This window comes from Vigna radiata, chromosome 1 (genome assembly GCF_000741045.1).
Source record: "Vigna radiata var. radiata cultivar VC1973A chromosome 1, Vradiata_ver6, whole genome shotgun sequence".
NCBI lineage: Eukaryota > Viridiplantae > Streptophyta > Magnoliopsida > Fabales > Fabaceae > Vigna > Vigna radiata.
Window position 1 is genome coordinate 2,553,504 of NC_028351.1, and position 64,378 is coordinate 2,617,881.

Sequence of the window (64,378 nt, forward strand, 5' to 3'; positions counted from 1 at the left end):
GTTCACATGACACTGAAATTAGTTCAATGTCAATATATATCTAGCCCGGGGACACAACAAGCACATGATAACAAGCATTTTTTTATTTGATAGCCAATGCAGAAACCTCTGTGCATATTTGCAAGACACATGCATGCACGTTAAGACACAAAATCAGAATATAAAAGAAGCATAAACCCCACACAAGTCTGGTGCAATTTGTGATATTGAAGCAATTGCCAAAAGCATACACTGATGATTCACATTATTTTATTGAATTGGGAGCATAAAATAGACAACTAAATAAATAAAATACACCCACCTTTTTATTGATCCCTCCAACAATACAAACTCCATGACCAAACTAAATTATTATAAATCCAATAATTAGAGAAAAATCCAACCCATTTCACCATGCCACATAAGAATTGAGATTACATTTTACATCAAGAAGAAAACCGCATAAATTTAAACATTTTCATTCCAGATCAAAATTTTGACATCCCAGATGGGGGGAAAGCAACCAATAACAAGCAACAACACATGGCACAATCATAAACTAAAAAGAAGAAAGAAGAAGGGAAAAACAGCAACATGGTATAGTACCTAGAACAGACCGCAACTTGTCAATGTCCTGAGGGGGAGGGACAAAGCCTGTACCCGCAGAGGCAAAGACAACCTTACAAGTCTCGAAGAGCATCTGAACCGGCGGCTTCTTCCTCTGCCGCCGCCGGTTCCGCCGTGAGTTGCTGCTGGCAATGGTTTCCCTTGAAATTCCACAAAATTCTCGTCCTTTTCTCTCAGCCAAGGCCTTATCAATCCCCATCCAAAACCACCCCCACCAAAAAAGGCCTCAACTTTCCACACCAACTCAATAATGCAACGTCAAAAGACCTCCAAAGCTTCAAATTCACAAAATGGGCACCCCAAAGGCCTCTCCAAAATGCAAAACAAAGACCCCAGAAGAAGAAACAGAGCAAAAACAGAGGAAAAGGGTATAATATGACTAAGTCAAAAAAATTTAATAATATGAACTAAAGGGTAGAGTTTGTGTAACTGTGTATATATGTATTGGTTTCTCTTTGTACTTCTTTCTTTTTTTTTTTTACACAGTTGATGTTGTTGTTGGTGGTGTTGTGTTGTGTTGGTGTGAGGGGTAAAAAGGTTTAGATGATGCTTGTACTAACCATAATAACAATAATTGGTGTGAAAATTTTACAAATTGGCTTGGAAAATTGTGTGGGTGAAGCAGTGGTGGGTAAGGAATGTGGATTGATATTGATATAAAAGAGGTAGAAGAAGTGGTGGCAGGGTTAGTTGAGAGAGAAAAACAGTTGGTTTTTGGAAGCCAAATCAGAAAACCAGGGGCCATGCTTGCCATTCCAGTGGGCTGTTTCAACAGCGGGTTTTTTTTTATATATAATTTATTATAAACCATCATTTAATATCTTATATTAATGTTGCTAGTATCATATCAATATCTGCATAGTCTATAGTATATACTCCTCTTTGATTTTCTCCTTTAATCTATTCTCTTTCTTCTTCTTTTTCCTTTATTGAACACTCAATGAACCCTACAAATTATTCAATGTTTCAGGAACCTTCTCCATGTATGGTTTCATTATTTTTTTTATTGATTTCAATAACTGTAATTTTAGGTCTTTTATAGATTAAAAATAACCAATATATTATTTTTAATAATGCCTTATCTTTATCCTGACAGAAAACTAATTAATATATAGATATTTTAAAATAAAAAGGTAATGTTTCAACCAAAACTAAAAACATCAATTAACTTAAAATTTTATAAAACCCTAAAGATACTGTTATTTTAGATAGGAGAATCTGGCATAAAACAAGGATTAGGATAATATTTTAATTATTTAATAACTATTTGATAATATTTAACACAATTTCACATAAAAAGAAGCTCAAACTCTACACTACTATTTTAATGCCTCATTATCTCTTGTTAATGCAAAATTATGAAGCCAATAATATATATATATATATATATATATATATATATATATATATTGATTTTGAAATGTTCTGTTCAAAACAAGTGGGAAACCTCATAGATTAGTTGTGTTTAATTAATGTTGGATACCTAGTTCTGCATTTTTGTTTTTGTTATATTAATTAATCTACCCACATCTGAGACTCCATTGATCATACTGAGTTCCATGTGTTCAGATATTTTCTCAAGGGAGTTTACATAATTTATAGCAGTAAATAATCTATTTCAAAAGCCAATGAATAAATAAATATGTGAATGCTCTTATACTATGTTTTACTTATAGACAAGTTACTCTTGCTAGTTGTGTTAAATTTATTATAAATAAGAATTTGAGCCTAAATTTTATAAATAAAATATATTTAAAATTTTAGAAGAAAAAATATAAATGAACTTTTTCTAAAGTCAAGAATCAAATGTATTCAATTTGGATATTCAGACACAATTTATATAAGAGTGCTTCAATTTATATAAGAGTGTTTTTCCATGCACCTCATCCTTTTCTCCATGCACCTCCTAAATTACTATTTTATCCTTCCTTTATTCATGAGAGAATATTTTGATTCTGTAAAAGTACTGAAAAAGCTGGTGATTGTCATTTCCAATGCTCCTTTCTCATCCATTTCAGAAGACCAGTCTTGCACCTCTACATCCCCCTTCTTTTTACCTTGCACACATAGAAGAAGAACTTGCACACAAAAGAAGAAGAACAGTCTCCTTTCTCGTTTCTCTTGTTCGTGACTGGTGGCAGTGAGATCCAAGACTTCTTCTAGCACGCATCCGGTAGAGGTTAGTTACATATTTTCTTTGAAATGTATATTTGGAGTGTATATTTGGAGTAGATCTATTGTTGAGAGGAACCATAGGATAGGATGAAAAGGGGTTGGGGTTGGGTGTTTGATGAGTTCAGAGGGAGGTGGGCCGCATCTGGAGGCGCGGTTTAGAAGTGTCGCAACTCAGAGTCGCGGTTGAGGGGTGCCGCACCTGGGAGGTGCGGCTGTGCGTAACCGCATTTGGGAGATGCAGATATGGTTAGCCGCAGTTGGGAGACGCGGCAAACAAGCTGCGGCAGAGGGGGTGCGTTGCGAGTTGCGAGTTGCGGCAGAGGAAGGTGAGTTGCGGCAGAGGGAGAGGGAGGTGAGTTGCGGCAGAGGGAGGTGTCTGAGATGCGATAATGCACTTTTAGGGTTTTGTATTTTTTTTTCATTCTGTTTTAAATATATTTTTTTTATTTTAAATTTTGTATATATTATTTAATATGTATGTATTTTTTACTTTTATTTTAATATGTATGTATTTTTTTGATTTTAATATATAATTTTTTTAACGTATTTATTTAATTAAAGAATATATAATTTGCGTAATTTATGTAAGTATTTTAACTTTCTTAATTTATTTTATGTTTTTTATTGTTTCTTAATATTTTTAATCCTTTATTAATATATTTTTATTTATTTGTTTTTAAATAATTTTTTTTCGTTATTTATTATTATATAATTATTTAATTTTTTATATAATTTGTTAATAATATAATTAGTAATAGAAATGGTAAGAACTAGAGGCGCATCATTTTACCATGGAGAGGCTTCATCGTCTCGTGGTCGCCCATCATCTTCATCACATGATGAAAGGAGACGACCTACGACATTTGTTCGTAGAAGACGCGTAGAGGAAAATCGCACAAACGTCATTGATGAGCATGATTATGAGGATCAGGAGGAGTCATACAGCAGGGACATCGTGAGGAGGACTATGTTCAGCATGAGGATGTTCGAGAGCAGGATGGCCATAGTGAAGAAGAAGATGAAGATGAACATGAAGATGGAGATGAAGTTGAAGATGATGGATTTCCAGGAGGTCCACATGACACCTCCTTGCTTACACACTATTCCCAGCATGTTGCATATGCCATATGGCAAGGCCAGGTTGGCAATCAACCTAAATGTTAATTGCTGATTAATTGCTTATTTATTTTTGTTATATAATTATGTGTTTTTATGTAGGATTGAGGGGAGATTCAATTGAGGAGTCATGGTAAAAAATTAAAAAATTTTGGAATGTATCATGAGGCCATCGAGCCATACATATCCAGGTCGGGGTTGGCTTCCTTAGTTAACCTATCCTACGAGTATGCTGATCATGGATTGATCGTTTCACTTGCGGAGAGATGGCACCTAGAGACAAACAGTTTCCACTTCCCGGTAGGCGAGATGAGCGTCACATTAGATGACGTTCAGAATCTGCTCCACCTACCTATCATGGGGCAATTTTGTGAGGTGGAGGACCTAGAGTACGATTAGGCTCGATCTCATCTTATGGACTTGCTTGGCGTCGACCGTGCCAAAGCTTCAGCCGAGATGAAGAAGTCACGCGGTCCAAAAGTGCGGTTGAGCTGGCTCCGCGAGGTCTACCACGATTGCATTCAGCAAGAGCTTTGGGAGTGCGCTGCTCGGGCGTATTTGTTGCATCTGCTTGGATGCACAATTTTTACTAATAAGAGTGGGACATTGATTTGTGTCTCATACCTCCTTCTGTTGCGAGACTTGAATGCATGTTCGAGATATGCTTGGGGAGCAGCTGCACTAGCACATACTTATGAGCAGTTAGGAGATGCTAGCTTCTATGGTGTAAGACAGATAACTGGATATGCCACTCTTCTACAGGTACATTTAAGTTTTACAATTTTTTTTTATATTTTAGGAATGTATAAAATAATATAAGTAAGTAATGTTTTTTGTAGAGTTGGATATATGAGCACCTTCCTGAGATGGGAAGGAGGCGAGTCTTAGATACGTACACAGACCTCCATTCACGAGCTTCATGATACATACCTTCGAGACAGGGTTGGAGTCTTACGGAGGGGCGTAGATATCTGGATGGGCTCACGTATGATGCAATCATCTGGCATCCATACATGTCGCACATACGTAGTTGTCCATTCTTGGCCATATGTATGTTTTCAGGATGAATCCGACTAGGCAACATGTTTGTTGTAGTGTTGCCTAGATGCATGACTTTGTTTGTCCACGCCTTGACGAAGCATGTCTTATACGGCATGATCCAGGTACGGTTGACATAATTAAAAAATAAAGGCCATGCAGCAGAGGCATACATAAAAAGCTAAACATAACCACCAAACTTGGACTGGTCGTCACAGTCCATCACATTTTGTCATACTTCCATCAACCCATCTCATGCATCAGCATTATCCACTAACATCTTGCATTTCGCTTTCACATTCTTCATAATGTGGAATGTACAGAGCATACGATATGTCTCAGGGAAGACATTGGTAATGGCATTTATCAAAGCAATGTCTCTATCAGTGACAACAACGCGTGGACCGCCCTCTGTTGTCAATAGTAATCGTCTAAATATTTCCAATGCCCAAGTGAAATTATTTTGTCATTCACTTGAAAGCAATGCAAAGGCGGCTGTGAATGTCAAACCAGTGGACGTGACTCCAACGATCTCAAGCAACGGAAGACGATATTTGTTTGTCTTGTAAGTCGTATCCATTAAGAACACAATATTAAATGAATTGACCAGGTGCACTGAATCAGGATGTGACCAAAATAAATCACTTACTACGTCAGAATCTTCCATACATCTACTATGTTGGATGTATTTGTCTCTGTCTAACAACATCATCAACTGTTGCATTTCAGTTCTCGACCCTTTCAAACATCACCAAAATGCATTTGCTTTTCGGTAGCCTAACCCATAAGAACTCCATGGTTAAGTGTGCTTAGCCTGGAGAAATTCTGGGATGGGTGACCTTCCAGGAAGTTTTCCCCGAAAGTGTGCGAGTGAGGACAAAGCACACTGGAAAACCTCGTGGTGATGTGTGGGGCAGTCAACAGTCCGTGTAAGTTGCCGGGGCGTTACAATAAACCCACAGATATGAAGGAGGAGAACAAGGCCCTAAAGAAGGAACTGAAAGCGAAGCAAGGTTGAACAGTATTAGAGACCAATATGGTTGGGCTTTAGAAGTATATACTTACTGAGCATACCAACGACTTTAACAAGGTGATTCGCCAAGCTGAGTTCCTTTATCAAGAGGTAACCTCGAAAGATTTAAGATTTAATATTATCAAAGACATCTTTGAAGGTCGAATGTTAAATGTTGATGAGATAACGACCACTAAGATTGCCCAAAATGCAGTTATGGTTGAAGAGTCTGGAAAGGAGACCATTAAAACCAATCTTTCAATTCCCATTGATCCAGTGTCAAGGATGAGGATAATTACAATAGGGTCGAAAAGTAGTGTGTTAACATTATTTTTCTAACCGGGGTAGGAAGCGAGTGATGGTCGTCAACCTTCCTATGAGTCGTTGCACCTCTCGACATTCTTAGGGCTCCTAATGTCAATAATAGCTTGGAATTTCTCAGGGTTCACTTCTATTCCCCAGTGTGTTAACATGAAACCTAAGAATTTGCCACCATCCGCCCCAAACAAACACTTCTTTAGGTTAAGTTTCAAATTATACGCTATCAAGGCTAAGAATACTTCAGATAGCTCCTGAGAGTGTTGAGTTGGGGTTAAGGACTTCACCACTATGTCATTCACATATACTTCACACTCTTGTCGAGTATGTGCTTGAACACCTTATCCATGAGTATTTAATATATGGCTCCAACGTTCTTCAGGCCGAAGGGTATAACTTCATAGTAATATTTGGCCTTCTCCGTGATGAATGTTGTCTTCAATTTATCGGCCTCCGCCATAGGGATCTGGTTATATCCTAACTAGGTGTCCAAGAAGCTAAGGACATTGTGATCGGCTACTCTGTCTACCAACTGATCTATGTTGGGTAAGTGGTAGACATATTTGGGGCATGTCTTATGTTAAAAGTCTCACATCAATTAAAGATAAGACAAATTTAAAGTATATATTTTGGTGCAAGTCTCACCTTATAAGTCAGTTTTTTGGAGTTGAAGTAGGCTTGAAATTTACTTCTCGTATCAAAGTCATGGTTTAAAACTTATCCTAACAAAATTTGTTAAACATATTGTTCTATCCGTTATTTGACCACTATCAGACTACCCATCAATATTTAGTCCCATGCATAAGATATATATACCACATTGTGCTGGAATGTATTTGAAGTTTGACACCTCTCCGTGTTTTTTCATTTTTTATTATCTGTTTTCTCATTTTGTTGATATTAAAAATAGAACTAAAAATTAATACGTTGTTAACTTAATTAAAAGAAAGAGGTTCTTCAATTTTACATATATGTTTCATTATTTTAAATTTAGTCTATTGGTGACCGGTTAGGGTAATATAATATTTACGGGAAAAAAAACAAGTCTCTTTCGAGCATATATTTTCTTTGAAATTATCAAATCATGCATATCAATGTTTTATAAGGATTGTGTTCATCAATGAATGATTTAGTATATATTGTTTAATTAGTTGGAAGAGACGTTTTAGGAACTTTCAGAAAATATATAAAAGTTTATATCAAAATATTAATAATGGAATACAAATTTGATGATAATGTAATGATTAAAAAAATTACGTTTATAAAATTATTTATTTATAAAATTACTTTCATGTTTATCCTTTATATATATAAATGTATATGTAAAGCTTTTGAAGTCAGCAACATTTCTTATATGCAATAAACAAAATTAGTACTATTTATCTTAATAAATTGAAAAATATTTGTAACAAAATAAGTAGAATTCACAAATAATATATTGATTAATATACAAACTATTTTGACTTAATAAACTTTCTTTTAGTTTTTCTATTAGTATGTAATTGAATTAAATACTTTTAAAACGTAATAATATTTAGTTCTTCAACGAGTTAGTGAATTAAATGAAGAAAAATTAGAAACAATTCTATCTTTCATGAAAGCTAAGCAGTTTCAAATATTCTTTTGAACAAAGAAGAGATTAAATCAATTATGTCCATATATATATATATATATATATATATATATGGCTCAAACAATATGCAAAATTCTCAAACAGTTAGATATATTGTTCAAATAAAGAATCACATACTTTAATGACAACAAATCAATGTTAATTAATGTCACTCACTAAAAAAATAACTAATTCAAGGGATAATTCTTTATTCTCAAACTCATAATTTGTGTGTAAATAAGTTATCCTCTATAATTAAATTTTATATATTATATTATAATATTATAAATCATTAATGATTGAGTGATTAATATAAATAATATGGTTTAACTTAATTTAAGATGCATATTAAATGAATTGATGGAGAAAAGAAGATAATTATATAATAATTTCATCTAATTTTTAGATTATAATATTGAATAATGAAACGGATTATGGAAGAAAAATATCATATTTTCATTAGAAAATATTGTCTGAGGCTTTGGTAAATAAATGCAATAAAATACTCTAACTCCATTTAGGTATTGTTGATATTTTTTTTATAATTTTCAAAAAAGGTTAGTAGTTAGTCTCTTGAAATATTTAATACAAATATTTAAAAAAATAATAATTTAATTATTAATTAAAGATAAAAAAAAAATATGTAATATGATGTAATTTTGAGATTAAATAAAATATATATAGTATCCAATGCTTAAATTTAGTAATTATTTTAACTTAACTTTATCTTTTTATGTTTTGATTCATAATTACGATAATAACCATACTTTAAGATGATATATAAACAAAAGTAGATAAGTTGTAAATTCCTATGATCCTTTTCTATATATTTTTTTTTTTGTTAAAGGGTTATATATTATTATTATCATATTTTATAATCAGAATTATATAATTAGATAATATATACATATACATAGTGTTAGTGTATGTGACTTGGATAAAATGGGGGTGTATTTGAGTTTAATCTATGTGTATATTATTAATTTATAACATTTGTACACAGATACGTATATTTGAACTTTACATTTATATTAATGAAAACGATAACATGCGAAGAGTTACGCTGACCAATACTTTATGAAACAAATATTTATTTATTGAAGAAGACATACTTATAGTATTATGAATTGATAATATAAAATATTTTCCCCAACCACGTATCGAAATTTAATTGGTGATAATATAATATAAACTTTGGTAGAAAGCAAAAGCTTGCACTATGGTATTTTATTATTTGATTAAAGGAAAAAGTGAGACATAAGAACGAAATATATCGTTCTCCTTTTTTTCTAAAGATGACGTAAACGTATAAAAAATCCATATTATCAATTGATTCTACACTTTTATTCTATTTATTCCGTCGATAATAAACTCTTTACTTTTTTTTTTTGTGTATACGTAAATTATGCATGTATTTTCATGTCATTTCAATTACACATGCAATTAATGATTATTTATGAAAACTAAATTGTTATCAAACATATATTTCATTTATAATAATATGTTATAATACAAATTTATTGAGAACAGTTCAAAACAAATTAATTTGTACAAAAAAAAAGTTATTGATCATATTTAATAGGATATACCTTAGGAAAAAGTATTATTTCTTACAAAATAACCTATTATAACTCCATGTGATTTGACGACTACATTATATATCAATAAACTATAAACGTTTTTATTTACTATAAATTTACAATGGATCTAAGTACAAATGAACACAAATAGAGTAAAATAAATAGACTTTTTCAATAAGTTTTATATTAACATGTATTATAATTGGCATTTGATCTAATCAAGATTTTAATCTATGAGATAATTGCAACATTAAAGATGAAAGTAAGTTCATTGTAATACATGTATAAATATAAATATGTTGATATGTAATAATTATATATCGGCGATTTTAATTTACATTAATAAGCACATAGACATAAGAATTGGTACTTAATATATTAATACAAGTTTTATAAATGAACTTGGACACCATTCCATTTCACCATATTTTTTATAATACTCACTATTAAATATTATGACCTTAATTTTATCGTCCACTACCTCTATTAAAATATTATGACCTTAATTATTGTCTATTAGTCTTTCAAATTCATTAATATAAGTCTAAAACCATCAACTAGAGATTTTTTATTTTTATTTTTTTAAGTAAAAACATCTATTCAATAAGGATGATGTCATATTTTTCTCCACCAAGTGATGGAGTGTTAAAGGTTCACATACATAAGAATGTATTTTTGGAGACATTTCTTCTTATATTTAGTTTGTTTTTCTTTAATACAAATCAAAACACAATTCATTATTAATAAAATTTATATGGTGTAAAGTCTCGCTCTTTACAACATGGTGTATTTAATTTCAATACTTTTATGTGATTAATTTCAATACCTTTATGCTCAATAAATAAAAACACATAATAATATGGTTTCAATCTATAAAAACGTCAATAATAAAACCAAAGCCATTGAGTTTATTTGTATTACATAAATTGAAACAACCATGTCCATCACTAAATTCAAAACCACATTTACTTATTTTTAAAGCAAAAACATCAAAGATTCTTAAGTAGATTAAAATTATAACCAATATAAATGATCAAATATAATAAGGTTTTTTTTTTTTTTTGTCTTCAATAGATTTCACATGAAATATTTTACTTTCACTTATGTTTTAGATCATAAGGAATCTTTTCACCATTTTAGACAAGCAAGTAGCACAAAATCAAACCACCAAGAAGGATGAAGGTAAATAAAAATACTTTCTAATATGGTATCAGAGTCATGGTTAAAGTCTATCCTAACGATATTTTTCGTTTTTTGAGTATTTCTATTTCACCCGTTGCCGGGCCACTATCAAACCATCCAATTTCTAATATCACGATCGAGATGTCTATACCTCAACGTGAAGGGAGTCTGTTGGAAGTTTCACATCAACTAGAGATAATGTCAAATTATAATATATGAGTGAGGTACAAACCTCACTTTATAAGTCAGTTGTATAGGATTGAATTAGACTTAAACTTTACTAGAAATTAAGTTAAATCTGATTCAAAATTGTATACATTTGAGAAAATCTATCTGAAAGTGTCCCTCTTTATAAAATAAAAAGAAAAAAACTACATTTAATTTATTTGTTAACATGTCCCTTTTTTATTTAAAGTTCTAGGCCTATAGCTTTAGCATTTTGTCACCTACATAAACTAGGTTAATAGAATTACCTTAAAAAAATGTAATCATGTCTTCTGAATAAGTGTTCCAATTATTCTTTAACATCCACTTGTCTTTCACATGTTATAGTTAATTTGAAAACCTCCATATATACTCAAAAGGTAATGATTTTACAATAAATTGAACCATAAAAAAGAGTCTTCTACAATTAATTAATTACACTCTATAACATTTTTTTCTTGCTGCAATATTAGTCATGTTAATGACTGTTATTGTGTCTTACCATCCATCAAACTTCGTGTGTATCACTCAGTATCTTGTTATAGTAAAGTGAAAATGTTCTTTGGCAAACATTAAATATGTATTTGCTATTAAGGGTTTGCAAAATAATAGTTTTAATGTTTGTAATAGTTGTTCACACAAATATAAATCTCAATTTATTATATCATTCTCATGCCTTAAAAGTTTTAATATTTCTGATTTTTGAAAATTAGAAGCCTTCTTATTTAATATATTTGTTATGTATTAGGTTACCATATTAATGTGAAATTGGACTAGTTTTATAGTTAATTTATTTTTATTACGAAATTTTAATTAACTATTTATAATGAATATCTTTTCCTAAAAAATATATTTTATACATAAAATTTAAATTTCATATTGGAGTGATGGTTTAACTTTTCTTTATCTTCAAAATAATATATTATATTTACATTATCACAAAACAAACTTTTTATATCAGATAATTGTGATTTTTTAAGAAATATAGTCAAACATGGGTGACGTAGATTTACATCTACGGACAAAATACCTTATGTAAATTTTTTTCAGATCTCATCATATCTGACATAATTTTTTTTTTATAAATTTAATTAGTTTTGGTTTAAACCAAATGCTGCAATATAGAAATATACTAATGTTAATTTACACACACACACACACACATATATATATATATATATATATATATATATATATATATATATATATATATATAATGAACCATATTGATATATTGTAGTCTGAATGATGATACAACATAAATGATCAAATTTAATGGATACATTTATGCATTGTGATTAAAATTTCAAAACACCAACCACTGATCAATTTCAATAATACAGTAAGTATAATCACATAATAACACATTTAGGAAGGCAAAAAAGAAAAAAGTAATAATGAAAAAAAAAATAATTTCATAATTTTAAATCATAATATCAAATAAACTAAAAGTATTTTAAAAATCAAATACATATACATTTATGAGATATACGTACATACTATTTCCATCAACATACTTAAATTAAAAACTTAAAAATCATCCATATTTATGTTTATATGCTGTTAATTTGAATAATTTTCATAGGTTAAAAAAAACACAAATATAATTTTATTTGTATCCTTAAAGACTTAAGTAAAAACAATTGAATTAATTTTTATTCTAATTAAGAATATCTCAGAATATATGTTCACTTTCATATGCAAACATTTTTGTTTACATGATGTCAACTTTTTAAAGTGAAAATATTCATTAATTAGAAATCAATCTAACTGTCACCCTTATTTAATTACAGATTCCTCAATTTGTATAACCACTAATGGAGACAAATATTACAAAAAAAAATATTGTAAACATTCTTTGAAGAACACGGTTTTGCTTGAAATCTATGGACTTAATCATGTTTCCAAGTGTTACCACTTGCCAATTTCTCATTGTTTCGAGTAACTTAATTTTTCTATAATGTCTTTCAATTTCTTTTAAACTTTCTACACTAAATATAAAATATGTTTTTATCTTTTTATGATATAAATGTTGAAAATATAAAATTGAATCTAAGATTCACGTTAGATAAAAATGAAAAAATGAAAAAGTGAGACATTATATAATGATGAAGACTTATTAATTTATTGTCTTAAAATTTTAGATAAATAATGATATTAATTCTTTATGTGATTGGGTTCAAATGTTATTGATATATATCTCTTTAATAAATCTCTTTCTCGGTAAACCTAACAATAAATATATTTATTCTATTCATATTTTGACGAGGATTGATTAAAAGATGTTCGTGTTATTTTGTAATACTTTTATTTATTCCATAGTATAAAGGGGGATAAGGAGCCCACACATGAAGAAAGAAAGCTTTTGTCTGAAGGAGGGAGAAAATACCTCATTTTGTATACATTTCTACACTTATTACTATACAAGCAATGCATAAAACTTGTAAAGTATCTTGGACCATTATTTTATAAATTGTGATATGTGAATTTTGTTTTGATTGAGATAATTATAAAACTAAATCAATATTAAAAATATCACATACAATAATGCATATTACTCTAATTATTATTCTATCACCATGTCCATGTTGATTATATTTCCTATCTAAAATAAATATATACACATTTCATTTTCATACTTTATGAAAGATATATAAAACATTATTACTAACAAATGTCACATAAAAATTATATTATAATATTGTGAACTTATGTTAGTAAGACGAACATAATTCATTTGTAACATTTATAGAATTATTAAATAATTGATAAACTAAAAAGGATAATAGCATATATAATATTAATGTATTATTTAAAATAATAACTATAATAATAAAATATATACAAACCAACCATCACCCATATGATTTTTTCAAAAAGAAAGAACTTCTATATAAAACAATTACTAGAAAATTATATAGAACTATTTAACAACATTTTTGCCTTCTACCATATCCAATCATCATCTGCTCACATCATAAAAATATTATGAAACAAGCAAAACACAAAAAAACATAAAAATAATAGAGTAAGCTAGTATGTAAAAGAATTATCTTACCAATTAAGAACTATAGCTAAAAGATTATTGTGAAAATAATTTTTTTTTTTATCGTGGGTTTTAGTTCTTTTTATTGTCTATTTTTTTTCTTAGTAATCGAATTGTAAGATTTTAATAATCAATTTTTCGTAGCATTTGTTTAAACAACAAACTAGAAATATTTAATAGACTTTTGCAGTAATTGTTTTTAATGTTTTAAATTTTTCTTAAAAAATTGAAATCTAAATGATTTTTTTATTGTTGGTACAAGACACTTAAATTGGTGTCGTACGTAACAAACTATGCAATAAATAAATAGTTTTCACCTAGAAAATCTGTAATGCATATGCTAAGATTAGTTATACTGATTTAAAATAATTAACCTCTTTTAATAATTACTAACAATTGAACGTTTGTTTGATGAATCAGTCCTGAAAGTTCTAAAGTGGAATTGATAAATGCATTATTTTAAAATTTTCATTTCATATTGTGCATAGAAAAGTACACTATCGTGTTCTAATCCATCTTTTGCGTTGTGATATGCTTGACCTAAACGAAAGGATATAAACCTATTTTCTTATTGTTCTCATTCACTATCACCTTTTCAATCGATCAATAATGTGAATAGACTTGGAAAACTTTGAAGATTTTTTCAATGCTTATCCATTCTAACTCCACCTTAAATAACGATAAAAAGTGACTATTTTTTTTTTTGTTTCCTTTCAAAAGAAAAAGAGGCGTTTTTATTTTATAAATGGTTTAAACTTCTTTTTGGTCCCTAAGTTATGAGCGAATGTTCAGTCTAGTCCCGCTTTTAAAAATGTAATCTTTGGTTCCTGAGTTATAAAAAATGTATCAAACAAGTCCTTTTTTATGTTCATGGTCAAAGTACAAAGAGCAATTTAGAGTGTTGTTATTATTAAGAAACAAATCAGAGCAATCAATGTAAAGATGTAGCAGTTATTAAGAAACAACCAAAAACAGTATTTCAAGTCAAAAAAGGACTCATTTGATACATTTTTTATAACTTAGGGACGAAAGATTTACATTTTTTTAAAAACGGGGACTAAACTGAACATCCGCTTATAATTTAAGGACCAAAAAGAGGTTTAAACCTTTATAAATTAATGTATATAAACTAACACCATACTATTAGAATAATGGAATCCTTCAAATTTTTTGGTGAAAGTGTATAAGAAGTAAATTTTAAATCTTATTCATCCTTCAAAAATGGTTAATAAGATAAAATTTGTAATATATATTAAAAATTTATCTTATTTCTAGTCGATATGAGACTTCTAATAGATTTTTTTATATTAAGGTATATACATCTCTAATGTGAGACTAGACATTAATGAGTGGTCTAATAGTAGGTAAAACAATATACTCTAATAAACAATACATTTCTTTAGTATAAATTCAAACTCATGACTCTGGTATCATTTTAAAAATTAAAATTTTAAACTTAACTTAATCCTATAAAACTAATTATATATTCTAAATTGATTTTATTTCTAATCTTCTAACATAATAAATGAAAGAAAGAAGTTGTATTATATTTATAGGTCAAAAAAAAATTTATTTTACCGCAACTTAAAACATACATATTTTATTACCATTATTTAAAATTTGTATTAAATTTATAATGATTGTTTTATATATTAATTATTTTTACACTTGATTTATAATGATTCTTTTATTAATTATTTTACACTAAAATGCTTTAGTTAATACTGATAAGAGGTTTATTGAAAAATATTTAGAAAAGATAAAAAGATATTAATGACAAGAGACTTTTATGATATGTTCGGTTAGAAGGTAGGAAAATGAAATAGTGTGAAAAAGAAAAGAAAAAAAATGAAAGAAAGAATGATGAAATAAAAAGAAAATCGCATTTGTTTATTTAAGGAGAAAGTTGAGTAGAAATGAATAAAATTTGCTAGTTTCAAACAAAATAAGTAAATAAATAAATTTATATCAAGTAATCATACAATTAAAAACTTATCCATACATTTATTAATTATTTTTTATGAACGAAATACAGTTTTAAATTAAGATTTCATCTTTGTCTAATATATTTATATTTTAATATATAATTATAAAACATTATTTATAATAAAATTATAATTTTCTTTTTCTAAAAGTTACTAAAATTGATACAATAATATCACTTTTTGAAATCAAAATTATCTAACCGTATCTTGGAGAGATACAAGAGAAGGACAATTTTAGAAAATAACATTTATTCTTTTTGATCTTAAATGTTTCAGTGAAATATAAAACATGAGTAACCCTTGCGACTTTTTTTACTATCAAAGAAAACACTTTCCTTTTAAGCATTTTCTTAAATCAATTTCTTTTCAGACTATTTTCTATTTAAACGAACAACCTTTCAATTCAAACAAACATACCATATAAGAAATAAAAAATTAGAATAGATTCATAGCTACTAACTAAATTGTATTTTTTTTTTTAAATTTTGATTAATTTAATTTTATAAAAATTAATTAAAAATAAAACAAAAATTATTTGATAAAAACTAAAATATGTAACATCTTATTTAATAGTGAAAACTACTTAATAAAGACATTTCATAATTAATAACATTAGTAGATAACTCAAAATATAAAATATCTTAATACAGTTATTAAAAAAGAATAATATTATACTAACATGACAGTCATGAACTATTACCATAAAGATCAAACTAAAAACTATTCAAATGTCTTGAGATGCATCAACACATGCATCATTTGTTACTCGAATTATTAGGTGGTCATTGTAAGAAGAAGAAAATAAACATAACAACCAATAAAACACACAACAAGGTAAGATAGTTGAAAAAGAGTTATAAAAAACACATCATGCTAGACTTCATTTGATTTTCAAATTGGACATAATTGCAACCATCAAACAGTTCACATATACAATTAAAACTTTTAGACTCAAATTATCTAGATATGTGCATTTGAGTCAGGCTTATGAAGCCATGCATTTTCGATGGTATATGTTGCTATACCAAGTTGCTCTACAAAGCTGTCAGATACAAGATCATAAGGATCCCGAAACCTTATGACTGGATCTCTTATCACTCTGACTACCTAACCATTCTTCTCTACATGAGTATGAATGGTTAGTAAAGTTCAAGATAACTTCATAAAATGTGGCAATCCTCATCTTAAAACACAACCTAGTGAAACACACATTAAATGAGATTTCATCCTTGGAAATGCCTTACAATTCCTCCATTCATACCTTTGTTTCACTTTACAAACCAAATGCAACATAAATATCACAATTGATATAATAAAATCAAAGAAAATACCTAACAAAAGATGCATAATAGAATGATATTAGAGGTGCTGCCAACATTGGTCCTCCACAAGCTTAGAACCCAACAAGAATCTCGGTACCCAATGTTAGGACCCTTGGAACACCTCTGGATAATTTTTAGAAACCAGTTGCCCAATGACACAAAGTTAGTAATCTTATTGACTTTGGTTTCACTCTACGAAGTACAAGTTCGCCTAACGAGAACCAAGTTAGAGACCACTGTCAAAGTAGCGCCTAATGACACTATCCTACGCCCAATGCTCTGGAGCGAAAATGTTCCCAAACTTATGCCATCACAAAAACCAGAATTTCATTAGAAAAATTCTTCTTGATTTATTGAATCTAATTGGTACTTTTCACTTCTTTTTTGGTTCATATAGATGGAAAATAGTTTCTAACTAGTATCAATTAGACTAATTTCTCAATTTAGAATCCTCTCGTTCAATTTCATCATCAAACCACAATCCAACAAACCAAACAACATATGACAGTACAATTATATCACATAAAGCACATTTTCTACACTACATTAACAATGATCCAGTAGCATATAATGATACCAAAGTGTCAAACCATCAACAAACATTGTTCAATTCAAGTGAAGCAAAAACCAAAAAATTAAAGACATAGACTAGCTTTCCTTACTTGACAAAATTGCTTAGTATAGCTTTAAAATGACACACATATGTCTCAAAATTCACATGATGCTCTATTTACATATACAAATATCAAAGAGAATCGTTCAAAAGACTTAGAAGTCACATGCAAAGGAAATAGGTTTGGACTGAGAACAAATAAAATAACAACATAGATGGAGAAACTAATTGGATGGTTAGGAAAATCTCCCGCAAAGATCATTTCAGCGGTCTCGAATCTTTGGACAAATTAATATACGATAAAAATATTAAAATATAAGTCAAAATACTCTAAAAATAAATTCTAAAGAAATATGTGTTTTAAAATAATGAAACTTGTTTATGAAATTTCTATTTATATCTAAATATTTTAATATTAAAATAATTGAGTCTCAAAAAATAATATCAATTCTAAAATACCATTTTATAGATCCTTACAAAATACATTTATTTTCAAAAATAGACTTTAAATGAAAATATACTATCAATTAAGTTTCAAACTTAAAAGCATAATATCATTTCTTTCAAATTATTATTTAGTATTTTTTTTCATTCTAAGTCCTTCAAAATGTATATTACATTTTCTTTAATATTTAAATGCATTAAAAATCAAGCAATCCTTTAAAATAAATTGTCTTATTCATGCTGCTCCTTCAAATAGATGAACATAATGATAGTTTTGTTGACACATGGCACATAGTGACATGACACACGGCAGATAATGTGACATGGATATCTTTTACATGTTTGTAACTTATATAGGAACCAATTTTAAATAATGATTGATGTTAATATTTAATTTTTAAATAATTTTTCTTTTTTTTTCCTTTTATTCAAATAAGATATTTTTGGTAGTCTTCTTCGTATGCGTTTGTTTGTCCGTTTTCTTCTATTTTCCATCTTTTTTTCTTCATCTTTTTAATATTTTTATTTTATTTTTCAAATATCAGAAAAATACACTTTAATAACCTCCTAAAGAATAAGAAAGAATGAGGTTAAAAAATATGTCCCTAAAAAAATGATATCACTAACTATTATATCTCCCTAAAAAAAGTTAGAGAAGAGAAAGAAAACGAGAAACTATCATAAACTACGTAAAAAAAGTTAGAGAAGAAAAAGAAAAGGGGATGAAATGGAAGAAGAAAAATCAATGAAAATGAAGAAAAGAACAAAAGGGGGAAAAGATTAGATGAAGAATATAAAGAAGAAAAAGGAAGAAAAGAGAAAAAGAAAAACTTATTTCAAGATGAAGAAAGTTTTATTTAAACTATAAATAATTTTAATTATATATATATATATATATATATATATATATATATAATATTTGTGTTGAGAGACTGTTTTAAAGAAGACCTCTTAAAAAAATTATAACAATCATTCAAATTAAAATAATAGGATTCTAATTAAAACACAATTATAAACATAATGTATAATTAACAAATGATCACAAACTAACGTATTTTCTTCATTACACAAAGAAAGTTTTTTTTTTTTTTGGAAAGAATAATAATAATAAATTATTATGAAGTTGTTTCTATCCGTTTGGTGAGAAATGGGCAGAAAAGGTTGAAAAAAAGTGCTGGAATGAACATAGAACTTTCACACACTACCACCACATGAACATGCTACACATGTAATCTTATTTTTCAACACAATGATTATTAAGTTTTTACACTTAAATACATTTTTATTCTTGAGTTCTGATTTGTTCTTTATATTTTTTCTATTTTTTAAAAATTATTAGTTCTAATCCTTACAAAATGTATGAATCGTAATCTTTGCAAAATACTTTTATTTATTTTCTAAAATTTAAAATCCCTAATTGAAAATGTATTAGAACTCTAGTAAACACCATTTTAAATAATTACTTCACTTTTCTTCAACTCATGATATATTAGGATAGAGAAAACAATGGATTTTAATTGAGGAATTAAAAACAAAAAATAAAAAACACAAATAATAAAAAATCGAAAACACTTTTATTCTTGAGGGACTATAACTTATTTATAATTAAGTTTGTGTTATTATAAGCTAAACTCTCAAAAATTTGTTTTTAGTATCATTTCAAAAGACCTTTCTTATCAATAAAAGTATTTTATGTGTATACAAATCTATATCCATCATTTTATCTAATGTGAAATTTTGTTTGTAATATATATATATATATATATATATATATATATATATATATGTTTGAGTGGTGCATGTTGACATACGGGTAATTTTTTTCTTAATTAAAAGAGACATGGAAAATGAAGATCCATATATGGTTATGAAAAATTTCTTATTGAGACAACGTAGATATCGATAGATGGTCCCTTTGACAGTAAGGTACGAAGATGCTTTGTTTAAGCACTTAAAAAACACGAAAGCTATTATTTCAAAGCACTTTGAAGGGTCGTGAATCATGCATGCTGATATTATTATTGTCTTGTTGGTTTCAACTCCAACCAAACCCTAACACAGAGATTGAAAGTAAACCTAGGTTTTGTAGCCCTAACATGTGGATGAAAGTGGTTGGCTTGTATTATTAATATATGATATCCCTAAGCTCTTGGATAAATGTTTTTGCCTGTTTTAAGGAGACATCCACCATGTTTCCTACTAATGTTTACTATTATATTTCAAAGATTCGATGTTGTTCATGATCTCGTTATTAGACTATTTACATGTTTAATTAGTTCTTAAACCTTTTTCAAATTATAATTAACACATGTCACTAAAAGTAATTAATAATTGTAGTCATCAATTTAAATATATTAATTTATAAATTAAAAATTATTAATAATTAAAATAACCTTTTTTTTTATAAATAAACAATTATAGTTGATTTCTAAGTTGATAATTAAAATAGCTTTGTAATAAATTAGTTTCTAAATTTGTTATTAACATTTATTATTAAAAAAATTAGTCTCTTATTAAGAAATTTATTTCTAAATATATTTTTTGTCACTAAAATTGGTCATTTTTTTTCTATCTTATACTTTAATTAACACATACCTCCAATTTTTTGTAGAATTTAAAAAATAAATATGGTTTTTTCTTATTATTTTAGTCTATCATAAATTTAAAAGATATTGTAATGTAACTCAGCAATTACACTATCTCAATATAGACTGTGGTTCTTTCGAGGAATTGTAGTTTATGGTTAGATTGATTACGATTTTAACTCAACCTTAACTTATCTTTTTTTATAGTAATTTTAGAAATATCAGTGTTTCAGCATAAACTGCATTGTTATTAATTGTAGTCTATCCATAATTACTTCATATATTTACATTAATATTTATTTACATGTAGTATTATAAATTTAATATACTTTATAATGACTTTTTATTTTATTTTTTTCATAAAGGATTTAATAATAATTTTTATTTTATTTAATTAATGATAAAATATGCTTCATAACATGGAAAGGACACGCATGTATACATAGGAGATAACGTATAAAAGTTGTTCATTAAAAGATTAATTATATTATTTACATTATAGATTTGCATATCCTCAGAAGATTTTTTTTTTTTTTTTTTATGAATAATATGTTTCTTAAAGATTTTCAAAAAAAGAGCTCACTGCAGTGTGACATACAGCTGTGGAATGGATTTAATAATGGGATTTCCTTGATGAGTAGGAGCCACTTCTTGCCATAAACTATGAATTTAAATTTAAAATTATTTTTCTTTTTCTCGTCATTTAAATATTTAGGAATAAGATCATCGGTAAAACCTATCTATAACTTTTATTTATTTTTTAACTTACCCCTAAGTTAATTTTAATTATATTTAACGAAAAATAAAACCTCTAATTATTTTTTTATAAAATATTCAAATCGAATATTTAACCATAGTTCATGCTTAGTGATACTGATTATTATCATTATGATAGCAACCATAATATGAAACAAACCATTATTCCAATTTGATCTTTTATCATGATAGCAACCATAATATGAAACAATCCATTCTTTAGTTTGCATAACATATGCTAAAAGATGAAGTTGTTGTTGGTTAAGAAAAGAGACCTTAACCTGAAAAAAATGTCAAATACATAAATCTTCCAATTTGATCTTTTATATGATGAATATATTAAGATGAATGAATTGTTTTTCAAGTAACTCTTCTAATTGTTTCTTTAGTTTTATTAGCTTAAAAGGTGAAATACTATATAATGTTATAGAAATTGGACTTGTTCTAAGCATAACATTTATTGAGAATTCAATTTTTATTGGCTGACAAACCAGGAATATCATTGAAAAATCTTTAGAAAAATATTGAACAACTGCTATATTTTTCAAATTGACTTTCTCTTTTGTTTTCATAAAGGATAATAACAAATATTTTTAAATTTCATTTTTAAAGACTCACTAAGTTAGTAGGTGAATTCAAGAAATCTATAGAATTTGAAAACTTTATCAATTTTTTCTGCACAATTATAAAGGACTTCATGGAAAAAATAATCAAGCTATATCTAAGATAACATCTAATTGAAACAAAGGTTTACAGATTATATTTACAAAGAATTTTCTATTTTCAATCAACATAGAACAATTTAGACAAACTTTATTGGTAATTACAAATTTAGTTGTGGAAGTCGAAACAATTAAACTAGTGTTTAGAAAAGATATTGATAAATCAAGATGTTGAATACTATCAATAGTTGTGCTCGAGTCATATAGTACATTTAAAGTTTTACCTTTGATGAAATGCGTACCTTGAATCAAATAATGGTTTTGACGACTTCAACTCTAGTCATATGTAAATTATTTCTCTTATGGTAAGTATTGTCTTTGGTATAAAAGGATTGAAATGCAATTTTTGTTGTTCAAATTCAAAAAAAACACATGACCAAGTTTTTCACACTTGAAATAAATAGGTCATTTAAGATGACAATTTAAGATGACAATCATTATCATAATGACCCTGTCCACACTTAATTTGATTACTCACAAGTTTACTAGAAATTTCTGAAAGTATTAATTGGGTTGAAATTTCCATTTAGGCATTGTAAGGTTTTTCCTAGTGTTGTCTCTTTTTATTTGTATTAGTTCTAAAATATATAGATTTATTGTTTTCAAAATCTTGGCCATTGTAAGGTTTATTTTTTTGTTTGGGGTAAAAAATATATAGATTTATTGTTTTTGTTGTTTTTAAAATCTTTCAGAAATCTACACTTCAGAATAAGCATAAGAAAATAAAAAATATTTCTAATATTCCTACTAGTTTTCTCAATTCAAGCCTAAGTTCATTCTCAAACATTATATACTTCACCCTCTCTTATAGGTGATAAAAGATACTAGAGTAATTTTCTTAACACTTCAATTTCTAGGCATATTCTCATATTGTCATATTTCTTTGTTTCAATTGTATAAACTTTATTTCATTTTGCCCTCCTCACATTATTGAGAAAATATTGTTCTAAAATAAAGAATAATAATATATTAACTTTTACTATAAGGATAAGATAATAATTTTATATTTTAATCTATTAAAATTTGTTTATGTATTATATCAATTAAAACTTCACGCCCAAATCTATTTATTTTCACCTTAAAATCTTTTCAAAGAAACAATACAAATTTTACATTCAAATTTATTCAAATTCATTAGTTCACTATTTTCAAGATAAAAAAAAGGAACACATACTCTAATGATTCACCTTAATATCATGGAATGACCCATTTACCTTACCAAGTTTCAATTTTTGCATAATTAACATTTACAATTGAATGTGACAACACAACTTACCAAGATTAAACGGAATAAATTTAGCATTCAACAAATTGAAAACGAATCCAAGTTGGGAAAAATAAAATGTTATTGATTAATTTGGATTTATGATTTAATTTTAAAAAAGTGATATGTAGATTTCTCTCATTCTTCTTCACTCTTAATCAATTTTTGGTTCCTCTCTACTTCATATGATATGGATCTCATCGTTTGTTGTTAAATTATAGTCTTACAATTCACTGCCGTTGATTATGTTGAAATTCTTTTTGTTAAGAGAGTAAAATCTTAGAACATTAATCTTCTATTGGAGATTACAATAATACACGTTGAATGCTATATACATAAGACTAGAGAAAGAGAAAAAAAAAAAAAAAAAGAGTTTGGCCCGTAAGAATATGCAGATTCTATGGGCTTTCAGCATTAGTCTTGGGCAACACATTTGATACAAGCCCATAACAATCGTAGGTAGTGTACATAGCAATTTTACTGTTTAAGTGATATTCTTTTAATAAAGATGCTAAAGATTTTACATTAAAGATTTTCAGATTTATATCCATCCAAAATAATTTAATTTTAATAACTTATTTGTCCACTTTTAATTTAACATAACAATGGTTGTTTTTAATATTTTTAATATATAATTATTCTTGCATAAGTTCAATATTAGATTAAAAATAACAAATTAATAAACACAAACAACAAAAATAAATAACTAGTCAATCTAAAATAATTACATTTCAAATCAATTTAATCACAAAAATTAAGGTTCTTTATTTAAATTAAAATTATACACCAACATTCCTTTAATTGCTAGGTATTTAATCTAGGATTTAATTCAACAATATTTCATTCTCTACATCATTTAATTCTTTTTACATTTCTTAATAAACTCAAATTAATTAAATTATTTTAACTTCCCTTACCTTCAAATTATTTGTTTTGTGTTTCCTGATTTAATTATATTTTTCTCTCTTTTTTTTCTATTTTTCTTGTTTTTCTTTTTGTTTCATTTTAATCAATTTATTTTTATATTTATATGAGTTCAACTTAATTTGAGTTATACTAATACATTTTAAAATATCTAAATAACATTTACATAATAAAAAACAGTTACTTTTATTCTATTTTTGATCTGATATTTAATTATAACAAACTTTAATTAAAATATTTTTTTAATATAAAAGCAATTAAAAATCTAAAATTAAAAATTAAATGAAGATATCGACTATTGACTTACTTTTCCATGAGAATACAGCAGTTTTATACGGGCGAGGTTTTTTTTTAGTCCTACTTGTTACTCCCTTGGGCAAAAGGTGTGGTTAAGCATCATTTATATACTAAAAAAATAAAATAAAACAAATTCATTATGTAATTCAAAAGTTCAAATATTGTTTTTCATGGTTAAAATTTCAATGATAAATATTTTTTTGTTGCATTTATATTTTTATCTAAAAAAATCTTAATTATATAATAAAATTTATATAATCATATTTTTTTTATCATTTTACATTTATTATCTAAATTACTAAGTCCAATATTCTAATTTATGTGTTCAGAACTTATAAGCTAATTTCCAACTACATCATAAACATACCAACTATCTTTTAAAAAGAAACAACTAGCTAAGCTTTTTACTTAGAGTTGTTTAAACTTTTTTTTTAATTTATTTTAATAAGCAACTGATCTTAAAAACAAAATAAAACATTCTATCAAAATCTTTCATTAAACTTAAATTAAAAATAAAAAAATGTGAATAGTTTATTTTTTTTCTTAAATTTCTTTCTCAAGATAAAATTAGGATAAATTAATCACTAATAATTTAAAAAAAAGTTGTAAGGAAAATATCCTTCAAGAACTTGAGAGCACTGATAAATGTACAATTAAAAAATAAAACCCTACATCTTAATTAGTTTAATTAATTTTTTGATTTTTTTTCTCTATTTTCTTGTCGAATCCTAGCAAATTGAAAATTGAAATGCTAACGGTGTGATGCCAATGTAATTGGTGTGAGCATTTACCGCTTCAGGTTCGGTTTCACTTTCTCCTCTTCTATCCCAACTTTCAGGTTCTAGAGTTTAATGGCGGAGCCACTGCGGTCGCCGGTGACGCCGCCGAAAACAACGATAACCGATCTGGACGAGGACTGCATGGTTAACTGCGCCAAATACCTGAGCCTCCGAGACGTTTGCAATTTGGCGATGACATCCCCTGCTCTCAAACGCCTCGCCTATTCCGATTCCATCTGGCAACGCTTCTTCAGGTCACAATGCCTTCTTTTACATTTCATTATTTCAATTCGCTTTCTGTTATTGAATTACTGAGTTGAAACGGAATGTCGCAGGGAGCAGTGGCATCAGCAGTTTCCTTTGCATTGGAGTGGAAACGGAGCGAGGGAGGTCTATCTGGCCAGATACGCTGCGTTGCGACAATTCAAGTTTCTCGACCCCTTCCTTCTCGATTTATGCGCGCGGGCTAAGCCTTGCAACCACTTGCTCCTCTGCGAAAATAGTCTTTTCTTCTCACAGGTTGGTTTTTTTTATCAAAATTGATTTTGAACGTAATTGATTCAAGGCTTAATTTAATTACTGGTTTGGTTCTTATATTTGCACAACTTTGTCATTCGTTTTTAGTTTTCTGTTGTCCAAAATTATAGGAACTAATCAAAACATTCAAGTTTTTTAATGCAATGAAATATACTATAACACCCTAAATTTATCCCAAATTTAGTAAAAATTCTCCGTAATTTAATGGCTATCTCATCTATGGAAACAAAAAAGAGATAAAATTCTAGGGATGGGTCAAATACGTAATTCTTAAGGTGCTGATTTGACTAAGGAGCCTCAATATGTCCAAATGGCAAAGATGAATGTTGATACAAATTCACAAAGTGCAGTAAAGAGTGGAAAATTCCCAAAGATTTGTCTTTGGACAATGTCCCAGGAGATGTTTCAAAAAGAGTATCCACATAAGACAATTAGGACAAGAGACTAACTTTTATATCTCAACCAAAATGTCTGTTGAAGATGCTTTAATTTAAATGACGAGTATTATTTTTTTGGCGTAAGAAGAGTTAAATCAATTTAAAACAAATGAAATCTGACAATTAGTCCCCCAAAACCAGTAACTTATTGGAACTAAATCGGTGTTTCGAAATAAGTTGGATGGCACTGGAACTGTCATGAAAAAAACTATAAGGATATTGCTAGCTAGCATCTTAATGGATTTTAAGCTTTTTCAAATGGATGAAGAGTTTTTTCTTAAATGGTTTTATTAAGGAAGAAGTCTTTGTACAACAGTCACCTGATTTTGGTCATCCAAATCACATTGACAAGCTAAACAAAGGCTCAATATGGATTGAAGTAAGCACCTGGATTGTGGTATGACAGACTTAGTCACTTTCTTATTCAAAATAGTTTTAACAGAGGTAACTTTGACTCAATTCTATTTGTTAATAAATCTGATAGTGATATGCTTTTTCTCCAAATATATGGTATCAAAGAATCACAATTTAACCGAGCAAACAAAATTTAAACAGAAGAAAATATCAAAGAATCACAATTTTTTTATACAGGTTCGATTATTCTCAAATTAACATTCAAATTAATCCAAGCAACTTTAGCTGGACTTTTTACTAATTCTTGATAAATATCTAATTACAAGATTTTCCTGTGCAATTAGATCAAGAACAAAACAACTTCCTCTTGAAACATACTTCAAGAGAGAAAAGAAAATTACAAGGTAATGGACACAATGAATTACCTACAATATTACAGCAAGAATTCAAAATGCAAGAAAAGTAAATAGAAATATCACCTGTATTGTCATTGATTTACAATGAAAAATCTATAATATTGAACATTCTCCCTTGATGAATCTTGGGAAAATAAAAATTGATTTTTACTGCATTACACTTTCAGATATCTCACTTTTGCACTTTCTAATCTCTGGAAAAGAAAAATTGTATCTTCAATTTGAGAGAGGGAGTTCTTTTAAAGAGACTTTGTTGTAATATACTATTATAATCGATTAATATTTAAATATAATCGATTAAATTGTTCATTTCAAAACCTGAAACTAGTTTAGCTAGATATTAATGGATTATTACTTAATGTGATTGATTATTTGCGGAATGAAGTTCTAAGCAATGCTAGTAATAATCAATTATCCCTTCATCTAATCAATTAAATGCAAATTTGATTATCTCCAGTTTTACTTAAATTAAGTTGATTATATTGAACCTGGATTTGTTAAATTATCTCATCTTATAAGACTTGTTCTTAGCGCTGGGGCAAAAACAAACCCACAGAAACAAAAAATTCTTTTATTAAAAAAACTCAGAAGATCAAATATTTATAAAGTCACTAGGATTAGTCCATGACTCTAGGATTAGTCCATGACTTTCTTTTAACATGGTAGATTATTTTATTCCTAATAATATATTCTTAATAATATTCAAAAATTTTCTGCTTAAATTAAGATATTGGTGTAATTGATGTCATAACTTAATGATATTCCCTAGTCACGCGTTTCTTTGTATTAACATCTAGTTTTTTTTTTTTTTTTTTTATATATATATATATATATATATATATATATATATATAAAATTGTGTGTAATTTTATTCAATTTTGATATAAAAAATGTTTATCTTATAAAAAAAATAACTTATTTGATTTTTTTTATGAAGGATTCTTTTGAGAAAAATCCATTTCTTTTTAAACTGAAACGCAATTATTATATTTTAGATGTAAAAATTAAAAATAAGTTAAAAGTTTACTTTTATATATAATCTTTTTTAAATAGTTTATCAACACGAAAAAATTAAAAGAAAATGTATTTTTACAATTGTATTCAAATATAAATAATTTTTGGATTTTATAAAAAATACTTATTTTGAACATTTTTTCCTTTTAAAATTGTCTTATTTTTAAGCTTAAACAACTCAACATATATTATATTTTTTACTTTCTAAAATAATGAAATTATGTATCTAAAATATAATTACAATTAAAAATTTATTTTGAGTATCGTTTATAAAACTAATATTTATATATTCTTTAGGAATAACAGATTAGAAGCAAATATAAATTAACTTTCATTTTTCAAAATCCGTGCAAAATAATCATTACACTAATTTATATCAAAACTACCTAATAAAAAACTACTAAAATTCTTAAACTACAATTTTTCTTTAGTATTCAACCTTGCAGAAAGATGTTTCGGTTGGGCAGAGATTGCAAAGCAAATGAAAGAAATAATTGAAAAAACATTGAAAATGAACTAATTTAATTTTGGGGACTAACTCCACCCTTGTTCCAACCCACTTTATGTGTGGCATTGGTGCCGGGGCCTTTTTTAAAATAAGGCTTGATTCTAGAAGGGATTAGGTCAGTCCATGGGCTAGGAGCTAAAATGACACTTTTAATTGAACCTAATAAATTATTTATAAGAATTTTTTTTTAGCTCAAATATAACTATATTTTATCCTAATCGATTATTTTATTATCAGATTAAAAACGCAAGTCCTGACTTATCACAGTTGATTATGTAGTAAACCTAATCGATTATTTTGTTTATGAAAATATTTTGTCTTCTTGGAAACATTTAGGGAGATATTTCAAACTTTACAAATATTAAACTACCCTAATAACTATTTTTAGAAATCCTTATGAATACTTGGGGTGAGAACATCGTCAAAAAACTTCACATCATGAAAAACTTCAGATTTCATGGATCACCAACAAAAATAGTGTACATGCAGAGACTTAAATGAATAGTTTCTAGGTTTAAGGATTAAAACACAAAGATTGTGTAGGTATATTGACCAAATGAGTAACTAAATTTGATGTCAAGAGATTGATTTTGCTTTAAATTGGTTTTGAAGTAAAGTGATTAATTTTTGGATGTTTTTATATTCTAAACGTAAGTTAGTGAAATAAAGTTTATTGGTTTTGTCTATCCAAAGCGCAAGCTACACAGAGTACTCTGTTAATTTCTTTGTACCAAATTGGTTCCTTAATGTGGAATACATGTGAAAACTTACCTCAAATTGTGCTTAGATATTTCGGAGTGAATGTGTAGTAGTAGTTCAAGAATTGAGCATTTTCTGAAGTTTGCTTCTTCACAATTTTGCTCTTTGCTGATTTGTCCGGTGTGGTATGGCGAGCAGGGTTCACTTGTGAAAATGATGGATTTGGATGGCTATCTGAAACGAACAACAGATTTTTTCCACACCTTAAGTGATCACAAAGCAAGAATCACTTGTATGAGGTAAATTAGGTAACCTTTGTTGCTGTTACCTTTGTAGTTTTTGTATTAGGCTCATTACATGTTTAAATTAATTTCTACCATGACAGCAGGTCCATTTCCTTGTAAATTACGTTCTCACTTTCATTCTTTTTAATTCGATGCCATACATACTGTCATATACATGCTTGTGGTTCAATTCTTTTTCTTTTCTTTATAACTTTTGGTGAATTAGCTTATTTTTTGGAGTCTAGAATAAGAGAGAGACTAGGATTTTTAAGAACCAATCTGGTTTTATGCCTGGAAAGTCTACAACAAAAGTTTTTTATTTTCTAATGAAGGTGATGGGTAGTTACTGAAGCATAAAAAGAAACTTATATTTAGTTTTAGGAAAGATATATGATTAAGTGTGAAGGGAAATATTGTCGAGAATTGATAGGGAGTTGGGTTTTATGGGAGGACCAAGTAGTCCCACAAGGTTAGGTCGACTGCATGAATCACTTGATGCTCTTCAGCTTATAAAAGATGACAGAGATTGTGGGAAACATGATAAAATCAGAAAAGGTGATTTGGACATGTGCATATAAGGGAACTGAGATCACCTGTGAAGAGAGTATATTGTGGGTTGGGCATTGGAGGAAATTGGTGAGTGGTATCTCACTGTGAATAGTATCCTTTGATTATGGTCTTCTACATAACTCACTATTCATTTAGCTGACACCTAGTGAGATATGACTGTAGTTGTTAGTAAATTAGCTGTACTTGCTTCATAAAATAATTTGAATAGTTTGTTGGTTAGTAACGATATTCCTAGAATTATTATCTGTTATTTGATTTTCCAAGTTAGATATTTTTCCCTTCTAGAAACTAAATTTCGGTGGAATTTGGGGTGAATTGGCATAAGCTGAATTAAAATAATCAAACTGCAGGTTGTTTCCCCTTAATGAAGTGACTTCATTATTTCGAGGCAAAACACTAGGGGAGGAGCAAAGTGTTTTAGTTACCTCCAGCTGCGATCACTCCATTCGCCTGTGGTGGAAGGTATCACGTAATTTACGACATTCTTGAGAACCCCAAATGTGTGACAAGTCAACATTGTGATTCCTATTATTCCATATGCTTGGGGTGTTCCCATTAGGAAAGGAGAATGAGAAATGAAAGGATGGAAATATAATAATTTTCCCTAATAATACTTGATAAAGAAGTTGAATGATGATATCCGTGGTAAGTATGTATATCCATCTTTACGTGTATCTGTGCGATCAAAAGTAAAATATATATAAACAAATACTTGAAGTTGTTTTGGATTACAATTCAATTTTCTGTCCCTTGTGTTGTATTTCTGGTATGTACTGGGTTCTATCGATGAACAAAGTACCACAATTTGATCACTTATGCTTGCACCAAGAAACATTTTTCTTTTTGTCAAAATTTTCTTGCATTTACTTTAGCAAGATGAACGTTGACACTATCAAGGAAAGTTATTCTTATTCTTTTTATCATGTCTATTTTTACAGTGTTTTTCATCTTTTCCTTTGTGTAGGGTTCAAGCTTGAGGTGCTTTAGAGGCCACAACGGTCCTGTTTTGTCACTGTCAAATAAATTATTGGGTGAGGATTGCAGCAAAGTTTTAGCAAGTGGAGGAGAAGATGGTACTGTTCGACTATGGTCTCTTAGCTCGAGTGGTGGACGAGGACAACGTGCTTTGAAGGCCACACTTTATGGGCACGAAAAACCTGTAAATATAATGTCCATTGCTGGGTACGAGTTGATATATTTTGGTTTTCACTGTTACTATGCTTTTCTTTCTTTGGTTTTGTGTTAGGGTAGTGAACTATGGGGGTCCAATGTTGGTAAGTTAATCACAGTATTCCACTAACATGTCATGTCTATTTTTATGCATTTTATTTTTATTTGCTTAGAACTTAATTTTTTATATAATTGATATGTATCATGTTCAAGGAATTGTACTTATTATACCCAGGGGAGGATTATTGTACAGAAATTCATTTGGATTTACTTTTTGTTTATTTATGTCTCACCCTGTAAAATAATATACTTTAATTTAGAGATGCATGGTTGGTTTAAGTTGAATACTGAGGATTCTTATAATTTTCACCTGTATGTTCTGCCTGATTAACTTGTAGTGATGAAATTCAACTGTGTAAAGGTGTTCATATTAGTCATCTTCAGCTACAATGATAGATCCTTCATGCCCTCGTTTTTCAGGCACAAAACTTCACTTTTGGCGACCATCTCAAGAGATTCTAAGGTAATCCTTATATTCCTGTCTTTTACGTTGTCATGTTAATTTACTTGTGTATTGATTTCATTAACTCTTTGTTAATTACCTTGGTTTCCTAAAGGATAAACATAGCATGCAAATTGTGTCATAAATTTATCAAAAGTGAATATGATAACAGTCAACATGTATGGATACAATGGTATCTGCTTTAAAAACTTAATTGGAAAAAGCTTACCTGAAATACATAACTTAAAATAGTTTTTTTAACATTATAAGTAATCAAGCTAACCAAGATCTTGGGTGTTTTCTTCCTAAGGTGTGATAAGTACCTCCTGTTTGAACTAGTTGAACATTTTCTCTGTCTAGTATGTAAGATACTGGCTTATGAAAGGGAAAAAACCGCAAAGACAAAATAGTGGAGACTTTTTATTCAAATGCTATTTGATTGCTAGTATATCAAATTCATTCCCTTGGAAAGTTAAACCTTATATTCCAAAAACCTTTTTTCTTTCTGCTCAAACAGTGCGAAGAAACCGCTATGTTTATCCAACCTTGCTTTATGCTTTTTTTAAGTTGTTAAAAAATATGATGTCTGTTGGCAATTTGAGTTTAAATCTGGTTTGCAATGGGTGATTTTATTGTTTAGTTTACTGTAGCAGTTAGAGAAAAAGTGGCGCATTGTTATAGTAACTAAGCTTAGGTTTTAAACCTATAATCCATGTTTTCAGATTTCTTTTGAAGTTGACAGTTTTTAAAATAGATCACACTGTATGGTTCAGTGGTAGTGGTAAATATTGTTTAGTGAATCAAAATAAAACCTTAATAATATTTTTGAAATTTGGCTATTCTTTTACAATATTGGAGCTTTTAAATCTTAATAGGTGAGGGTATGGGATACTGCTACTGCTACATCATCTGCTGCTGTTCGTGCCTCCTTTTGTGTGGGCATGACTTCTGTTCCTGGTACGCCTGTAAACATGAAATGCCATGAATCACTATTATATGTGGCGGCTGGTTCCTCTGTCACTGCAATTGATTTAAGGACAATGCAGAAAGTTGTCACCGCAGCTATACATCAACCAAATTTGTGTTCATTTGATGCGGTTCCTTCAAAATATTTAATATGCACAGGTGGTGATGGCAGGTATGATCAGTTACTATTTCGGGAGAAGAAACTTTGCTGTTGTTGCCGATCATCAAAATTAGTGAATAACTCTTATCTCTTTAGTTGTTTGTAGTCTGTGAAGATCATGGTGAAACATCATGTTATGTTTTAGTTGGTAGTATTTTCCAATGGACGGCACTGACCACAACTTCAATGCTGCAGGGCAATGCTCTGGGATATTAGGAGAAATCAACAATCATTAAAGCCAGAGCCTATAGCTGAGTTGGATGGACATTGTGGACCAGTAACTTTACTGTACATGGATTCATACAAAATAGTTACTGCGGGGCCTAAAAATGCTAACGTGAATGTATGGGATGTGGACACGGGTGTACAAACAAATTCCTTGCTTTGCTCTTCAAATGATGTTGCCGGATCTGGCTGTGATGCCATGGCCGTAGATGGGTGTAGAATTACTACTGCTACCTCTTTTGAAGATTATGCTGTTGTGTGTTTCAGGGACTTCAACAGTGCTACCAATCCTGTTGCAAAACAAGAAAACGAACTGACATCAAAATTTTGGGACTCTATATCTGATGATGACTGAATCTTGGTGGCTCCCAAAATTATATAGATGAATTTAATTTTTTTTTTAGTTTGGATAGAAAGTTTTACACAGTATCTTAGTATTATGTCTTTCTTTAGTAGGAATTCAGATTGAACTCGGAATGGTATCATCGCATTTGGTTGTTTGGTATGTGACCAACTTCTTATATGGATATGACTATATCTAATTCCAATTAGACTCGACATGGACATTTTCTAAGGATGCCAGTTCTGTTTATGGTAACTATTTTTTTTGCAATCCAAACAAATCCTCTTTGAAAATATAAACTTATGAGTTAAGCATGGTTATCCATTTCAAATGTGAGAAAGCTACGGATAATGGCATAAATAAATATTATTTGGAATTATTTGTGTTTTTCATTATTAGATTATAGTTGTGAGTACACTCCATGTCTTCTGTCATGGTTCAAGATAAGAGAAATATAAAAATTCAAAATGCAAAGTCAAATTGGCCAAACCGGTGAATTACACCATGTATGTTAAGTGTAGTTTGTTGAATTTCGACCAGGGAATTACTTTTTTTTATTTCGCAAACTAGATTAACATGAGAAAAAAAACTGAAGTAATTCACACAAATGGTTAATTAGTTTTAAAATCTAACATTCATACTCCAAAAATAAAGTTTAGTCTTCAAATTGTATGAATAAAAAAAATGTGATTAAATGGCAACACTTTTCAAATGGAATCTCTTCTTCCCATCACCTTAAAAAGTAATTTTAAAACATTTTAGAGAATTAAAAACACACAAGTCCAATTATTAAAAAAAAAAAGTATATTTTCTAAACCAGAAAAAAACTAATAAGAAATTCAATTAATACTAAATTCTGTCTCTCCATCAGACTACTACCTTCAGTCATTCTTCCCAGTCGCTCCCAAAATGGAGCAGTGAAAGTCCACACTTCTGACTCAGCCGTCCTCCACGGTACCATGTGGCCCTCCTCCGCCGTCGGCCTCTGGGCGCTGTGCGTGGTGGTGGTTCTGGCGACTGCGTCCTCCGCCGCACCAATCATCGGCCTAGACTCTTTCCTCAGCCAGCAATCCCGCAGCGACCCTCATGCTTCGAACGACTCCTTCCTCTCCCTTCCTTCCTCCATAAAAGGCCCTCTATCCCTCCTCTCCGACATCTCCCCCTCCTCCCTCCTCTCCCTCTCCCTCCCCATCTCCCTCACTCTCCACCTCCTCGGCGACTTCCCCCCCGACGCCCACTCCCTCCTCTCCGACTTCCTCTCCGCCGCCGCCCCCACCGCCTTCCAAGTCATCACCCCCTTCGACTCCCACCCCCTCTCCCACTCCCTCTTCCTCTCCCACACCCTCCACCTCGACATAACCCCCTCCCGATCCCTCTCCTCCCTCTCCTCTCTCCTCACCCAAACCCTAACCTCAAGCATTCGCTCTACCCCTTCCTCTCTCCGTTCCCCTCTCCTCACCATTCCCCACTCCACCGTCGACGACATAATCCAAGACCACTTCCGCAAGCAAAACCCCAACCCCAACCCTAACCACGTCCACCTCTACCTCCTCAACCTCCCTCCCCTATCTGATCCCAAACCCTACGCCTACACCTACTCCCCCGGAGAATCCTCCCCCGCCTTCACCAAATGCTCCGGCACCTTCTTCACCTCCGGAGATCGCTACTTCTGGATCGACCTCCGCGCCGGTCCGGTTGACTACGGCCCCGCAATCTCCGGTGATGGCGTCATCCCCCGCGGCGAGTTTCACCCCCTCGCCGCCGTCCACGGCCGTCCCAAATCAAGCAAGGCCTTCGCCGCTGACCTCGCCTCCCTCATCTGGAGCGCCTACAATGTCTTCCTCGCTCCCTCCCTCCGGATACCTGTTCCGTTCGAGAATTCCCTCACCGTCCAGTTCATCCACATCCATAGCGATTTCGATAGCACGGGTAGCTCCGGCCTCGATTGGAAATTGATCGAGAAGAGCCTTAGGTTTGAGACTGATAACAGTAATAATGGATTGTTGTTAGGAGATCAGAGGTTGAGTTTTAAGAATTATGGAATTAGGTTTTCAGAGTGTTCGATTTGCTCGTTTGCTATTGCGAGGTCGATTAATTCGTATACCTCTAGGTTTTTGTTTGATAATTATACTTTGATTGTGAGTGAGTATTTGGATTCGAAACGGTTGCACCAGATTTTGTTAGATTCTGGTGATGAGTTGAGGAAGCTGGCTGGCGTTCCGGAGGAGGATTTTGGTAGGGTTGTGCCTGTGTATGTTTTTGACTTGGATTACACTTCGTTGTTGTTGCTCGACCGGTATCATCAGTCGGTGGCGTTTAAGGACATGGTGATTGCAGTTAGGACGAAGAACACGCAGACTGTGAGTGATTATAGTTGCAATGGAAGGCATGTGTTCACGCAGACCAGGGAGCTTGAGCGCCCGATTGTTGGGTCGATTCTGCAGAGCATGTGGGGGGTGTCGCCGACGCATTTGAATTGGAGCCCCCAGCATAATGAGACTTTGGTGGATTATACATGGAGTATGGGGCAGACGCCATTTGGACCATTTTCTGAGATGTTGAGTTTGTCCTTTGTGCAGAAGGATGCTGCTAGGAGGAATGTTCTGTTGACGTCGCTGAATTACAGCATAACCAGTGCGATTGATGTTCTTCAGAGCGTCGAGACTCATGGTGGGGCAAAGAATCTGCTGAAGCAGAAGCAGCATGTGGAGTTTGTCCAGAGGTGGAACTTTTTCAAGTACAAGCTGAACAAGGCTGTTTCTGCGATGTCGCATTTGGATTTTGAGAAGGCTCTGTTTTACTTGAGGTCTTCTGATCATGATCTGTATGCCATTCATTCCATCGTCTATCACGCCTCGCAGGAAATAGAGGCCTCCCTTGAGTGCTTCGACGATCCTCCCTTTCCCTGGGGTTCCGTGTCAGTTTCTGCGTCCGCTTTCCTTGCTCTCTCCTATGTTTATGCAAGACGGGACAAACTTTTCAGGAACAAAAGGAAGCAATTTTGATGCTCTTGCTAGAGGAGGACAGAACGGAAGTTTGTATGATTTTAAGAAAACACAAAAAACAGAACATGTATTCATTGTACAAGAGAGGTATGCTGATGGGTTAAGTATTTAGATTCTTAAACTATTTACTCCAGTTCAACCATACGTTTTCCAACTTTTTTCGTGCTGTGATCGGTATTGTTTTCTTGGGTTTATCTTCCCTTTGCCTTTTCAGTACTGTGACACTAGTTGATCATTGCTATATAGCATATCACTGATATGGGTATTAACAGAACATAAGTAGATTAGACATCCTAGAATTAAATCTACCGAATTTAAGAGAAATAGGAGACAGAAAAAAAAAAATGACGAGGATATCTATCTAAGACAGAGCCAGTGAAACCCAGCCTTTTGTGGTTCGTAACAAGGTACATAAAAGAAAAACCCTTTACTTCTTGAAGTAAAACTGCATCAATTATAATCTCATGGTTTTAAGTTCCTTGGTTCATGCTAGACTAGTGTTAACAACCATCTGACCACAGTACCCCAAATACTGTCCATGCAGCAGTTGATCACCCTCTTGCTTGCAACAGGTCTTTTGCTTTCAAGTTGTCAAGTGTTAATTGATGTTGCATATTCTGGAGAAATTTATATTGTTCCTGATGTGTTAGTGGTAAGAATTTTGGCTAGCTGTTGCTTAGAAAGTACCGTGTATATCAGTGATCTAATGAATGATTACCTGAATTTCACACATTCAAAATTCGTACTTGATGTTTGGTTCTTAACTTTGGATTAATAGATTGAATTTTGTTGTCAGTGTAGAATTGAGGAGTGATCCATTTCATTTGATCAGTGTTTTGATGAACCTAACTGCTTCTATTTTGAATTTATGCACATGGTGCACGGTACTTGTGAGTTATTATGACTTGTAAATTTTAGAAATGTACAGATGATTTAGTTTAGTGTCATTCATATATAAATTGTTTATCACATTCCTAACTTCTCATAATAACTGAATAACAAACTGGTGGAAAAATATGTTTTTATAAAAGTTATAAAATCCGGACATTGTACAAAAGGAAGTTACTACTAAGAGAACAAAGTTTTTCATATTTTATATAGGTGTTGTTTATATTGCATTTATCATATCGAAGTTATTAAATGTCATAAATACAAAAAATTACTGATCAAGTTGAGGATTGGTCCAACTTGGTCAGGCCGCAAGCTTTGACGCAATGGGAACAGTGATTTTATTTATCTTTCTTAAATATATGAATGGCTCATTGCATTTGTTCCAATAAGGGAAAATTGTGTGAAAGTGTAGCACGCCTTGTGTATTTGCTGTTTAAATTTTTTATTTATTTTAAATTTTGTTTGTCTCCAAAATATATTTGGAAGTGCCTGTCTTATGAGCATATTTTTAAAACAAAATTGTTACCTCAACAGAACGCTTGAAGAAAATGAGAAGAACTGTTTCCATGTTTTTCTGGTTTTTATAACCCGTATATTTGGCACAAATTTTAAAAGTTAATGAAATTTAAATGTAAGATTGATTGTTGTCTTTTAATATTCTTTCTTACTATTTTCAGAAGTTGAATACAATTGGAAAATTTACAATAAATTTATTTTAAACTTCTCTTCGTAGTGTTTCATATAACACTAGTCCCACTTAAATTTACCAATAGCAAGCGAAATCATAAATAATTTAGAGAAGGTAGAAAGGTAGATAGCTCTATACTTGTGTTTACCTGCACATCTTCATCGCACCTCCAAACTATAGGACATTTTCATTCCAAATTTCCAACTTTGGATTTTATTCCATTAAGATTTTGTAAAAAAATTCGCCTTCAGCTTTTTCTCGTCACTGTTCACACGTATTATGTATTGAGTAATTGCAGAATTTGATTCCTAAAACATACAGCTTGTATTGTTTAAAGTTATTTATTTTATGTTCTTCGGACACGTTGCGAAAAGAGCCCAATCCATATAGCCACTACGCCAATATTAGGATAGCAGAAAATCACATTACAAATATTGACAAAGATTAACACCTAGTCAACAACCCTTTCAAGAAAACTAACATCGATAAACAGTGAATCATGCTTGGATTAAAAAAATATATCATTCACATAAAACCTAAGGCGCATATTAGGAAATTCAATTAATTTCTGACTTTTATGTATATCGTCAAGTCAATGTAGCATACATCATCACTTAGCTTCATAATTCTAGTATTCTTGAGCGTCACAGTGCTTCTTACAGCCATCTCAGTCACACTTTAGTGTCACTTAATTTCAACCGAACCTAGACTTCAATCCATCAAAAGAATAATCCTAAGTCTACTTCAAACGTTCTGGACAAGTCACTTCATCATTTTTAGATACTTCAAAACCTTAATTACAGTATATCTAATTTCTTGGTATTTGAATTTTTAAGATGATGAAAGCACAATCATGCTTTATTTCTTTGTTGAACCAACTGATGCAAAATATATATTTTTTTTTTCTCTACTCATGCAATTTGTGATAAAGATATCTTGTTTTTATTCTCTCTCTAACTATATATGAATCAATACTGACAATATACAACTATGTTTAAACTGTTGGTTTTACACCAATGCAAACTCTTCTGTCATTGTTTCTGGTATATAATATATATATATACTTGACATAGTGTATCAGAAGCAGAGTGACAAGAGGACATAGTAGGTCAATGCCACAGGCAAGGCCATGAGCATTCCTAGCAAGACCCTGTGACCAAAACAGCAACAGTTGTTGTCATATATATGCAAAGGTTGTCAAAGAAATATGCTAAGAAGTTTTACTGACCCTGTGCTTAAAATTCCTGGATGGACATTATACTCTCTAGCAAAAACAAAAGGAACAATTCCTTGGGGTAGAGCTGCCTGCACATACAAAACATTTCATATTAGTGATTATTTTTATTTTCTTAACTTTACATTTCTTTTATGAAAATAAGAGAAGACTATTCAACTTAATTGGTAGTATTCACTGTCAAAGGAGTTTAAGTACCATTATAAAATTTTCTCTGATAAAGAGTACAGAAAAGAAAGTAAGATCACCTGAATGATTGCCACTTTGAGCATTCTATCTCTTAATCCAATCACAATGGAGGCTACAGCCATTATAGCAGGCCCAACAAGAAATTTCAGGCCCATTGCCACCATTGTCATCCTTGGCCCACATGCTATGATTCTGTTGTTTGATGCCATAAATAGACCTGTTGAAATTTCATTCAAAGAATGAGGAACAAGGCTTCTGAAGTCATTATCCAACTCTTGATTTGTTATTTCATCAGTTCATAACAGGAATCCGTTGATCTAATTTCTCTTACCTAAGCTGAAAGTTGCCATGCCTAGACCTCCACTTGCCAATATTTCTATTGACTGGTTAACAACATCTGGCATATCCACTCCCCACCTGCAATATATTTGTGTAATCATCATTAGTTCTTCCTTAATTGTATGCAATTATAAAACAGTTTGTTTTCTATGCATTATCAGTATAATATTGGAATATTGTCTACCAATCAGAAACCATTATTCATACTACTTTCAAGATATTTATTGTAAAAAGGAACAAATTTACCATGAAAATTTCTGAATGGATGAAAATGTAAGAAATTTACATTGTTAATTATTTAGTCTTAATGATTTCTATTTTAGCAATATGAATTTGACTTCTTAGTGTGCTTACCTGAAATGTATGCTTGCCCAAATAAGACCTATGAAAGTTGCATAGGTATTAGGATTAATGATTAATTTATTCCCCACTTTCATAAGAATGATCAGCATCCTCGTTTTGCTCTGTGTTCTATGTTCTTCTTCTTCTTCTTCTTTTGATTGTATCTCCTGAGAAGTATCAGATTCTCCTTCATGCAGAAACCAAGAATGGAACAACATACATAAATAAACCCATTTTCAAAAGCAGAGTACTAAAACCAAGATAATGCTTTTTACAGCAAAGCTTGTGTCTAAATTTTGTTCCATATAATCACTCTATGGTGCATTATTTGTCTTTCAAGATAATAAACACCTTTAGCCACAAATTGCAAAGATGAAAGATTTTCTTTGTAACAAAAACACTCTTGTCCAAAGAGTTAAAATGCAGTTATAAATTATTAGCGTATTAAGGTGAATGTCAAATATGAAGACAACACTATTAACATGAAGCTCAGACACTTCAATGACAGAACTCAGTCTAACTAATTTGATGCATTGAAAGTATGATAGTTTGTCAACATTTAATTACATTTTAGAGGAATAGGTATTCAAATGGAATCTGATTGAGGAGAGAAAGAAAGAAAAGAATAGAAAAAAAAAGAAGAGAAATTGAAAATAGGTTCAGGCCCCACTTAGATTGTCATAGATTACTTCAGTTGACTGAAAAAGAATAATTTATAAAAACCTGTATATAATATAAGACATCAAGTGATTAAACAATGAAGAATTTATAAATACATGCAGGAAAATTGGAAGGAGAAAAAAAAATGAAGAATTTAACGGGAGCTATATACATTTGTTCAAGAAACTGTTCATTTTTCTCATCCCTTTTTGTATTCCACTCTTAGAAAATCTAAATGTTCACCTGAGTCTTGTGATGGTGGTGCAACAACAGGCATGGTCCTTGCAGGAATTGCAGCATCCAACTCATGAAGAAACAACAAGAGATTATACCAGACCATGCTCTGGAGGAAAATAACCTGTGGCAGGAGAAGAGAAGCTTCATCCCTGTACATGGCCTTCATGAGAGGAATTCCAAGGATCAAAGTGTTGGGAAGTGTTGAGAGTGAGAGACCAGTTATGATCCACTTCAGACCACCTCTGCCCTTGATCTTAATGATTGCTGTGAAGATCAGGAATGCAAGCAATTTCTGAACACAGTCTGCATAAACCAGTTTGAGGCTCATTTTGTAAATGTTGTTGGATGAAATGACTTGGAATGACAGAATAGGGACTGAGAAATTGGCCACAAATTTGTTTATGCCTGAACATTGTTCTGGGGTGAAGAGCTTCCACCACTTGACTGAGATGTAGGCTAGAACCATGGTCACATATAATGGGACAGTGGCAGTGACAACATGGTAGACATCTGCTAAGGAAATCATGATGCCTAACTAACAACTGTTGAAAGATTTAGGACATGATCTACAGCTTATAATATGCTATCCTACATGCTTTTTAGGCTACTTTGCTGTTTTTTCAATTACTAGGATAGAATAATCTCACTAGGAGTAGCATAGAATAATCTATTTTACAAGATGCTTCTTCACAGTGACCTATCACCCTTTTCTCTATTCTCTCTCTATTCTTCTCCCCATGCCCTCATGCTTTTCTCAACCAAATATATAACCCTTTTCTTATACACTCATTTCATTTATGTCAATTCATCTATTATTCATTTTTGCAGCAGTAAAATACAATCTTGGTTCCATCATCCTTTTCAGTCCTTCAGCTTAAAAACTTCCACTTTCATCTTTTACAGTGTCTCTCTGTTTGACCAAATTGTTTTTTCTGTTAGTTTTTGTCACTAATTTTGACAGTTTTGTCACAAAATTTCATCTTCTTATAGTATAGATTCTACGACAATATAAACTGCTGAAGTTTTCATCTTTAAGTCGGCTCTGCTAGATTCTGTAATATAGATTTTAGTCAACATTTTCCATAGTGGAATAATTAATTTCCTTTTGTACATGTCTCTCCTCGTTTTGCAATAGACATCCTTGGTATGATGTTCTGTGTTAAACGAATTCTTTTATAGTATTTCTTCAAATTGGAATTAATTTTTTGAATTTGTAATTAACAAATTGATTGTTGCATATATTTTATGCTGCAGAAATCTGTGTTTAACCCTGCTGTATAGAGAATCTAATTGATTTTTTTGGGGATATAATGATTTTGTAATAATGCAATGAAAAAGAATAATAATCAATAAATAAAAGTGAGGGCATTTATGTTCACACGAGCTAAAGAAGATAGATTCTGATTTTGATCTTGACATGTCTTTGGATTCATTGATTCTTTTTGCAAAGGTGGCTTACAAATTTGTAAAGATTTACAATTCCATGCTCACCCAAAGTTCATAAATCCTAGTTAGATTGATTGCAAAATCCTAATGCCTTAATTTTGTTCTTTCTTTCTTCCAAAAAATTATATAAAAAGTTTTAGTCCTTATTCAATGATAAATGATTTTACCAGATTCATTGTACCCCTTTTTCTGTTATAGTATAGTCTTCTTATTTTTAGATAAGAAAATATGTAATTTTGATCTAATACTTACTAATTTTTAGTATAGTCTTCTTATTTTTAGATAAGAAAATATGTAATTTTGATCTAATCCTTACTAATGTTCCTCTTCTTTGTCATATTTTAAATGTTTAAATAGCTTTTTAATGATATCTTGAATGAAAACACTAAGGTTTAACTGAATGAAAATGAATTTAATTAGATTAAATTGTGAATTTTTAAATTGTTAATACTGAAATGACATGAAAAAAAGTAAGTTGGTCAATATAGGATATAAAATAAATGAAGGTGCAAATTCTTTTTTCAAAGTTTTCAAGTTTAATGATTATATTTTTGTCAATATTATTGATATAACTCTTCAAACAATTATGATAAAAGTTGACAAATTTGTGATATCTTAACAATTTACGATTGAATGACAATGTGTAGACTACTTACTCAAAATATTCATGTGCCATGTTTTCCATTTATCTTCCATATAAAGAAAGTTTTGAATGCAGAGAAGAATAAAGAAGTGAATTGTGAGTGAAGTAATGAAAGAAAGAGTTGGTTCAGAACAATGTGAAGAAGAATAATTTCCCAATTTTGATGAAAAGTGCAAGAATATGTGTTCCAGCAGGCAATTTGCTTTTCAGAATGAGCTTTTGTTTCGCCACAAAAAGAGCCATCATCTCTTTCTTTACTTCTCTATCCATCAAAGGTTTTTCTGTAACAGTTCATCACTTTCCATAGAATGATATCACAGATAATGAACAACAATGGAGAAACTATCAGTATATCAGAATACCCTTTTTGCTAAAATGTTGCCAATGGTCATGCATCATTTTAACAATATACCAACAAGTTTTTTTTTTTTTTTTTTTTTTTTTTTCATGTATCATTCTTCAATGTTGCAGCATTGCAGATTTGTCTGAGGGCATAAATCCTCAGAGGAAAGAAAACTTATTGTCCACACAAAGTTCATATCAGAATGCTTATGAGCCACACAAATCACAACTTCACCATTAATCCACATTTGCAGGCTTTAATGTTTCCAATAAAGTTTTATTTTGCTTATAAACTATTTCATTTAACACCTTTTCAGTTTTAAATTGCAAAATAGAGTCTCAAAACAAAGAAAAAGAGTACATCATGATAGTCAACTTAAGTACTATTATATGCATATATTTATACTAAGAATAGTATATATATATATATATATATGTATGTGTTAAAATGAAAAATTTGTATTTGAGAATCCTTAAGATTATATGTATATATATATATATATATATATATATATATATATATATATATATATATATATATATATATATATATATATGTATTATATGTATGTATGTGTTAAAATGAAAATATTTGTATTTGACAATGCTTAAGATTATATATCTATCAGTATATTTTAAACACTCGTCAGAAAAACAGTATAAAAAATTCAAACTCATAATATGGATATATATATATATATATATATATATATATATATATATATATATATATATATATGTAGTGTTGAAAGAAGAATAAAGAAGAATGGTTTGTTTATATATAAACTCCTTTTCTCCATATGACTAACTTTTATTTTAGCTAAATTTATAAATGTGTGTTGAATTAAATTATTATAAAATTTACCAACTATTATACTATTAAATGTCTTATCATTTTAAGATCTTTTGCTGGATTTCAAATTTTTATCATACAAATATTTTATTATATTTTTATATTATATTCATAATTATTTAATTTTAAAAAAAATATTAGTCATATGTTTCTAATTTAATAATTAGAAAAACATATTTTATACCCTTGTGCTTTTTATATTCTGCATGAGAGGCTTTTGACTATAACCCTACCACTTAGATTATGAATGCTAAAATATTTAGTCTTTTAAAAGCGATTTAATTAATTAAAAGCCATTTTTCTAGCGATTCTGTGTTAAAGAAGTAAGTAAATGCAAGGCTTTGCCTTCTTTTTCTTTGCCTATTTTTTTATTTTCTCTTTTTCCAATATATTTAGGCTTTGGGAGATTCATCAAACCACAAAATAACATTCCTTTCCATATTTAAAAGCTTAAAAGTTAGAAACTTTGATTTATTTTTGCATCACTTTTTTTAAGAGATATTTTTTGTTTGCAGCTAATAAAAAAAAAAACCTCTTTATTTTAAAAAGAAAATAATCATAACTTCTTTATATATCGATTTCACATAACTTTTTATTTAATTATTTTCTTAATCATGGTAATTTAATTTTCTTAATATTTATAAGGACAATGATACTTTGATAATATTTTAATATCATTTACGTGTTATCCTGTGATTGGCCCAAAATTACTCCACAATCAATAATAAATAATCATAAACACCAATATGAACCAATCAAATAATAATACGTAAATGATTTTAAAATATTGTAAAAAAATATTGTCAAAGTATTATTATTTTATTTATAAAGTCATACTAATTTTAACCCTTATAGTTTTTTCAGTTGGCAGGGAAATATTAATGAAGGTGTTAAGTGGTGCAAAAAAATCCACCTCAATCCATGTTCCACATAATGATTCCACCACATACATCTACTTGTCCTAGTTAATTGGCACACACATAATAAGAACAAAAAAAAAAGTAAATTGTGTTGTGGTGCAACGTTATTTAACAATTGAGTTCTTGAGTTCAAAAAAAAAAAAATTAAGGAAGAAGAAGTTGATGGACACTAGAGATAAGAAAGAATCTTAAGAAGACAACAATGATTTTCCCAAAGATGAAGAAGACTTTTGTAATTTTTGGAATGAAGTTTGCATAAAATGTCATGTAAGAGGAGAACAATATTTAATAACCCTTTTAAATGTTTTCCAATTGGGTGTCATGTAGGGACATACATATTCTACTTGCTTCATGCTTCATTTTATATCTAATATTTTTACCAAATAAGGGTCACGTAGAGGGCAAATGAGATTCTCAGTTCTGTGGTGGGAATTTTTTCTTCTTTTTTTCAACATATAATATTCATTTTTTTTTGTGTAATTATTTGTATTGTTTACATGGTGTATATAAAACCCATTTTTGTTGGTTTATCTAACTCTTAGTTCATTATCCTATTTCAAGGAACAACTTTTTTTTATCTTAAAATTTATCACATGGGTGTTATTGGTAGGATTTGGATAATGTGACTAATTGAAATTGAGGTAAAAAGAAAAAAGAAATTGTGGTTTTAAGTGTTTTTATTAGGACTAAGAGATTTTATAACACTCTCTGACACTTGAGCCAAGCCAATAAGAGAGTTTAGATTTTTATGAATATAGTTGTGAGTATGGATAATTATTAAGTAAGTATTCCTTTGCAAGTATTAGTTGTATTTATAGGATCAACATAGACCATGGACCTATGTTATTATTGAAATAATACTTACCTTAAGTGTAGTTAATAATAACATAATGATACATCGTCATAAATAATAATCATAATATCAAAGTATTGAGATTAGTTATTATATGTGGATATTGTCCCAATAGATGTAGGTTTGGGTTGTTTCAAAATGAAGAGACTAAATGATTCTTGTTGGACCGTGTTCTTTAGTATGTCTATTGGATCGGGTAAGGACATAACCAAATTTGTCTATTTTGGTACTTTGCACTAACATAATCAAAATAGATAAAGATGTGCTCTTGGTGTCGAGTATCTATATTGTACATTAAGTAAGAGCTTTTTATGAATACACATGTGAAGTTAAAATGGATAAATGTACAGAGGATAGACTTGATTATATTGTTAATTTTGAAAATTGTTAATTTTGATGTAACTAAAATTGTATTGATAAAAGTTATATAATATAACAAAATCTTGAATTTGATATAAAGTCATTGTATTTGTTTAATCGATCGTCTAAAAAGAATAAGTATATATGAAACAAATCTATATAAACAATGTACATTATTGTTAAGTTAGTTTATTCTTTTTTCTTCTCAATCTTTTATAGTCTCCTCCTCAAGCTTGGTAAGATGAAACAATAAAGATGTGATGTGTGGAAGTAATGGAATTTAGAGGCTAATGGTTCTTGGTTTTGATGTTAGAGTGAAGGTATGATGGTGTTTGATAGCTCTTAAGAGATGTTAGGCCAATTCTCAAGGAAGGTGGCTAGAGAAGACCATATGGGATGCTCTAGCCATGACTTTAAAGATAGGTATGATGACACAATAATTTTATAGTATAACAATACTAATCTCAAGGTAAATTTACATGGGGAAGACACCTTTATTTATAGGCTTAAGGTGTCTCCAAATTGTAGAAGAAAAACCTTAAAAATCTCAACTTTGCTAACTTGGATAATGAGGCTAAAATCATTTCCACTAGGAGGAGAACATGTACGGTCACTACTATGGGAAAATCCTCTCCATTAGTAGAATGACACATAGCCACTACTAGAAAATCTTGTCCATTAGGAGGAGGACACTTGGCCACTACTCTCCACCAAAGGAGAACCGGTCAATTCATTGCCTTACTTCCTAAGGTGGTCTAGGTGAATGTTGACCAAAGACAAAAGGCACCACCTATGAGTCAACTTAGGGAGTTGACTTAGCAAAAACTTACAACTTTTTGCATCGAATAGGGAAGGACACTCTAAGAACGATGACCAACATCAACGACGAAATAATCTAAAAAAACTTCAAAAGCAATCAAGAGTAATTGAAAAACACTATGCATCAACAATGAAAACTAGGAAGAAAATATTGTGCATACGCAAACAAGTGAAAAGGTTAACTTATTAACCCTCAAGAGATATATAACAACATAATGTCGTTATACATCTCCTAAATTATAAAATTATGGTTTCTCTATGAAAAAATATATGACAATGATTCCTCTATAAATTATCGTTGTTTTTCAATTTACACATGTAATGATCATTTGTAAAATCATTATTAAAAATTTTCCTTGATTACTATATTATTATCACTCATTTATTATTATGCCAACGATAAAAACTTTGCACTATTAATTGGATAACTATAATATATATATTCTTCTAGATATTGAATTATCTATTTTTAAGTAATAATTATGTGGGATTTTATTTTAGGAGTATTAATCTAATAAAAGTGAGATTTTATAAATACAAGATTTGAAATTTTTCAAAAATTCGAATCGAGAATGAATTTTGAGAAATTGCAATCCATATCAATTAATATTTTGGTTTAACTTTCTTAAGTTCTCCATTTAATGTTTTTCTATACCCTGATTGATAAATTTACTTCTGTTCTATAGATAATTAATTATTGAAAAGGGTAAAAAAATATATTTATATAAAACTTTAAATATTAGTCTTACTAGCACAAAATTCTTAAATAATGATAAATTTTAGTAATAAAAATATATTTTGAGACTAATTTTTTAATTAGAAATCTATTTAAAGACCATTTTTTATGACTAAAACATTGGTAATTACTGGTAGAGTGACCAATTTAAATACTCATTCAAAATATAAATTTTTTAATTAGAAAGTAATTATAATTTTTTATTCATAATAAAAATTATTGATAATTTTTATTCTACAAATTAATATATAAATTAATAATTATGACTAGTTATTTTTAATTACTGATCATTATTTAAGGATTTTGTTAACCCGTGTAAATTCTTAAAAATGATTTATGAAGTGATAGTACATTTTCTGCTATTCTTCTTAATCAAACTTGCTTTTCGTTAATCCTTACCTCTTTGAAGTTTGTTAGTGAGATTACTTGAAACTCTAAGCTGGAATCACTTTTACTTATTCCTTCCTCGTATTTACGGTGAATTAATTTATTAAGTTTACATTTCAAACCTTATATAATAAAAGTCTCTTTAAATAATTCACAAAAAACTATAGTAATACTACCCAAAATCATTTTTATTTATTAGAAATTTATGAAGTTTCACTTTTTTGATATAATTTTCCACATGTAGCCAATTGTAAAAATATTTGGTGAAATTAATATAACTTTTTTAACTACCTATTATCTTTTTATATAATGGAGATTATGTTATATGTTAATTCTTGGCATTACACTCCAATAAATTAATTATCTTTTAATTAGCAAAGAAGATATTTTTTTATATATTTTAATCTTGAACTAGTATTATAAATTGAAGAAGCTAACATATACTAGTGTATGACATGCATATAATAGTAGATATGATTATATCAAGCAAGAGGATTGAATTAAAAAGAAAAAATAATTTTTGTTTCATAATTTTTTACAACACGTGATTATTTATGATTAGTCTTCTTTTAAATATTTTTTTTTTAAATTAGATTTAAACGGACGAACTCTTTTAGTCTATGTTTTTTACAATATTTTGATAATATACACGTGATAACTTGTATTTAATTTGTTTTAAATATTTTTTTTTAAAAAAATAAATTTAAACTCACCAAAATAATAACATATATGAATGTGAACGTTGTCACAAAGTTTTTATAAAAAAGTTGTTAGCGGTCCATTGATGAACAAGAGAGGACAAAAGTTACAAATGAATCCCCAAAAAGGTGACAAGTAACTTGGAACTTTATTTCTTGCAGTTTGAACCTTTATTCTCTCTCACAAGCTCAAACAACACTGCCTGTTGCAGAACACTCAAGTCTACTCATCCTCCAACTAAAACCGCACAAACCATACATCGTATTTGATGTCATAACAAAGAAAAACTGGACACACACACGTACGTATATACATACACATGTGTGTATATATCTATTCCTAGCAAGGCAAGCCAACGAAGCAGTTGAGAGCGCCAGCATGGCGTGTGAGTCTGCTGACATGAGTTCCATCTCTTGGCTTCATGATCAGACCCTTCTTGTGTGTCATCTTGATCGGAGCACCTGAAGTGTTGAAAGTGGCACCGTTCATCAGAAGGTCCATGTCTGATTGCCACTGCCAGTTTTTCCAGACGTCTGGTGTGGCATAATCTCTGTGTGTGATCTCCTTTGCAGCGTCGTTGTTGGGAGCAATGAAACGGTTTCCTTGGCTAAGAATAGTTGGCCCTGCGCTTCCACCAATGGCGTACATCATCCAGTGAGTGTAATCGTTGTTAAGAACGTGGAAGAATCCCCATCTGCACCTTGGCATCCTCTGGATCAGTCCTTGCCCGAAATGGTTGAATGCCACTGTTATCTGCATGATCTTGTCCTCAGTGTACGAGTCNGTCGCACCAAACAACATCACATCGTTGTGTCTGGTCATGTGGCANTTGGAGATGGTGATGGCTGTGGAGCCTTGGATCACATCGATCAGTCCATCGGCAGCGTTAGAGAGAGAAACATGATCGATCCACACGTTGGAGGCTCCGAAGAGGGAGATCGCATCACCATCACTCCTCGTTCTCAGTCCAACNTGGTTGTAGGAGTCCCTGATCATGCCACCCTCCTTAGGCACAATGTTCTTAATGCGAATGCCGTGGATGATGACGTTGTTCACGAACTGAACGGTGAGGCCACCACCGTCACTGATCAGAACGTTGGCACCACGACCGTCGATGGTCTTGTCGGAGGAAATGAGAAGCTCCTGCTTCAGATTGATGATCATGCTGCGTTCGAAGATGATCCAAAGTGGACCCTTTTGCGTGACGGCATATCGGAGGGTTCCTGGCTTAGGGTTGACCATGTCCTCATCGGAGTTATCGGTGACAACGTAAATGGGTCCACCGAGCCCTCCCACTGCGCGTCTTCCGAACCCTTTTCCGCATCTGGCCAAGCGGTACCTGTCTTTAGCCCAGTCTTTGTTGCACCTCCAGCAATTGTCAATGGGGTTGGTGCTGTCACAGCGCCCTCCAATAGGGTTCATGGCCGCATTCAGTCCCCTCCTTGTGCTGTTTTTGATGGCAAGATGAACATGGTGATTGAGCTCACCGGTGACTAATTCAGGAGTTGGCACATAGGACTCGATAGCGATTTCGCGGGCTTCTTTAGCTTGAGCTTTGAGAAAGTCGTCGTATTTAGCAATGCCAGCCTCAAGGCATGGGATGGTGATGGCCAGAGTGACCAACAGGGTGAAGACAACCTTTGCATCACTTCCTCCCATGTTTTTTGTTTTCCTCTGTTTTTTTTTTTTTGGTTTTGTGTGGCAAGGTTGTCCAAGGTCTTGGAAGATCTCAAAGACCTTGGCAAGCCTGTACCAGTTAGAGTAGGGAAGGAGAATGTTGTTTGGCTTGTGGCATATTGGTTCGTGAGTTCATCCCTTTTATAGCACCCAACTTCTTCACAAAACAACGGTAACCCTTCTTTGTTGCGTATTTTTCTAACTTTAGCAACAAAAAATGTGGCATGCAAATAGTTCTGTTAAGTCTCACCTACAAAACTATGCTATTTTTATATTTTAAAAACAATAAACTATTATTTCTTGTTTTTTTACCCCTTTTATACTAATTAATTTAATCTATTCTTATCAACCATATTAAAACATTAAAATATACATAGAGAACTTATTTTATAAGAAGGTAAAAATAATTCTTGTTATTATTATTATTATTATTATTATTTTATTTAATGATGGTTTTTAGATTAGATAAATAATATTAGTGGAATAAATTTAAATATTAATTATTAGTGATAAAATTTTAAAGTTACTATATGTCCAATATCATTTTTTTTTTCAGTAACAGATAAATAGTTTCAGCCATCCAAAGTATATAAAAACAAAATGAGAAGTAGCAGCTTAATACACAGACAAATAAAAATGAAATCGACCATATAATTATAATTATCTATTACAATTGGGATACATAATTTATCTTTTTAATATATATTTGTTTTCTTATAATATTACAAATAAGTAATTTTCAGTTTTCTTGATTTATATTTTGTAATCTATATAATACGAATTGATTTAGATAACATTTTTATGTATTGTTTTTAACCTTTTTTTTATCATGCAAATTCTTATCTTTTCTAATCAATTTTCTTTTCTTTTATTTTCCATAACTTCTAAGAAACTGTTTATAATGATAATTTTTTTTTATCTTTTTCATAATAATTAAAATTCGTAATTACATTCATTTCTTTCATTATCAAAGTAATATAAATATATAATGTTCATAAAATATAATCATGTTTGTAAAATAATATTCATAATAATAATTATTATGTCTATTGAATAATATCTATAATTAGGTTCGTCCAGTGATGTTCATAATTATATTGATAAATAGGCTAGGCTAAGATATGTTTTTTAATCAATAATCTGTATATATTTGTTTTCTAGTTCAAATACAAAAAAGTTCCATGCTCTCGATAATTGTTTAGTTGTTATTTTTTAAGTATTCATAAATCACAAGTATGTGTCTACACTTAACCAATTAAAGGATAAAATATCACTCCTAAAAATCAACCTCAAGAAGTGTTCAAACAATATATCTCCTTATTAATAATAAAATAAATAACAATAAGAATAATATCTCAATATTCCTTCAAGTTAAAATATATATCTTGAATGCCTAACTTGTACAAAAGTAACTGAAATTGTATTTTTTCCAAAAGTTTTATAAAAATATACTTTGGTAAGAAAAACACATATTAAAGACAAATGGTGTGAGTTGTTACTTCATTATGAACAAAATGAAAGGAATGCAATTTTCTTGCAATTTATGCGCCTTGTGTGGTGCATATGAAGAATTTGTTCATATTTTCTTTGAAAGTATGATATCTAACTTTGCTTGTAATCTTTGCTTAAATGGTTTGGAGTATTAACAACACAACATAGCCAAACTTTACAGCATTTTGATCAATTTTATATGTTTGATTTGAATATAAAAGGAAATAAGTTTTGGAAGGCGATGTGGATGATTAGGATTAAAAGTATATGAGAACATAGGAATTCCATTAAATTTAGAAACAGGCGAAGGAATGATGAGGAAATTTTTGAGATAGCACGGTTAAAAGCTTGGACATGGTTGAGAAATAAAATATCAAAGACAATTATTTCATATTCTAATTGGTGTCTATGTCTAAAAACATGAATTCAATCTATCCTTAAATATTTCAAAAGTGGGATAAAAATAAGGGTTTCATCACCTATGCGATGTGTTGTTAAGGCTTTTTGGTATAATTATTGCAAAAGGAGGTGGCTATGTTTTGTTTTGTTGTAGATGGGTTGATTGTTTCTTAGTTTTTCAAGATATTGGAGAATAACTAAGAAGCACCACCCAACCAGTGAAAGAACATCTTGTAAGTGTAACTCGCTCAATCTTAATCACACCATCCTTGTAGTTCCAATTTAATATCAGATTGTAGAAAAATACCTTGTCCTAAATGTTTCTTCAAATATCTACCCTTAAGAGTGTCTCTCAAAGCTCTTTATGATGATTTTACATAAATTGAGATAAAATGTGGTCTAATCCCAAACAAATTGATTAATCATCCAATCAATCTTCAATAGGTTTTGGATCTTATGATGTTGCTCCATTCGAAAATTCACGGACTTGACACCTAATAAACATTTGTCTTTAATGATTTCTAATACATACTTTCTTTGACAGATAAACCCTTCGGATCTATCTCCAATTCCAAAAAAATATTTTAAGACTGCTAGGTCCTTTAAAAGAAAACAATAACTTAAATATGCTTTAAACATATTTATAGTTGAAATATCATTTTCTACAATAATTAAGTCATTCACGTACCTAACACATTGAGATGTATTTTTCTCTTGTGCAATATAAATACTAAGTAATTGAATACCACTAAACAAAGTCATGCTGCTTCAATGTCGTATGTAACTTAGCAAACCAAAAACGAGAAACTTATTTTAAGATGTATAATGATTTTTTCAACCTACAAACTGAAGTTAGAGTTTTGAAAACCTAGAGAAACTTTTATGTAGACCTCTTCAACCAAATCACTATGGAAAAATGAATTATGAACATTGATTTATTGAATTTCCCACCTTTTAATTTATATAAGTACCTAGAAGGTACATATAGTCCAGGTCACACACAATAATACATCTCCTAATTAATAATAAAATAAATGAATATAATAATAATATTTCAATAATTACATCCAATTTAATTAGGTTGTTAAAATAATAATAAAAATCAACAAACGCTAGATTTTATTAAAATAAATATTTTATATTTTTAATGTATTTCTCTAATAAGCTTCTCTTAATAAGGATGAATTACGTATAAATAATTAAGTTTTCAAAACTACTTATTTCAAAAACACATATTTTAATTTTTTTTAAATTACATTAACTTTTTGTAAATATTACTTTATTTTATTGTTTTTTTCACTCTCTTTATATATATATATATATATATATATATATATATATATATATATATATATATTCAAAAATACATATCCTAAGCAATAATAAAATAAATAAATATAATAATAATATTTCAATAATTACATCCAAGTTAATTAGTTCGTTAAAATAATAATAATTTATTAAAATAAATAATTTTCTTAAAATGTGTTTCTCTAATAAGCTCATCTTAATAAGATGAATTACGTATACTTTTAAATAATTAATTTTTCCAAACTACTTATTTCAAAAACACATATTTTTATTTTATAAATTATGTAAAATACCATAAAATAGTATTTTAGAAGTGGTGGTAGTCCAAAAATAGCGAGACTCGGTTATTTTAATATTAAATGATTTATTTATAAAAAGTTTTGTTATAAACGAGTTACATTATTTTAAACATATCATCTTCTACAAATCACTTCTCTAGAATTCTCTACCTTATGCTCCTTTTTCCTTTTGCCGTTATGTTCTAAAATTTATGGTTTTGAGAGTTGAGGGGAAGATTTATCCCTTGAGTTTATAACTGGCTTACCATCTTCCCAAGGCTTCACAGTTATTTTGGTTGTTGTAGACCGCTTTTCTAAAAGAGTTCACTTGGGCCCTTTGCTACAACAATATTATGCTTCTAAGGTGACTCATTTATTCCTTGCTATTATCTACAATTGTCATGGCATACCACGCAGTATTGTATCTGATCGCGACCTTATTTTTATCAATAAATTTTGACGCGAATTATTTCGCTTATGTGGTACTCGACTTCGTATGAACACATACCCAAAAAGGAACGGACAAACAAAGGTTTTTAACCGGGTCTTGGAGTAATACCTTCATTCTTTCATCCACTCCAATTCCTCTCAGTGGTCTAAGTATTTAGCTTTGGCGGAATGATCTTATAACACTTCTACTCACTCTTCCACGGGGTACTCTCCTTTCCATATCATTTACGGCAAGTCAGCTCCATCCATTCCCCATTACTTATTGGGTTCATCAGTCGATACATTGTTGGCGTCACGCCAAACCCTATTAGCACAATTGCAGAGAAAACTACTTAAAGTCCAAGCCACTATGAAGCATTATGTTGATCTCAAATGATGTGATATGTCTTATGAGGTAGGTGATTTGGTTTATGTCCGTCTCAGACCATATCAGCAACAGTCTCTTTCTGGTTCCACTTATTACAAACTTTCCAAAAGGTTTAATGGAACTTACAAAATCCTTTGCTCGAATTGATAGGGTTGCTTATCAATTGGATTTACCACCTGAGTCCAAAATTCATCTGATCTTCCATTGTTCATTGCTGAAACGTCATCATGGCCTTGTCTCGGACCCCACTCCACTTCCTTTGGAGGCCTTCAACCAATAATTCACCCTCTGGCAATTTTGGATACTCTCGTAGATAATTCAACAGATTTCCCAACCAAAATAGTCCTTGTTCAATGGTTCGAACTATCATCCGATGATACTGGTTGGGAAGAGTGAGCACAACTTAGTTCTGATTATCACCTTGAAGACAAGATGATTTTTCCAGAAATGATTGTTAGCAAGCAAACTATAGGCTATTTGAATAATGCAAGGTCCAAAAGGATTACTACCACAGTAACCCATTTGAAGGATTACCTTCCATAGAATCTCTCTCTATCACCATGTTCTGGAAATGTCAAGGTCACGTTTTTCATTGCACCAGAATAATTTAGTTATAGATTTTGATAGATTGTTTTTGGTTTTGTAGATTTTTTTACCCACCAAATCAGGAGGACCCTTTAATTGTATTCAATTGTGATATGATTGTTTCTTATAACGAGTATATATAACCATTCGTATAAATGAAAAAATGGTTGAAAATTCAATTATCTATCTCTTTCTCTAGTTTGTATGGGGAGTTTCCATAGCCATGAATTAAGGAAGAAACCTAACAGTATTTATCCCTTACTTTAGATTTAATTACCCTTCAAAGTACAACTCAAATGGCCCACGCTTGTTTAAAATATTAATAAACGCCTGGTGGGTATCTTCAAGTCAACATAGAAATTGTGTTCTCCTTTGGATTTTGTCTGACTTATTTATCTGTGTGTATGTTTTCAAATATATGAAAAACAATTTTAAATCACCGACATAACTGTATTTTATAAGCTTCCATAGAGGACAGCATAAAAAAATCATGCAAAGAATCAATGTAATGCTACTCAGACTCAACTCTACTCATCCTCCAACAAAAAGCGCACAAACCATACATCTTGTGTGATGTCTCAGAAAGCATAACAAAGAAAAACTCAACACACACGTACATACATATACGTATATCTATTCCTAGCAAGGCAAGCCAACAAAGCAGTTGAGAGCGCCAGCATGGCGTGTGAGTCTGCTGACATGAGTTCCATCTCTTGGCTTCATGATCAGACCCTTCTTGTGTGTCATCTTGATGGGAGCACCTGAAGTGTTGAAAGTGGCACCGTTCATCAGAAGGTCCATGTCGGATTGCCACTGCCAGTTTTTCCAGACGTCAGGTGTAGCATAATCTCTGTGTGTGATCTCCTTTGCAGCGTCGTTGTTGGGAGCAATGAAACGGTTTCCTTGGCTAAGAATAGTTGGCCCTGCGCTTCCACCAATGGCGTACATCATCCAGTGAGTGTAATCGTTGTTAAGAACGTGGAAGAATCCCCATCTGCACCTTGGCATCCTCTGGATCAGTCCTTGCCCGAAATGGTTGAATGCCACTGTTATCTGCATGATCTTGTCCTCAGTGTACGAGTCAGTCGCACCAAACAACATCACATCGTTGTGTCTGGTCATGTGGCANTTGGAGATGGTGATGGCTGTGGAGCCTTGGATCACATCGATCAGTCCATCGGCAGCGTTAGAGAGAGAAACATGATCGATCCACACGTTGGAGGCTCCGAAGAGGGAGATCGCATCACCATCACTCCTCGTTCTCAGTCCAACNTGGTTGTAGGAGTCCCTGATCATGCCACCCTCCTTAGGCACAATGTTCTTAATGCGAATGCCGTGGATGATGACGTTGTTCACGAACTGAACGGTGAGGCCACCACCGTCACTGATCAGAACGTTGGCACCACGACCGTCGATGGTCTTGTCGGAGGAAATGAGAAGCTCCTGCTTCAGANTNATGATCATGCTGCGTTCGAAGATGATCCAAAGTGGACCCTTTTGNGTGACGGCATATCGGAGGGTTCCTGGCTTAGGGTTGACCATGTCCTCATCGGAGTTATCGGTGACAACGTAAATGGGTCCACCGAGCCCTCCCACTGCGCGTCTTCCGAACCCTTTTCCGCATCTGGCCAAGCGGTACCTGTCTTTAGCCCAGTCTTTGTTGCACCTCCAGCAATTGTCAATGGGGTTGGTGCTGTCACAGCGCCCTCCAATAGGGTTCATGGCCGCATTCAGTCCCCTCCTTGTGCTGTTTTTGATGGCAAGATGAACATGGTGATTGAGCTCACCGGTGACTAATTCAGGAGTTGGCACATAGGACTCGATAGCGATTTCGCGGGCTTCTTTAGCTTGAGCTTTGAGAAAGTCGTCGTATTTAGCAATGCCAGCCTCAAGGCATGGGATGGTGATGGCCAGAGTGACCAACAGGGTGAAGACAACCTTTGCACCACTTCCTCTCATGTTTATTGTTTTCCTTTGTTGATGTTTTTCCTTTTTTTTGGTTTTTTGTGGCAAGCTTTGTCCAAGGTCTTGGGAGATCTCAACCCAACAAAGACCTTGACAAGCCTGTGCCAGTTAGAGTAGAGAAGGAGAGATAACTGTTCGGCTTGTGGTATATTGGTTCGTGAGTTCATCCCTTTTATAGCACACAACTTCTTCACAAAACAACGGCAACCCTTCTATGTTGCGTACGATTCCAACTTTAGTAACAAAAAATGTGGCATGCAAATAGTTCTGTTAAGTCTCGCCTACAAAACTATGCTATTTTTATATTTGAAAAACAAAAAAACCATTATTTCTTATTTTTCATCCCTTTTATACTAAATTAATTTGATAGATCGTTATCAGCAATAAAACATTAAAGTATATCCACAGAACTTTTATTCTATAAGAAAATAAAAACAATTCGTGTTTTTATTACTATTATTTATTATTTATTTAATATTATTATTATTACTATTATTATTATTATAATTATTATTATTATTTAAATTCAATGATTGTTTTCAGATTATATAAATAATATTAATTGGATAAATTTAAATATAAATTACTAGTGATAGAAATTTTAAGTTACTATAGGTCTAATACAATTTTTGTTTTAACAATCCAAAGTAAATAAAAACAAAAAAAGGTGCAGAAGCTTAACAAAGACAAATAAAAATGGAATTGAGCATATAGTTATAATTATATATAACAATTGTGATACATAACTTATCTTTTTAATATATATCTGTCTCAACACGCACTAAAACTAAAAAATAAAGAAAAATAAAAGAATGATAATTATTGGTAGATAAAAAAAGAAAAAAAAATAAATTTATATATATATATATATATATATATATATATATATAATTTTCAAACTTTAATTTAGTTCAAAAGATCAAGATTTTTATTCATATCTTCATCCTTCTTTACTTTTTATACTCCTCACAACAAAAGACACATCACTAAAAATATTTTTGAAATATTTTTGAAATATTGATTTCTAGATGAATGTATAGTTTTTTAATATGGTAATAATTTGAATCAATATTATGGTAATCTTTAAACAATATTCTTATGATAATTAAAAATAATATCTTAGTATTATACTATAATTTACTGCGTTAATTTCTTTTAAAAGAGAAATATATGATTCTAGAAATTGACAAAGTTTTTGAAAATAATCATAATCAATGTCTTAGATATTATATAATTTTTGTTTTTTGAAATATATTACAACCAAGACCATTTTTTCTCTATTTTATTCATTGTCAATTAATTTACAATTAAAATAAGATTATCATAAAATTATAAATAAATAAATATATATATATATATATATATATATCACTTTAGAAAACTTCATAATATTTATAATTATATTTATAAAATAATATCTATAATTATGTTATAAAATTATATTCATAGATCAATAATTAATAATAAAATGAATAACTTTAATAATAAATAATTTGCCAATCAGGTATGTTTAAATTCAAAACTAATATTAATGACATTTTATTCCTTATGCAAATAATATGATTATGTTGTTTTTTTATGTTTAAATTCAAAATGAAAATTGAAAAAGAGAATCATTTATTTAAAATTAAGCGATAAAGATATGGCACCAAAGAATGAGAGCATGAAACCTACCAGTGAAGAAGAAAGGGTGAATTATAGGAATATGGCACAGAGTCATTCGCTTAGTGCTTTGCAGTTTTCTGAAGAGGATCGTGTTGAAGAGGCCTTGAAGGAGGTGGAAGAGGCCGAAAGATGCTTGCTTATGCTTCAAAATAACCCTCCTCGAGGAGTTGAAGTTGAAACTAAACATGACAAAAAGGATGGATAGGAGAGTTAGCTTAGGGTAATTTTTTTTAAGTAGTTAATGGTTTCCTTTTAGTTATGTTTCAGTTATATCTTTTATGATGATTGTTGAGTGTTTTATCTCAGAAACCAGATGTGTGTCTTGTGTAAGGAATGTTTTTTTGGGTTTGTGTTGGTTGTTTTCAGTTTCCATTCAATAAAATTGTTTACCCACTGTAAGCATTTATAAATTTGTTGTGAATATTTAATCTGATATAATATCTAGGTTTTCTTAATACCAAGCTAACAAATGCTTTTAGAAATGATCATGTTTGTTCAAGAGTAATGAATTCATCTTGTTTTTTTATACATTCCTAAATGAAAGAACCACATCACTACAAATCTTAAAAAAAGAAACATAGAATTAAGGATAAGAAAGAAAATTTATTAACTTTTTTGATTTTGTGAGCTTTTAAAGCATCACGATTGTTCTTTTCCATCATCTGGTTTTGAGAAAATCACCATAAGTAATTAACAAAAGAATGGTAAGTGTTGGACAAATATAAAATGCTTACACAAACCTATAAATTTACATATAGCTTAAACATGTGCACCACCCCAGATGTTTTCTCATTCAGGGATTCTAACTTAAAACATCACAACATTGTTTCAAAAGTTCGATACTCTATAATTGAAATAAAGCAATTACTTCAACAACAATGAGCTCAAAAACATGCATACTATAAAAGAAGAAAATAGGAAGAACAAAGAAAAGGTATACTAAAATAAGAGTGCATTTGGATTGGCTAAAATAAGAAGCAGATCAAACATCAAAAAAGGTGGACAGAAGAGAAAGATTTCCAGAAGTTATTGTCAACCCTTTCGTAAAGTTACTTATGCAATCCTTAATATAATACTTAGAAGAGTTGTCCCGCAAAGCTACCCTGGTAATCACAAAATCACTTCATGGAACAGCCTCATGTGTTCCATCTTCATGCAACCATTCATACTTTTAGTTTTTACTTTCCTTAACATTGAAATAAGAAACGACTATTGTAAGAAATTCAAATTCAAATTTAACTCAATCTCAATCACTAAAAACTAACTTATAAACATTTCACTAATAAAAGTGATAATAATAATAACAGATAAATAAAAATAAGTTTATAAACACCTCACTAATATAATAATAATAATAATAAATAAATAAATATAAGATTAAAAACACTTTAATGATAAACTAATAATAATAATAATAATAATAGTAAATAAAAATGATGTTATAAACACTTTATCAATAAAATATTAATAATAAAATAAACTAATTTTAAATATAAATAATACAATAAATAAATGGAAAAGATATTATCAAAATATCACTGGTAAAAAGAAAAATTGATAAATGCGACCCTAAATCTCTCTTATTGTTTCACTTCCTCTTTTTTCATTATATAAAATATTTATATTATTATTATTTTTAGATATTCACAAACTGATAATAATAAAATTAGCATTTGTTATTTAAATATTTTAATATTTAATAATAAATTTATCATCAACTATTTAAATATTTTATTTGTAATAATAAAAATATCATTCACTATTTAAATATTTTAATATTTATTATTTGTATTTCACATCTTAGTCAAGTATAAAAATGATATTTCTTATTATAAATTTCTATATGTAAATATGAATGGTTAATGTGAAAAATATTATCTTAAAAATATGTTGTAAAATTGAGCTTAAAAATCTGACTATTAACAAAGTTAAAATTTAATTGTTACTGAAATAATTTAAAACAGAAAAAATATGTGGCTAGTTCAAATTAGGAAATTTTTTTTTTGTCTTATAAGAGACCTCTAAAATGAAAATGTAATAATTAAAATGAAGTAACTTTGTTTTATGAACTCAAATAAAAATGTCATTGCGATCTAATTAATGAAGAAAAATAAAAATTTTATTAGGATAACTTAAAACTAAATTGTATGGAAAAACATAACTTCTATACTAAAGTGCAAAAGTTATTTTTCTTAATACAAACTTCTTATTTGTAAATTTCACCAATAGAAAACTATATTTCAATAATACTTTGCAAAAATTATAATCATTAATGATTCATGAAGTTATAATTAATTTTTTTTAAACAATTTAGAAATAAGATTTAGTTAATACCTTAAAATCATCCACCTTTATTTTTTCTTTTACCTACTTTTCTCATCAAATACCACATTTATAAAATAAAAAAAAAAAAAATTGTACACAATCTAATTCAAAAAAATTTTAAAAAGAAAACACTTGCATTACTTTGCGTATTTTATAAATCTTTTCTAGTCCTACAATCTCTTTAATAAATCCTCTCTTTTATAAACACAAATCTATATTATAATAACAAGGAGTGAAAAAAAATACACTCCTGCATCCTCACTTTTAATCCTTTTAATTTGTTATGATTATATAAAAATAATAAACGATTTGGAATATATCTAGATTGTGTTTCATTATTTATGTGAAATTATTTTTTAGATTTGTATAGTTCAATTTTATTTAATTTAAAATTTAAGTAAAAGTAAATTATATATATATATATAGACACATATACACCAAATAAGAGAATCACTTGTAAATAATATAAATAAATCTCTCTCAAAATAACTTAACTTAAACCACCTACAAGTTATTAATCTTTTGAGTCACCTCCCATTCACTCAAAACTTGCATTTATGGCTCAAAAAATTACAGACATTTACAAAATGGATATCAGTAAAATGAAAATAATCTTTTAAATGACCTCCCATATATATATACCCTATTGTTGAAAAAGGGGAAAAAATATACAGAAAAGAACTTAGAAACATAAAAACATAGAAAGAGGAAAGGAAAATATAGAGAAATATTTTATTTCCACTATTTTTCATTTGATTTGAATATTATATTCGCAATTGCCACGTACCAAATACAGAGTTAAATTAACTTTTTTCATAAAATTAATCACCTACCTATATAAAAAATAATATTTTTTACCCTTAATATATAGAAAATATATTAATTTAGTTGTGACATTCACTTTCTTATCAAATTAGTTTATTCAATAGATAATAAATGTAATAATTTAATTTTGATAATTATTTGTTTATTGTTAGTTTAAATATATTATTCTCTTATTCAAATTATTATCAAACTAAATTACGATATTTAGAGTTTTATAAGTGCTAAAAGAATTAAAATATATATATTTTTAGGACCATTCTTTCACCAGAAATATTTTTAGAAAAAAAAATAATATGACTTTAAGTTATAAAAGATAATTAGGAGTATAATTGAAATTTTTGCGATAGATACTACATTAAATAATTGTTTTCTCTTTTTATCTCATGCGTAATTATCTCATGCGTAATTATGAAATTATTTGGATTTAGAGATTTCAATAAAAAGTTAAAGAAAATTTGTATATGATAGATTTAGAAAATATTTAAATATAAAGTTAAATAATTACTATTTTCTTTTTAAGAATAAATATGACATAAAATTAAAAATAATAATATAAATTATGTTAAAATAAAATTAAAATTCTTATTTAAAATTTTTTACATATCAAGTATTATAAACCATATAAAATATTTGTGTAAGTATTGGGGGGAAAAATCAGACTAGTCCATCTATGGTAGCTAATTATACAAAAATATAGAATAAATTGATAAATATTTAATGCTTTAAGACTACTTTTATAACCTCATTAATTGATGAATATTAACAAGTGAGACTAATATTTGAAGGCGTATTTTATGGTTCACTTGTTACTTATGAAATCTAGAGACATGTGTGATTTTTAGAGCATATTTTATTTTTTAATACTTAAAAAATACATTCTGAAAGATAAATATATAATAATATTTTGAAAGTACTTCATGGAGTGTAGTGAATATAAAAATAGTATTTTTTACATTTTTTTATAGAAATGTTTTCGATTAAATTAGAAATAGGGAGGAAAAGAAAATGAATTATTTTTTTAATTTAAATGACCAGAATAAATGTGATTTGATTTAAATCTGAAAATTTTTTATGGGTTTGTTGAGTGAAAGCAAGAAGAATGGTGGATCGTATGTAAAAGAGTTAAAAGGAGATAAAATTATTTTGAATATAAAGAGTAAATAAAAGTAAAATGGCTATTTTAATAAAAGAAACAAAAGAGAAGTGTATATAGCAAAGGTTGAGGGTGCAAATAGCAAGAGCTAAGGATTAATATATTAAAATACTAAACGGGTTTAGGATATTGAAAGCTCAGGAAAAACAAAAATCAACCCAACTAATTATCGACTTAAATAATTTGTATCACTCTCACCCAATTAATTAATTTTAAGTCTTTCTTATAGTTTAATATAGCTTTAATTAATTGTCCCACAGATATGATGCGATCCCTAAATTTTTTATTATCTAAGTTTTTAATTCTTATTATATATATATATATATATATGGGTTTGTTAACTATATATATATATATATATATATATATATGGTTTTGTTAACACGCGTACGCCTGTTTTTCAGTTGGTACGTTTTAACAATGTGTATCGGATTATAGTAAACAAAAATATCCTCATTTATCATGGACTCTAAGTTTTA

At 29.7% G+C, this 64,378-nt stretch overlaps 6 protein-coding genes across 8 annotated transcripts in view; 2 read left to right on the plus strand and 4 right to left on the minus strand.

Moving 5' to 3' along the window:
* Positions 1-1,335, minus strand: part of LOC106764265 (plant cysteine oxidase 2) — a 3,940-nt gene extending 2,605 nt beyond the window's left edge. Inside the window, exon 1 of the mRNA XM_014648531.2 lies at positions 586-1,335. Within this exon, the coding sequence (XP_014504017.1) occupies positions 586-805 (220 nt within the window). The 5' untranslated portion in view covers positions 806-1,335. The remainder of the gene's footprint in view (positions 1-585) is intronic.
* Positions 1,336-25,537: 24,202 nt separating this feature from the next.
* On the plus strand, positions 25,538-33,961 carry LOC106765220 (uncharacterized WD repeat-containing protein alr3466). 2 transcript variants are annotated; one of them, XM_014649763.2, is made up of 8 exons: positions 25,538-25,834; positions 25,916-26,099; positions 29,744-29,844; positions 30,750-30,861; positions 31,364-31,581; positions 32,050-32,092; positions 32,947-33,209; positions 33,393-33,961. In XM_014649763.2, the coding sequence occupies exons 1-8, from the start codon at positions 25,653-25,655 to the stop codon at positions 33,775-33,777; spliced, it is 1,488 nt and encodes a 495-aa protein (XP_014505249.1). In that variant the 5' UTR covers positions 25,538-25,652; the 3' UTR covers positions 33,778-33,961. The 2 variants fall into 2 exon arrangements, with proteins under 2 accessions (XP_014505249.1, XP_022637526.1); XM_022781805.1 differs by having other exon boundaries at positions 32,947-33,270; positions 33,393-33,556.
* A 667-nt stretch (positions 33,962-34,628) lies between these two features.
* LOC106773336 lies at positions 34,629-41,524 on the plus strand. 2 transcript variants are annotated; one of them, XR_002668100.1, is made up of 2 exons: positions 34,629-36,857; positions 41,387-41,524. XR_002668100.1 is itself a non-coding variant. In XM_014660038.2 (1 exon), the coding sequence occupies exon 1, from the start codon at positions 34,725-34,727 to the stop codon at positions 36,768-36,770; it is 2,046 nt and encodes a 681-aa protein (XP_014515524.1). In that variant the 5' UTR covers positions 34,629-34,724; the 3' UTR covers positions 36,771-36,983. The 2 variants fall into 2 exon arrangements, 1 of the variants encoding a protein (XP_014515524.1); XM_014660038.2 differs by lacking the exon at positions 41,387-41,524 and having other exon boundaries at positions 34,629-36,983.
* On the minus strand, positions 37,826-41,876 carry LOC106766424 (auxin efflux carrier component 8). Its single transcript, XM_014651157.2, has 6 exons — positions 41,357-41,876; positions 40,466-40,640; positions 40,104-40,189; positions 39,832-39,989; positions 39,578-39,654; positions 37,826-39,499 (listed from the first exon to the last, which is right to left on the minus strand). The coding sequence occupies exons 1-6, from the start codon at positions 41,874-41,876 to the stop codon at positions 39,427-39,429; spliced, it is 1,089 nt and encodes a 362-aa protein (XP_014506643.1). The 3' UTR covers positions 37,826-39,426.
* A 7,611-nt stretch (positions 41,877-49,487) lies between these two features.
* On the minus strand, positions 49,488-58,059 carry LOC106766854 (pectate lyase-like). The gene is made up of 2 exons (XM_014651627.2): positions 56,594-58,059; positions 49,488-49,735 (listed from the first exon to the last, which is right to left on the minus strand). The coding sequence occupies exon 1, from the start codon at positions 57,923-57,925 to the stop codon at positions 56,606-56,608; it is 1,320 nt and encodes a 439-aa protein (XP_014507113.1). The 5' UTR covers positions 57,926-58,059; the 3' UTR covers positions 49,488-49,735; positions 56,594-56,605.
* Positions 49,727-51,182, minus strand: LOC106765724 (pectate lyase). Its single transcript, XM_014650433.2, has one exon. The coding sequence runs from the start codon at positions 51,065-51,067 to the stop codon at positions 49,748-49,750; it is 1,320 nt and encodes a 439-aa protein (XP_014505919.1). The 5' UTR covers positions 51,068-51,182; the 3' UTR covers positions 49,727-49,747.
* Positions 58,060-64,378: the final 6,319 nt, after the last annotated feature.

Bases quoted from the DNA above. Each gene is read 5' to 3' on its own strand.
- LOC106765220 (XM_014649763.2), top strand. From the start codon at position 25,653: ATGGCGGAGCCACTGCGGTCGCCGGTGACGCCGCCGAAAACAACGATA. The intron at 26,100-29,743 runs GTTGGTTTTTTT...TATGGCGAGCAG, and splicing joins ATAGTCTTTTCTTCTCACAG to GGTTCACTTGTGAAAATGAT. The intron at 29,845-30,749 runs GTAAATTAGGTA...ATCAAACTGCAG, and splicing joins GCAAGAATCACTTGTATGAG to GTTGTTTCCCCTTAATGAAG.
- LOC106773336 (XM_014660038.2), top strand. From the start codon at position 34,725: ATGTGGCCCTCCTCCGCCGTCGGCCTCTGGGCGCTGTGCGTGGTGGTG.
- LOC106766424 (XM_014651157.2), bottom strand. From the start codon at position 41,876: ATGATTTCCTTAGCAGATGTCTACCATGTTGTCACTGCCACTGTCCCA. The intron at 40,190-40,465 runs GTAAGCACACTA...AATATATTGCAG, and splicing joins TGGGCAAGCATACATTTCAG to GTGGGGAGTGGATATGCCAG. The intron at 39,655-39,831 runs GTGATCTTACTT...TTGTATGTGCAG, and splicing joins TCAAAGTGGCAATCATTCAG to GCAGCTCTACCCCAAGGAAT.